This window comes from Macaca fascicularis, chromosome 7, assembly GCF_037993035.2.
Source record: "Macaca fascicularis isolate 582-1 chromosome 7, T2T-MFA8v1.1".
NCBI lineage: Eukaryota > Metazoa > Chordata > Mammalia > Primates > Cercopithecidae > Macaca > Macaca fascicularis.
The window spans coordinates 137,666,783-137,737,678 of NC_088381.1; the positions used below are offsets into that span (position 1 = coordinate 137,666,783).

At 43.8% G+C, this 70,896-nt stretch overlaps 2 protein-coding genes and 1 non-coding gene across 17 annotated transcripts; 1 reads left to right on the forward strand and 2 right to left on the reverse strand.

Moving 5' to 3' along the window:
• Positions 1–18,192: 18,192 nt before the first annotated feature.
• Positions 18,193–23,062, forward strand: SRSF5 (serine and arginine rich splicing factor 5). 14 transcript variants are annotated; one of them, XR_012415900.1, is made up of 9 exons: positions 18,193–18,431; positions 19,188–19,332; positions 19,646–19,716; positions 19,840–19,938; positions 20,222–20,291; positions 20,554–21,085; positions 21,525–21,598; positions 22,052–22,162; positions 22,249–23,062. XR_012415900.1 is itself a non-coding variant. In XM_005561612.3 (8 exons), the coding sequence occupies exons 2-8, from the start codon at positions 19,207–19,209 to the stop codon at positions 22,514–22,516; spliced, it is 819 nt and encodes a 272-aa protein (XP_005561669.1). In that variant the 5' UTR covers positions 18,193–18,431; positions 19,188–19,206; the 3' UTR covers positions 22,517–23,062. The 14 variants fall into 14 exon arrangements, 8 of the variants coding, with proteins under 8 accessions (XP_005561669.1, XP_073853727.1, XP_015309416.1 ...); XR_012415903.1 differs by having other exon boundaries at positions 22,252–23,062; XR_012415899.1 differs by having other exon boundaries at positions 18,193–18,306.
• A 3,799-nt stretch (positions 23,063–26,861) lies between these two features.
• Positions 26,862–42,254, reverse strand: SLC10A1 (solute carrier family 10 member 1). Of its 2 annotated transcripts, XM_045396617.2 has the most exons (5): positions 41,813–42,254; positions 36,745–36,955; positions 30,210–30,388; positions 29,353–29,549; positions 26,862–27,397 (listed from the first exon to the last, which is right to left on the reverse strand). In XM_045396617.2, the coding sequence occupies exons 1-5, from the start codon at positions 42,166–42,168 to the stop codon at positions 27,291–27,293; spliced, it is 1,050 nt and encodes a 349-aa protein (XP_045252552.1). In that variant the 5' UTR covers positions 42,169–42,254; the 3' UTR covers positions 26,862–27,290. The 2 variants fall into 2 exon arrangements, 1 of the variants encoding a protein (XP_045252552.1); XR_012415897.1 differs by lacking the exon at positions 30,210–30,388.
• A 6,890-nt stretch (positions 42,255–49,144) lies between these two features.
• On the reverse strand, positions 49,145–49,270 carry LOC123575009 (small nucleolar RNA SNORA11). Its single transcript, XR_006700181.2, has one exon. It is a non-coding gene; the product is annotated as a small nucleolar RNA SNORA11 (small nucleolar RNA).
• Positions 49,271–70,896: the final 21,626 nt, after the last annotated feature.

The window sequence follows — 70,896 nt, forward strand, 5'->3', positions numbered from 1 at the left end:
CCTCTCAAACTGCTGGGATTACAGGTATGAGCCACCTTGCCTGGTGTGGGCAGAGACATTTTAAAAGGAAAAAATAAGAATGTTTAAATATTTGCTGGCCAATATGGAACCACAAGCCAGATGTGGCTCTTGAGCACTTGAAGTGTGGCTAGTCTGAATTGAGATGTGCTAGAAGTGTAAAATACACACCAGATTTCAAATACTTAATTGGTAAAAATGTAAAGTATCACATCTGTTACTTCGATATTTATTGTATGTTGAAATAATAATATTTTAGATATATCAAATTCAGTAAAATATATTATTCAAAATTAATTTCACTAGTTTTATTTTACCTTTTAAAAGATATGGCTGGCTGGGTGCAGTGGCTCACGCCTGTAATCCCAGCACTATGGGAGGCCAAGGCAGGCAGATTGCTCGAGCCCAGGAGTTTGAGATCAGCCTTGGCAATGTAGCAAAACCTCATCTCTACAAAAAATACAAAAATTAGCTGGGCATGGTGGCAGATGCCTGTAGTCCCAGCTACTTGGGAGGCTGAGGGGGGAGGATCTCTTGAGCCTGGGAGGCAGAGGCTGAAGTGAGTCCAGATTGTGCCACTGCACTCCAGCCTGGGTAATAGAGTGAGACCTTGTCTCCAAAAAAAAAAAAAAAAGATACGGCCATTAAAAAATTTAAAATTATATATGTGGCTTGCCTCTGTGGTTTGCATTATGTTGCCATTGGACAGTTGTAGTTTAGATAATCATTGCTAGACTAGAGACCAGGGAGAAAAAAAGAAGAATGTCTGGTTAAAGATTATCAGAGGCCTTCTAGAATTGGTGAAAGGTCCTTAGGCCCCTCCCAAGGCCACAAGGAGCTGGGTGAGGCTCCTAAAAAGGGATCTTAAACTCATTAAAGTCTGTTAGAAATTTGCTCAGTTTTGTTGGGAATGCAAAGTTCTTCCAGGAAGCAACAGCTATTTACACCAACCACAGCGCTCTACTCCAGCTTCTGTTTGGGACAGTTTCTTTCAAAGACTTCAGAGAATCTGATTCCATGGGTTTAAGGAAGACCTGGAAATCGCATTGTTAAGCAGACCTTCCAATGGGTCCTGTCATGCGCGTCCGTGCGAAGAGACCACCAAATAGGCTTTGTGTGAGCAATAAAGCTTTTTAATCACCTGGGTGCAGGTGGGCTGAGTCTGAAACGAGAGTCAGCGAAGGGAGATAAGGATGGGGGCCGTTTTATAGGATTTGGGTAGGTAAAGGAAAATTACAGTCAAAGGGGGGTTGTTCTCTGGCAGGCAGGAGTGGGGGTCACAAGGTGCTCAGTGGAGGAGCTTTTTGAGCCAGGATGAGCCAGGAAAAGGACTTTCACAAGGTAATGTCATCGCTTAAGGCAAGGACCGGCCATTTTCACTTCTTTTGTGGTGGAATGTCATCAGTTAAGGCGGGGCAGGGCATTTGCACTTCTTTTGTGATTCTTCAGTTACTTCAGGCCACCTGGGCGTATACGTGCAAGTCACAGGGGATGCGATGGCTTGGCTTGGGCTCAGAGGCCTGACAGGTCCAACTCTGGTGGTTCTCTGAGTTAGAGAATCAGTGACTTTGAAAGTGCTTCTATAGGCTTAGTGACCCACTGCAAAGAAGGAGAGAGGTGCCCAAGAGAGGGCATGAAATGGCCCTTTAAGAAAAGCCATATGCTTCACAGAATGTCATCTGATGAGGGAAGTCAGGGACAGGATTTAATGTGAGGCCAAGTGTCTACACTCTCCCTGGGCCAGGGTAACTCCCATAACACTCACCCTTTTAAGCCCACTTCCCTGTGTTAATGTGTTGAGCTCCTTAGCTCAGGCCTGTGCTCTTCCATTCTTACTGTTCACCTACCTTTTAAGTGTCCGAGAGATAATATAATCACGGGTTCTTAGTTTCTGTTTCTGGTTGGGCCAGTAAAGCCCCTTCCTCATCCCTCTTTTCTGCTTATCACTAGAGACAGAAACTAAAAACCTGGGCTTCAGGCTACCAGAAGGCTAAAACAAAACAAAACAGTATTGACATTTCAGAATAAAGCCATTATATCACTCTTTTAGATAAATCCCTTGAAACCTGCATACCATCACCATTTTTTCCTTTTTCTTAAGAGATGGTCTTGCTATGTTGCCCAGACTAGGCTCCAACTCCCGGCCTCGAATGATCCTCCTGCCTTAGCCTCTCCAAATGCTGGGATTATAGGCATAAGCCACCATGCCTGGCCTCTATCACAATTTGATACTGATGATGATCCATTTTATTATTTTTTCAGAGACGAGTCTCGTACTATCACCTGGGCTAGAGTGCAATGGTGTGATCTTGGTTCACTGCAACCTCTGCCTCCCAGATTCAAGTAATCCTCCTGCTTCAGCCTCCCGAGTAGCTGGGATTACAGGTGCCTGCTACCATGCCTGGCTAATTTTTTGTATTTTTAGTAGAGACCGGTTTTCACTACGTTGGCCAGGCTGGTCTCAAACTCCTGACATCGTGATCCATCCACCTCAGCCTCCCAAAGTGCTGGGATTACAGGTGTAGCCACTGTGCCCGGCAGATTCATTTTAATACATAGAAACCAGCCTCTCTAATATGACAGAAATTATATCATTCCTTTTCCATTTGAACTCACTGTCATTCTACTTCACTCGCAGACTTTTATCACAATATAATGTTTTTATCTCTGAAAGTGTTTTAAAACACCCTTTCATATTCTATGCATTAAAATTATATATGTAAATGTATATAGTGAATTTTAATTGCCTATGAGCAAAACAACATAAACATAATAAAAATTTTGAGAATTATTTCATTTCCAAAGTAATTTTACTAGAAATACATGTCTTAATGAGGTAGATAGAGCTTTTAAAATATAACTGTGGATAAATAATATTCATCGGGAGAAAGATATTTATACATGTAAGTGCTAAGGAACATTTATATTAATATAAACAAGGATGTGGGGATGGATGGAGTTTTGTTAAAGCAAAGTCACTCGATTTTTAAAATTCCTTGAATGATAAAAAATTATACTTGATACAGTAGCCAGCAACTTGGTTATGTATGTTTTTCTTTTTTTTTTTCTTTTTTTTTGAGCTGGGCATGGTGGCATGCACCTGTAGTCCCAGCTACTCAGGCGGCTGAAGGGGGAGGATCGCTTGAGCCCTGGAGGTTGAGGCTGCAGTGAGCCATGATTGTGCCATTGCACTCCAGCCTGGCTGACAGAGCAAGACCTTGTCTCCAAAAAAAGAAAAAAGATTGAAAACCATTTGATTTCTGAAAGGATTTGTTATCTCATCATGAGACTCATTGGCTTTCTCAATGCCACCCAATGTGTCCCTTTGTTTGGGGCCTCCGAGGTGCTTCTTTCTCACCTGACAAAAAGAAAGGTAACCTCTCAGTCATCTTGAATCTTTGTCTAGAGGGGAAAGGGCTGTTAAAAAGGAGATACCTGGGTCAGGCGCAGTGGCTCATGCCTGTCATCCCAGCACTTTGGGAGGCCAAGACAGGCAGATCACCTGGGACTAGGAGTTCGAGATCACCCTGGCCTTGAATATGATGAAACCCCATCTCTACTAAAAATACAAAAGTTAGCTGGGCATGGTAGTGTGCGCCTGTAATCCCAGCTACTCAGGAAGCTGAGGCAAGAGAATCACTTGAACCTGGGAGGCGGAGATTGCACCACTGCACTTCAGCCTGGGTGACAGAGTGAGACTCTGTCTCAAAAAAAAAGACACCTGGACCACGGGAGAGTTCACCATCAAATCAAATTAGGAAAGCATTCTTTCGAAGTGGAGGATCTAGAATGGTAGGTGGGTCTCTTAAAATGGAATTCCAAATACCCCTTGGAAAGTCATGCTGTGTTCCCCAGGGGTTCACATCCCCCCCGCATTCACACAGAGGCACGCTGAGCAGAGCAGGTGCCATGGTTAAGAGCTTGATGTAAAGATAACCTTGACCTCCTGGAGGAGGTGGAAGCTGCTCTTCATAACCCAGAGCTGCCTTGCCGTTCTGCTGGTTCCCTTTAGAGAGAATGTCTCCTTGGCCTTATTTCCTCTTGTGTAACAAATTCCTTTCTTAAACTTCTCTGGATATGTTCTTAAGTTTTTCTTCAGCCTACCTCTAGTGTTTTTTTTTGTTGTTGTTGTTGTTGTTTGTTTGTTTTGAGACGGGGTCTCACTCCGTTACCCAGGCTGGAATGTAGTGGCATGATCACAGCTCACTGCAGCCTCGACCTCGTGAGCTCAGGCGATCCTCCCATCTCAGCCTCCTGAGTAGCTGAGACCACAGGTGCAGACCACCACGTCTGGCTAATTTTTGAATTTTTTGTAGAGATGAGGTCTCATTATGTTGCCTGGGCTGGTCTTAAACTCCTGGGCTCAAGTGATCCTCCAACCTTGGCCTCCCAAAGTGCTGGGATTACAGGCAAGAGCCGCTGTGCTCAGCCCTACATCCAATATTTATTTGTTTGAAATACGATAAAAGTTTGAGGCTCTTTGGGATAAACTGCTTGGGTTCAAATGCATACTTGCTGTTGAAATTTGGAAAGTTCCTTCCTCCCTCCCTCCCTCTCTCTCTTTCTTTCTTTCTCTTTTTTTTGACGGAATCTCACTTTGTCACCCAGGCTGGAGTGCAGTGGTGCAGTCTCAGCTTACTGCAGCCTCAACCTCCTGGGTCGAAGCAATCCTCCTATCCCAGCTCCCCTGTAGCTGGGACTACAGGCATGTGCCACCACGTCCGACTAATTTTTTGTAGAGACGGGGTTTCACCATGTTGCCCAGGCTGGTCTCAAACTCCTGAGCTCAAGCAATCTGCCTGCCTTGGCCTCCCAAAGTGCTGGGATTACAGATGTGAGCCACCACACCCTGCCTGGAAGTTATTTTCTAAGCCTCAGTCTCCTCTTATGAAAGCTTGTTGTGTTTTGGGGAAGTAGGTGGTTTAATGCACACAAAGTTCTGAGCATGTGTCAGGAACAGTAAGCACATGATAAATGTGAGTTATTATTATTGGTATGTCGTCTAAATTTGGTCTATCTTTTAAATCTCCCCAGGACAGGCAATGCTTATAAAATGCTTTGAGACTCAAAAGATAAGTCACTGTATCATCATGCTGCTCTGCTCCTTATTAGCCCTGTTTTACTGGGGAAGGTTGAGTAAGAGAGGCATATGCTGAGTTAGGACTGTGGGGAGTGTCAGAGCCTCAGAAACTAAGCAGGGCATCCACAGTGTCTGAGCCCCTCAGCCTAAACTCGGTATCCATTTTAGCCTCTGCTTCCCTGGCTAAGGCACTCAACTCCACTCTGTTCACTCCTCTGTTCCATCCCAGAGTTGACCTTGGCCCACTGGAAGAGCTCTTGGGCTTGAATCCTACACTGTCACTAATAGTTATTGAGCTTGGGAAACCAACTTCTCAGAATATATTTCCTCTACCATAAAATAGGATTAGCAGTACCTCTCTTAGGGCTGTTGAGGGGGTCAAATGAAAGAAGCCTATGGAACTCCTTGAACAGTACCTGGGCATATAGCAGGCCTCTGATTATTCCTGAATGTTACAATTACAGTAGGTAACCATTAGGATATCTTCTTGCGCCTAGTTATGCGAGGAAGATAGGCATGACCCAGGCAGATAAGATGGCTTCACATGTCTTTGCCAAAGCAGAGCCTAGTGCTGGAAGATAAGCTGGTTTGGCCTACTTTGGGGAAAGGTTGGTGGGTGGTTGGGAATTTAATCTAGGGCAGTCAGGGCCATTTTGAAGTGGAGCTGCTTGTTTATTCAACATTTGAGGTTTCACCTTTGTTGACAATAATCCTCAGAAACATCATCCTTATCTATGAGGTGAGCTCTTTGGCAGCCACGTTTGTATCATGTGACCTCATCTTTGATTGGACCAGAATAGACACCTCACCCAAACGTAGCCAATCAGATTTTCCTTTCCAGGGAACTTGGAATTGAGACTCACAGGTTCCATGCTCATTCTGGGATCTACTTTTTTGTTTTGTTTTGTTTTGTTTTGTTTTGTTTTGCGACAGAGTCTCGCTCTTTCACCCAGGCTGGAGTGCAGTGGTGTGATCTCAGCTCACTGCAACCTTCGCTCCCGAGGTTCAAGTAATTCTCCCGCCTCAGCCTCTTGAGTAGCTGGGATTACAGGCGCCCGCCACCATGCCTAGCTAATTTTTGTATTTTTAGTAGAGACGGGGTTTCATCATGCTGGCCAGGCTGGTCTTGAACTCCTGACCTCAGGTGATCCTCCTGCCTTGACCTCCCAAACTGCTGGGATTACAGGCGTGAGCCACTGCACCCAGCCGGGATCTACTTTTGAATGGAAGCGATATGAAAACTGGGTGATAGGGTGTGGTCACCTTCTCCCATATAGATTGAGAGGCGAGGAAAGCCAAACTGCAGGAGGTGAGCAAATGACATAAAAAAACAGAAGAGGGAGATGGAAATTGTACATATCTGAGTTCTTGACAGTTCCCACTTCCTGTTTCAGACTCCTCCTCAGGCCTGAGCACATTCTGACCTTTGGATTTCATGAGACACTTCTGAATCCTTAATGATAAATCCATTTTTGATTGCTTACACTGGATCATGTTGTATGTTAAGCTGTTTTGCTCTCAAGTTACAGAAGCCAACTTGAGCCATCTTATGCAGAGAGAGGAAATTAGTGGAAGGTGCTGGGGGCATCTCGTGAGATCTGGGAGGCTTAAACAACCCAGTTTTAGGAGGTGCTGGTACAAGGGCAGCCCTGGGTACTTCAGCCACAGATGGGAAAGTCACCTTCCTTCTGACCTGCTGTCATTAAGATGCTTCACCTTTGGGCTTCTCAGTTAAAAACTGCAAATTATTAGGGTAGAGAGAATCTCATTGTTCTATGATGAGACAATTAGTAATGGGTAGGGGTAGCTTCAGACAGCAGAGATATAGCTGCTTAAGAGAGTTTAACCATGAGAACAGGATATGCCATTACCCAAGGACAGCGAGTGGCACTGGTCAGCCAGTCCAAGTGACGTCCTCTACAATCTTGTTTGTGCACTTGTTTATAACTTATGAGCAGGAAACTGTGCTTCTTACTGAGAGGGGTGCAAAGATCTGTAAAACAGGGTCTCTAACACCAAAGAATTTATAATCTGTCTACAAATAATCACATTCCAAGAAAGTCTGTGATAACTGCTAGAGGAAATGTACAAGCATAAAGTGCTACAGGAATTTAGAGAAAGGGGAGATACGTTTGAGGAGTGGTGACTATGGCCCAGATGTCAGACCAGGTCATGGTTGGCAAATGGCTTCCGGAATAAAACACTAAATATACACTTACCATACCTTGTAATAACAGCCAAAAGGAGCATTTATTTAAAATTAAATGTAAAATGCAATAAAGCAGGAATGTGTTTTTGATGGACTAATCCATAGCATGTGAGCCACACTGACATATACGAATGTACCAGGTCAAGAGTGGACACAAACCAATTGTGCCAAGGTTCTGTCTGAATTCTAAGGCAAGTTAATCACATTCCTTTGATCCTTAGTCCCAGCCCTAATTATAAGCCTTTGGTCAGCTTGTCTTCCCTGAATTCTCACCCCCCATAGTATTTATGCTTGTGCTCTTCTGGGCTCATGGCCCTTTGTGCACTGGTCATTGGAAAGCTCCTTCCAAGGCAAACACATTCTTAATCTGTGCACAGAATACTCCCTCCACATCTTGAATTTTTTAAAAAACTTATTTTTAATTTTTTTAATTTTAAAATGTTTTCAGAGACTGGGTCTCGCCATGTTGCCCAGGCTAGTCTTGAAGTCCTGGACTCAAGTGATCCTCCTGCCTCAGCCCCGCAAGTAGCTAGGATTATAGGTATGAGCCATTGTGCCCAGCTCTCCCTTCAAATCTTTGCCTCAACGAAAACCTGGGTGACTATCTGGTTTCATGGTATCAACTGTCACATATATGGGGATTTTTCTCAATTTTTTAAAAAAATGGCTCATATTTGTCTCCTATGCTTCAAACGCATGCATCCTACTGCCTGAGGGAATCTTCTCCTAGTATGGCCCAGGAACTTCCAAATCGGTGAGCCTGAGGGAACTCATGGGCATTACCCATTCATTCTCTCTTCTCTGACCCCTCTATTGCACCCATGCTACATACCCATACTCCAGCCTGGAAGTGAAATTTTATTCTTTTTTTAAATAAAAAAATTTTTTTTGAGATGGGGTCTCACTCTGTTACCCAGGCTGGAGTGCAGTGGCGCAATCTTGGTTCACTGCAACCTCCGCATCCTGGGCTCAAGCGATCCTCCCACCTCAACCTCCCCAGTAGCTAGGACTACAGGTGTGCTACCATGCCAGGCTAATTTTTCTGTAGTTTTTATAAAGATGGGGTTTCACCATGTTGCCCAGGCTGGTCTTGAACTCCTGGGCTCAAGCAGTCTGCCGGCCTTGGCCTCCCAAAGTGCTGGGATTACAGACATGAGCTACTGTGCCTAGCTTGAAATTTTATTCTTATCTCTTCTTTATCTATTATGTCAAGTTGATCACCAAGTTGTTGTAATTGGTCTTCTCAATATTTCTCCAATTTGTCTCCACCCTTTGCTGCTGCCCCATCAATCCCATTATTGACTTAATGCGCAACTATTTTTGCCTCACCGTCTGTGTTAGTTACTTACTGCTATGTGACAAATTACCCCCCAGTTTAACCAGCAATCATATTATCTCTCATGGTTTCTGGGGGTTAGGAATCTGGGAGCAGCTTAGTGGGATGGTTCTGCATCAGGGTTGCTTGTGAGGTTACAGTCAAGCTGTCAGCCGGGGCCACCGTCATCTCAAGGCTCAACTGGGGTTGGAGACTGCTTCCAACCTCACTCACATGGTGTGGGCAGGACCTCTTCCTTGCTGGCTGTTGGCTGGAGGCTTCAGTCAGCCTCTGTGTAGGTTGCCTGAGTGTTATGACATGGCAGTTGGCTTCTCCCCAAGTGAGTAATGTATATATTTGTGTGTGTGTGTGTGCGAGAGAGAGAGAGAGAGAGAGAGAGAGAGAGAGAGAGAGAGAGCGCGAGACAGACAGGAAAGCCATAGTTTTTTAAAACCTAATTGCCAGCGTTTTCACTTCAGTCATATTCTATCGGCTACATAGAGTAAACTTAGTGCATGTGGGAGGGTGTGTGTGAAGACCAGCATGTGAGGATCCTTAGGGTCACTTTGGGGTTTGGCCACCACAATGTCAATTCACTTTTTTGGTAAAACAATCACTGATTTTCCTTTGGGAAACAACCCCTCCCACATTGCCACTTGAGCTCTCTCTCAAGCCAAGCCCACAGTGTGCCTGTGTATAAAATGTTCAGTTATACTAACCAATAAATACAACTTTTTTTTTTTTCTTTTGAGACGGAGTCTTACTCTGTCACCCAGGCTGGAGTGCAATGGTGCAATCTCAGCTCACTATAACCTCCGCCTCCCGGGTTCAAGCGATTCTCCCGCTTCAGCCTCCCAAGTAGCTGGGATTACAGGCACCCGCCATCGTGCCCGGTTAGCTTTTATATTTTTGTAGAGACAGAGTTTCACCATGTTGGCCAGGCTGGTATTGAACGCCTGACCTCAGGTGATCTGCCTGCCTTGGTCTCCCAAAGTGCTGGGATTACAGGCATGAGGCACCATGTCCAGCCAACACTTTTCTTAAGGTGGTTATACTGGGATTCTGTTCCTTGTTATATAAAGAGTCCTAACTGGTTTTGGCCACTGTCCCCGGCACAACCTTTCCTGCCTAAAATGTAAATCTGATCATGTTATCTCTTGTGAAAAATCTTGTGGCATCTACTCGGTGCCCACTGGGTAGAGTCCAAGCTCATTAATATGGTAGTCGAGATCTACTACCATCCTCCTAATGTCCACCTTCGGCCTCTTTTTTCCTTGCTTCTATTTTGAGCAACACTCAGCTATTTATACCATATACCCTGATATTAGAAACAGAGCCTTTGGCTGGGAGCTCATGAGGCTTAATCAGGAATTAGCACAGTAGAAGCCGTGAGAGTGGACTACACCCAGCCTGATCAAGGTAGCTATATGCCCCAGACCTAGACCCAGAAGCTGTCTTAGTTTTATGTGCTAATGATGGAGACGCTGGGCCTTTCCGGGTCACTGGTACCTATGGTCTGAAGTAGCTCCCAAAATTAATGTGTTAGAAATGCAATTCCCAATTCAACAATGTTGAGAGGTGGGGCCTTTTGGGAGGGTTTAGGTCATAAGAGCTCCACCTTCATGAATGAATTAATGATGTTATAAAGGAGGTTGTTGGAGGGAACTTACTCCTCTTGCCTTTTTGTCTTCTGCCATGTGGGGTCATAGCTTTCCTCTCCTCTAGAAGGTGCAGCATTCAAGGTGTCATCTTGGAAACAGAGAGTAGCCCTCATCAGATGCTGGCACCTTGGTTTTGGACTCCTGCCTCCAGAACTGTGAGAAATGCATTTCTGCTCTTTATAAATTATTCAGTCTGTGGTATTCTGTGATGGCAGGACTAAGATACTGGCTTTTAGTCAGGCTCCAAGTTTCTGTAGCCCTGTATTCCTAAGGGTATTTTGCTGTGAATTCAACCAATTCTCTACAGAGCTCAATAGGATAGTCTAATTGCTTCAGCAGTGGGATATCTTAGTTCAGTTCTCCTTAACCCAAGCCATGGCCCATTTGGATGAGTACTCAATATCCAAGCTCTTTTTTTTTTTTTCTTTTTGAGATGGAGTCTCGCTCTGTCGCCCAGGCTGGGGTGCAGTGGCTGGATCTTAGCTCACTGCAAGCTCCGCCTCCCGGGTTCACGCCATTCTCCTGCCTCAGCCTCCTGAGTAGCTGGGACTACAGGCGCCCGCCACCTCGCCCGGCTAGTTTTTTTGTATTTTTTAGTAGAGACGGGGTTTCACTGTGTTAGCCAGGATGGTCTCGATCTCCTGACCTCGTGATCCGCCCGTCTCAGCCTCCCAAAGTGCTGGGATTACAGGCTTGAGCCACTGCGCCCAGCCCTAATATCCAAGCTTTTAAAAGAGGAGACTGTTTGTTTTAGGTACAGTAGCCAGGAAGAAAAATATGGTAGAGCTTCCCATTCCCTTCCACACTTTTTGTGCAAGAGTAAGCCACTTTTTTCTGGACTAAACATGGCCCACTTGTGGGTGGTCTGATTTATAGAACAGATATCAAATGTTCTTCACTGGATTAATTCTGTGTACCTTGCCCCTAATAATTATATCAGGGAAGGAATAATTTCCAGGATTGGGGCTGATTTGGCAGGGTCACTACAACGGCACTGTTACGAATTGCTTTAGGGAGTTCATGCTTTTGAGGCCTCCTTCTTGATATCAAAAAAGGAAATAGCCCAGTAATTAGTCAGTTTCCAGTTCCTGAGAGTTTGTGGGGGTGGAGGGGGTTTAGAGGGTAGGCATTAGGGGGTAGTTCTTGGGTAGATATGGCCCTTGTCTGGTTATTTCCCTTTTTCATAAATGCCTTGAATGCTACAGTTTGAATGTGTTCCCTAAAGTTTGTGTATTGGAAACTTAATCCCCAACGTAACAGTGTTGAGAGGTAGGACCTTTACCAGGGGATTAGGTCATGAAGGCTCTGCCCTCATGAATGAATTAATGCCATTATAATGGGAATGGGTTTGTTATTGAGAGAGTGGGTTTCTCATGAAAGTGAGTTCAGCCTTCTCCTGCCCTGTCTGTTACACACTCTCTTGCTATGGGATGCCTTCTGATCTAGGCACTCAAATTAGTAAGTTCAGAGGTATTTTAAATATTGTACACTAAGTTAAACAGCAGCAAAAATCAGAATGTAACAACCTAAGGAAGTCAGATAGGTATATAAAGGTGAACCTGAGTAAAAAACTGGACATTAAAAAACCCCATATAGGCCGGGCACGGTGGCTCAAGCCTGTAATCCCAGCACTTTGGGAGGCCGAGACGGGCGGATCACGAGGTCAGGAGATCGAGACCATCCTGGCGAACACGGTGAAACCCCGTCTCTACTAAAAAATACAAAAAACTAGCCGGGCGAGGTGGCAGGCGCCTGTAGTCTCAGCTACTCGGGAGGCTGAGGCAGGAGAATGGCGTAAACCCGGGAGGCGGAGCTTGCAGTGAGCTGAGATCCGGCCACTGCACTCCAGCCTGGGCGACAGAGCAAGACTTCGTCTCAAAAAAAAAAAAAAAAAAACCCATATATTTCTAAGAGAAATTACTTAAGTATAGTTAATTCTTTTGAAAAATCTTTAGAATTATAAGGTGGAGGCAAGGAAGTAACACTTTTTCTTCGTGTTGGAATTTTTTTGGATAGCAATTTTTAAGCATCTGGTGATATTTAGGACATTTTCGAAAAACAGAAAAGTTGGTCAGAATGAATATTTTCCCTAAGCACGTAGTTGTGTAATGTTAAGTGAAAATAATGGTAAAAATTTGAATATACACTCATGATCATAAAATATTAAGACAAAGAAACATGGAAAATGTACATGATTAAGTTTTAGGAATTAAGAAGCCCTCATAAAACCAAGTATATATGATGATGATTCATATTTTGAAAATACAATTGTTCTTACAGAAAAACACGAAAGGGAAAGTTCAATAATGCCAAGTAGTTTTCCCTTAAGGGCTGGGAATAGGGATGACTTTTAAAAATCTCATATCTGTGTTTTAAAAAACGATGAGGCACTACTTTCGTATTGAAAAACATTAAACAGAAAAAAAAAAAAAAAGACCCACTAGAAGGAAATACAGTAAACTACAATCAGAGGTTGAGTTGCTGAGACAGGGTTGTGTTTTCCTCTTTCAGTATTTTTGACCGGGCATGGTGGCTCACGCCTATAATCACAGACCTTTGGGAGGCCGAGGTGGGTGGATCACGAGGTCAGGAGTTCGAGACCAGCTTGGCCAATACGGTAAAACCCCGTCTCTACTGAAAAATACAAAAAATTAGCTGGGCGTGGTAGTGGGCGCCTGTAGTCCCAGCTACTGGGGAGACTGAGGCAGGAGAATTGCTTGAACCGGGGATGTGGAGGTTGCAGTGAGCCAAGATCGTGCCACTGCACTCCAGCTGGGTGACAGAGCGACAATCTGTCTTTAAAAAAAAAAAAAAAAAAAAAAAAAGATGAGGTACTACTTTTGTACTGAAAAACATTAAACAGAAAAAAAAAAAGCCCACAAGAGGGAAATACAGCAAACTACAATCAGAGGTTGAGTTGGTGAGACAGGATTGTGTTTTCCTCTTTCAATATCTTCCTGTTGAACATTTTTCCTATAGTAAGCATATATGTATACTTCTTTTTCATAACAGGAATCAAACTTTAAAAATAAAGATCAAATCATGTTTCTTTGTTTTCAGTTTTTCTTTGTTTACAGTTTTATTATCTGACAAAGGGGGTTGGGTGGAGCATTCATAGAGCAGTTGAAAATCTAGGAATCAGTTCAAGGGTCAGAAAATGATTTTTAAAAATAATTAAAAATTTTTCTATTGATACATATTATTTATACATAGGGGGCATATGAAATATTTTATTACATGCATAGGATGTGTAATGATCAAATCAGCGTATTTAGGATATTCATTACTTTGTGTATTTATTACTTCTATGTGTTGGGAACATTTTAAGTCCTCTCTTCTAGCTGTTCTAAAATATAAAATACATTGTTGTTAACTATATAGTCACCCTACTCTGTGATTGAACATTAGATCTTACTCCTCCTATCTAACTGTATGCTTGTACCTATTAATCTCTTATCTCCCCCACCCCATCAGCAAATGTTTTCTGTAAAGGACCAGACAGTAAATATTTTAGGCTTTCAGGCCATATGGACTCTACCATAGCTACTCAGCCCTGCCTCTGTAGCACAACAGATATAGGCAATAAGTAAATGAACAGGAGTGGCTATGTTCCAAAAATTTATTTATTCATGGATACTGACCTTTAAATTTCATGTAATTTTCATGTGCTCAGATATTCTTCTTCTTCTGTTCCCCCACAACCATTTAAAAATGTAAAATTACTCATTGGCTATATAAAAACAGATAAGAGGCTGGATTAGGCCCATAGGCCATAATTTGCTCATTTCCGAATTAGATGAAATCAGGATGGCAATGAATGAAACACACCACAGCTACACTGAAAGTCTCCAAGAGAGATGCCAGTAAATTTTGTGTTTATTTCAATCTGTGATTTCTTTGCATCTTTTTTCCTTTAAAGATTTGCTTCTAGGCTGGGCGCAGTGGCTCACGCCTGTAATCCTAGCACTTCGGGAGGCTGAGGCGGGTGGATCATGAGGTCAGGAGATCAAGAGAGCAGCCTGGACAACACGGTGAAACCCTGTCTCCACTAACATACAAAAAATTAGCCAGGCATGGTGGCGTGTGCCTGTAGTCCCAGCTACTCGGGGGGCTGAGACGGGAGGCGGAGGTTGCAGAGAGCCAAGATCACACCACTGCACTCCAGCCTGGGCGATAGAGAGAGACTCCATCTCAAAAAAAAAAAAAAAAAAAGATTGCTTCTAATTTGGATGTCTTAGGAAAAGGATGCCAAGCCATTTTGTTGAAACATTCATATAGGAATAGGACGACCTGAAAAAAATGCTCATGCAAATCCAGGTCTATAAATATTGAGTCTTTTTGGTGCTATGCATTTCTAGAAAACATGAATAACATACATGAATCAGTGATGACTGTATAACAGGGGTATAAACAGAGTATTGTAGGCTGGGCATGGTGGCTCATGTCTGTAATCCCAGCACTTTGGGAGGCTGAGGCAGGCGGATCACAAGGTCAGGAGATTGAGACCATCCTGGCTAACATCGTGAAACCCCATCTCTACTAAAAACACAAAAATTAGCCAGGTGTGGCGGTGTGCGCCTGTAGTCCCAGCTGCTGGGGAGGCTGAGGCAGGAGAATGGCAAGAACCCGGGAGGCGGAGCTTGCAGTGAGCAGAGATCTTGCGACTACACTCTAGCCTGGGTGACAGAGCGAGACTCCGTCTCAAAAAACAAAAAACAAAAAAACAAAAAAATCCAGAATATTGTAAGATCACATAGGGGAAGAGTAATTCTGATCATGGAAGATGACTTTGTATTTATTAGAGAAATTGGTAAGAAACAGTCCAATAGTGATATGGTTTGGCTCTGTGTCTCCACCCAAATCTCATGTTGAGTTGTAATACCCAGTGTTCGGGGAGGAACTTGGTGGGAAGGGATTGGCTCATGGGGCAGATTTCCCCCATTCGGTTCTTGTGATAGTGAGTTCTCACAAGATCTGATGGTTTTTAAAAGTGTGAGGCATGGCTGGGTGCAGTGGCTCACGCCTGTAATCCCAGCACTTTGGGAAGCTGAGACGGGCGGATCATGAGGTCAGGAGATCGAGACCATCTTGGCTAACACGGTGAAACCCCGTCTCCACTAAAAATACAAAAAATTAGCCAGGCATGGTGGTGGGCGCCTGTGGTCCCAGCTACTGGGGAGGCTGAGGCAGGAGAATGATGTGAACCCGGGAGGCGGAGCTTGCAGTGAGCCAAGATCGCACCATGCACTCCGGCCTGGACAACAGAGCAAGACTTCGTCTCAAAAAAAAAAAAAAAAAAAAAGTGTGTGAGTGAAGCCCTCTTCACCCCCTTGCTTTCTCTCTCTCTCCTGCCATCACATGCATGAAGAGGGTGCTTGCTTCCCATTTGCCTTCTGCCATGATTGTTCAGTTTCCTCAGGCCTCCCAGTGATGCTTACTGTATAGCCTATGGAACTGTGAGTCAATTAAACCTCCTTTCTTCATAAATTACCGAGTTTCAGATAGTTTTTTTATAGCAGTGTGGGAATGGACTAATACAAATAGGGAGACTTGAGATTAGATGGTTGTCATGGCAAAAGCCAACACTGCAGAAGACAAGTGTTTTAAAATATTGTCTCTAGGCACTACTAAAGAAAAATTACTTTTGTGGAATTCATAAACTTTTAAATAATAAATAAATCAGAGAAAAGTGTTCATTAAAAAATTGGTCCTGAAGAAAATCAACATGAGCTGAAAGTAGCAACTTCTTCATGGTGTACAGCACCATCTTTTTTACTTTTCACCCCCAGAAAACCTTTTCCAGATTACTTTTTCTTATTGCAGCCAAAATAAAATGTAGTTGTTAGTTCCTTCTCCAGTCCCACTGCTTTACTAGCCTTAAAAACAAAACAAAAAAAGTGGTAGTGAGTGAAATAAAAAGAGTTGCTTTCATAGTAAACATAAAATGTAGAAAGTAATCGGGAAGACTTGTTTATTATACGGAAACCAAACAAATGTAATTAAATACAAACTGGTCTGGGACAATTTGTGCATTATAAAATGCCAATGTTCATCAGGCCAACAACTAGATAACATTTTTTTCTTTTAATTGAACAAATACATTAAATACATATTGTGTTATAAACCCATCCTTAACTCCCACATCATAGGTAACTAACTTTACAATTTTGTCATGTACCCACTGAGACTCTTTTTATTTGCACATATAACTATGAATGGACAAACTTACCGATACAAACTATCCAAGTTTCAGTTCTGAGTGCCTAAGGGCCCCTGAGGTCAGAGTTAAGTGTCAGTTGTCTCCTTCTTCCTGAACTACTTTTTCTGTTTAACTCTAGTTGCAAGCATGAAACTCCACATTCCAGGCACTTCTCAAAAATGGGGTGCACTGGGTTCTACATAAAAGCATTAAAGCAAAGTTAACCAATCTCTTTATGCCTAAGTTTCTAGGTCTACCAACCTTATCGGGACCTCGGGGGAGTTAATATGGAGCGCTGTGTTTCACACCCACTTTGAAAGCACGGCATTCTCTGTTTCTAAAGAATTGCAAACTTTCGGCCGGGCGCCGTGGCTCAAGCCTGTAATCCCAGCACTTTGGGAGGCCGAGACGGGCGGATCACGAGGTCAGGAGATCGAGACCATCCTGGCTAACACGGCGAAACCCCGTCTCCACTAAAAAATACAAAAAACTAGCCAGGCGAGGTGGCGGGCGCCTGTAGTCCCAGCTACTCGGGAGGCTGAGGCAGGAGAATGGCATGAACCCGGGAGGCGGAGCTTGCAGTGAGCAGAGATCCGGCCACCGCACTCCAGCCCGGGCGACAGAGCGAGACTCCATCTCAAAAAAAAAAAAAAAAAAAAAAAAAAAAAGAATTGCAAACTTTCATGTGTTACATTACAGAAATCTCAACGGGGAGGATTAACCAAATACCATTTCGACTTAAAAGCAGCTTGAGGCCGGGCGCGGTGGCTCACGCCTGTAATCCCAGCACTTTGGGAGGCCGAGACGGGCGGATCACGAGGTCAGGAAATCGAGACCATCCTGGCTAACACGGTGAAACCCCGTCTCTACTAAAAATACAAAAAAAATTAGCCGGCGTAGTCCCAGCTACTCGGGAGGCTGAGGTAGGAGAATGGTGTGAACCCAGAGTCGGAGCTTGCAGTGAGGCGAGATGGCGCCACTGCACTCCAGCCTGGGCGACTGAGCGAGACTCCGTCTCAAAAAAAAAAAAAAAAAGCAGCTTGAAACCTCTTCCAGCCACTCTCCCAGAGTGATGGAAATGCAGAAATCTGTATTCCAGCCTCAATTCAAGACAGCCTTCTAGTTGCAGTACCATTTTCAACATTTCAACAGTCAAAACCCTTTCATTTAAAAAAATACTTCAGTTCCTTAGTCTTCTCACTACAACAAAACCATAGAGCTGTGGCATGGCTGAAAAAAGAACTCGAACATCTAGGAGCTCTCTGCTTTGAGGGCGAGAGATAAGGAAAGGCCAGGTATTTCTGCAAAGCTAAGTTTCTTCTAATTAGTAATCTTGTGTGTGTCTAAGAAAAACTTTAGATACAAGAAGGGTTGATACTTGTCCCAGGAGACTCTTCTGGGAGAGATGATGATGAACCGAACGCCAAGGACTTAGAAGGGGCGAACAACTTCAACCGATGTCCCTCCAGACTCCGGCACCTGCCGGCAGTGCCCAAGCGAGTTCCCGCCCCCGGCCCCACCCACCGCGGGCGGAGGGTCGGTCACTCACAGTGTCAAGATAAGGAGACCCACGTTCCCCGAAATTTCCGGCCCTCCCAAAACTTCCGTCTTCCCTGGGTCCAACAGGGTGGACCCAAGGCCCAGGGGCGTCCCCGGAAGTGACGCAGAGACGTGGCCTCCATTTTGTGGAGTGCCAGAGCTGCTAAGTGCGTCAGTTGTGGAGAGGCGTAGACGAGTTAAGTCCTGGTCTGCGTGGAGGCCGACGACTCCGTCGCAGACTACGGACCTGTCTGGGTCTCAGCCGCTAAAGACCCCGTCCGGTAGGTGAGTGGCTCACTTTGAGGGCAAGCCTTCTCGGATCGAGGCTTCTTCATGGCCGCTCAATTCGTGAGCGGCTGGGGCTGCTCTCTTTGCGGAGGACGGCGTCTAATGAGCGCAGTTGATTCGAGGTGGGCGCTGGGGCACGTCTCCCTTTTGGCATACTGTTTGAGGGGTACTGAGGTGGAAGGGCGGTCACTGTTAGGGTGGTTTTTACGTTTTTACACAGCGGTTGTGCGCCCCTCCCTGCCGGTCTTAACGTCTTCATCTCCTAGACCCGTAGAGTAGTGGGCCGGGATCTCCCTGACTGGCGATGCGGCTGGGCCTTTTGGAGGGCGGCCGCAGTGACACCAAGAACGGTGGAGTTGGGAGGAGGAGGGAAAAGGGAATTTGGCACGCGCGGCTGTGCTGCTGCTGATTCCACCGCCGCCATTTTGTGGCCGCAGAGCGCCCGCCCCGTTGGCGCAGGCGCGGTCGTGGCGTCGCGAGAATCCGGCTTCCACCCGCTGTGACGCGCCCGCGAGGCCGCCATTGGGCTGGCTTTGCGGAGGGCGGGGGCGGCTCCGCCCGCACTTCTCGGCCTTTCCTAACTGCGGCAGATGGGAGGGGGCCGGAGAGCTGTGGAGAGTGTGCGGCTGCGCAGTTGGAGAGGTGGCAGTGGGCGTTGCGGTTGCTGCGGTCTGGGCCCAGTAACGGACCGTGTTGGGAGGGAGCTGGGTTTTAATTTTGTCTGCAAGTTAACCTGGCTTCATTAGAGACACTCTTGGCAATCCCGTTTATAACATCACTGGGTAAACATTTTACGCTGTTTATGTTTTTGATTCTTTGATCAGGCGTTTCTCTGTGACAGTCATTGCTGTTATCTCGATTGAATTACTTTCTAATAGGAAGTACTAGCCGGACATCATGAGTGGCTGTCGAGTATTCATCGGGAGACTAAATCCAGCGGCCAGGGAGAAGGACGTGGAAAGATTCTTCAAGGGATATGGACGGATAAGAGATATTGATCTGAAAAGAGGCTTTGGTTTTGTGGTAAGTATTTAGAACTGGGTGAATTATCTGCTAAGTAGGTAGAGTTTTGATAAGCAGTTGTTTTCGATCTTGAGTCCAGGTAGAATATTTGCGTTCAGAAAATGTTACCCAGCCTTGTGTGTGAGTTTTATTGAGGCTGAAAACAACTTGAACTTGCCGGCTCACTGGAACCCACTCCTCGTGGCTCCTTGATTAGGTTTGACTATGTGGCAGTGTTGTTAAGATACTTCTTTTCCTATTCTGTCTCCTGATTTCAATGCTCATTATGTTGTAGAATACTCTTCTAAAGCCCATGTTTATACTTACATTTTAGGAATTTGAGGATCCGAGGGATGCAGATGATGCTGTGTATGAGCTTGATGGAAAAGAACTCTGTAGTGAAAGGTGAGACTCCTGTGTAACTAGTTAGCCTTGGGACATAGAGCAGACTGGGTCTGCTGGCATATTTTTCTAAGTAGATCTATATAACTTAAGTGTGTAACGGAGATTTTTCTTCCTCTTTTGTAGGGTTACTATTGAACATGCTAGGGCTCGGTCACGAGGTGGAAGAGGTAGAGGACGATACTCTGACCGTTTTAGTAGTCGCAGACCTCGAAATGATAGACGGTATGTGAAGGGGGGACGGCTGCATTGAACAAGTATTGTAGGGGTAGCATTTAAGGTTCAGGAGACATTAGTGATGATTCGGGGTCCTGCCATATAATGTGTTTTTCTATTCCCACGTAAGCCCATTGTTCTTGATGAATCTATATGAGTCGTAGAACACAGAATCTGTTGACGGAAGTCATTAGGATGGCTTGTCATATCTGATGGCTTGAACTTGCCCACAGTTGAACACAAGTGCTGTCATTGCATTTCTTCCATTGTGAATACGAATTTTCTTCCTCAGAAATGCTCCACCTGTAAGAACAGAAAATCGGCTTATAGTTGAGAATTTATCCTCAAGAGTCAGCTGGCAGGTTTGTTGAAATACAGTTTTGAGTTATTTTAATGTGGTTTTTTAAAAAAAGTTAATGGGTAGCTAATGTTTTATTTTATTAAAAGTAGTTTTATCTTAAATTAATGGATTTAATGGAATTGTAATTTTAAACATTTAATTAAATGTAATTTGGGGGATATTTTGAACTTTAATATTAGTGATCAAATGTAAATGTTTTGAGGATATTTTTCTTGTTTTTTAAAATCAATTTTTAACCAAATATTAAACCCTTTATTTGCCAGCCTGTCTGTGTCGTTGGCCTTATGACGAGGAGTGCCTGTGGGTTATCCTAATCGTTGTCTTGGTCACTCTTGGTTGGGCCTGGTTGACTTTGCCAGTCAGCTCCTACAGTGATCAGTTGGCCACCTCTAGATCTGTGTTTGCCGGTCTAGACGTTATCGGTGCACTTCCTTGAAGTGCCAGGTTGCAGCGATCCCAGAGCGTTGATAACGTGATCTGATCCCTAAGTTGAGACCTGTCTTCCTGTAACGCTTCCGAATAAGAGGTCCGGTCGAAAAGAGTTGAAAGATACGAAATTAGGTGGTCGTTGGAATCCTGATCGCAGTAAAGTGGTCCTTGGTAACTGCTCGAGTAGAACATGTCTGCATCCGCCAATAGTCTGCTAATAGGGAGGGCTGTGCGATTAAAGGCTTCCATCGATTGGGTAGTGTCCTTCAAGTGGGTGGCGAAGAGCCAGTCGGGCATATGTCATGAAGGTTTCTCCGACCGATTAATGGTTTGCTGCTTGACTAGCCTAGGGAAATAATAATAAAGGTAAAGTAAACTTTTTTAATGACATATGGGGCACAAAATAACTGGTGTCTTGTAAATGTTCTGTTTTTTTTTTTTTTTTTTTTTTTTTAATAAAACTTCTCTACTTTAGTCTTTACTTTAAAAATATGTACTGTTTCCTTTTTTGTTTTTTTTGTTTGTTTTTTTTCTTTTGTACTGAGCTCAGCATAGACTAATACTACCTTAATGTTAAAATCTGAATTTCCTTTAGCATTTTGCTTAAAAGCAATATGCTATTTCCTTATTCCGTGCCCTGACATAGATAATTTTTGAATTCTGATAGAATACAAGTGTGGTAAATGCCATGTTTGTACTTTATCTAACATCTTCTCTTTCAGTAGTCTTGTTTTTTTTTATATCATGTGATTGTTTGTGTGTCCCCTTTCCTCTTCTTTGCTTAACACAATTATCTTGTGTTAAGGATCTCAAAGATTTCATGAGACAAGCTGGGGAAGTAACGTTTGCGGATGCACACCGACCTAAATTAAATGAAGGGTATGTACTGGAAATTGTGAAACTCTTTAAAAATATCCTGAAAATTTTACTGTGAACTTAGTGTTGAGGACTTAAAATTTGAATATGTTATAATGTAGAGATTCTCCAGGGACAGTTTTGCCGCCTCCCCTCTCCCCCCCACACCTTTGGCAGTGTCTGGAGACATGTTTGGTTGTCACAACTGGTTGAGGGAGGATGCTGTTGGCATCTAGTCGCTAGGGGCTAGGCATCCCGCTAAGCATCCCACAATGCATAGGGAACCCTCCCCAACAATTAATTGGCTCAAAGTATAACAGTGCCAAAACTTTGCTCTTTTAATACTGCATTATGCAGAAATGAGACTCAGTAGTGATAGCTAAAGTGAACATAGAAACAACTTAACCTAGACTGCTATGTGCAATGTGTGCGACTACAGGATGTGTATACTTTAAAAGTGGCTTTTTTCCATTTTAGGGTGGTTGAGTTTGCCTCTTATGGTGACTTAAAGAATGCTATTGAAAAACTTTCTGGAAAGGAAATAAATGGGAGAAAAATAAAATTAATTGAAGGCAGCAAAAGGCACAGGTATTTCTAATTTTTAAGTCAAAAGTTGTATTTAATGGGTTTGCTGTAGAGTCTTACCTAGGCTAATTTCTTCTCATTTTTCATAGTAGGTCAAGAAGCAGGTCTCGATCCCGGACCAGAAGTTCCTCTAGGTCTCGTAGCCGATCCCGTTCCCGTAGTCGCAAATCTTACAGCCGGTCAAGAAGCAGGAGCAGGAGCCGGAGCCGGAGCAAGTCCCGTTCTGTTAGTAGGTCTCCCGTGCCTGAGAAGAGCCAGAAACGTGGTTCTTCAAGTAGATCTAAGTCTCCAGCATCTGTGGATCGTCAGAGGTCCCGGTCCCGATCAAGGTCCAGATCAGTTGACAGTGGCAATTAAACTGTAAATAACTTGCCCTGGGGGCCTTTTTTTAAAAAACAAAAACTCCAAAAATTCCCAAACCATACTTGCTAAAAATTCTGGTAAGTATGTGCTTTTCTGTGGGGGTGGGATTTGGAAGGGGGGTTGGGTTGGGCTGGATATCTTTGTAGATGTGGACCACCAAGGGGTTGTTGAAAACTAATTGTATTAAATGTCTTTTGATAAGCCTTCTGCTCACATTTTTGTGAATGTCTGAAGTATATAGTTTGTGTATATTGACAGAGCTCTTTTATAACTAAAGCAAATTTAATTTTTTTGTACTAGAAAAAAATTTGAACATTTTAGTTCCTGGTTATTAAAATATGTTAATTCAGAATTAGTTTAATGCCTCAATTAAACTAATTAATAGCTTTGGACACTTAAAAGAGCTCTAAATTTGCTTGTACATAAAGGCTTAATTTGTTTTCCTTGTTAGGGTCAAGGGTGTCCTTCACTCTTTAACAGCTGCGGGACAGACACATTAAAGCAGCTGTTTGTTATTGATAATAAAATATTATAAAACTCCTTTTGTCTGTCTGTCTGAAGAAGTCCTATGCTGTTTACTTCTCATCCTTATCATCATACAGTACATTTAAAACACCAAACACATCCAGAATCCTGGAGTCGTTATGGTCTCTTTTTAAAAAGTGTTTTTGATGTCTCCACGCTATTCAAAATACAAAGATGTAAGCGAATGCTAAAATCACAATTGAGTTTTCTTTGTGTTCATGGGCCCCCCAACCCCCCCATGTGTTTCCTTTATCTCCTGACTTTATTGGCATCAGGTTACTTAGAGTCAAGAGGAGGATAGTGTGGGAAGCAGTGTTTCTTGACTACCTTAAAGGTTATGATAGGTTTTTTTGTTTTTGAGATGGAGTTTTGCTCTTGCTGCCCAGGCTGGAGTGCAATGGCGGGATCTCAGCTCACTGCAACCTCTGCCTCCCAGGTTCAAGTGATTCTCCTGCTTCAGGCTCCCAGGTAGCAGAGATTACAGACATGTGCCACAATACCCAGCTAATTTTGTGTTTTTAGTAGAGATGGGGGTTTCACCCTGTTGGCCAGGCTGGTTTTGAACTCCTTACCTCAGGTGATCCACCTGCTTGGCCTCCCAAAGTGCTAGAATTACAGCCATGATCCACTGTGCCCAGCCTTGTTTTTGTTTTTTTGAGGCAGGATCTTGTTCTGTTGTCTAGGCAGGAAGGTAGGGGTGTGATCAGTGGTCACTGCAGCCTTGATGTCCTGGGCTCAGGCAATCGTCCTGCCTTTGCATCCTGAGTAAGGGCTACAGGTGTGCACCACTGCGTGTGGCTAATGTTTTTCTAGAGACGGTCTTGCTATGTTCCTCTGGATGGTCTTGAACTGGACTCAAGTGATCTTCTAACTTGGCCTCCGAAAGTGCTGGGATTATAGGTGTGAACTGCTGTGTCCAGTTGTGATGCAGTTTTGGTGGTCGGGTAACATGAATGCTTAAGGGACTTTGACATGGTACTTTTTGTCTTGAGATACGTATGGGATAGTACATGTTTAAGGGAAAACAATAGTGTAAAATGCCTAAGGTCCTATATCCATATTAACCTTAGACTTCTATATTTGAGCTTTCAAGCCCTGCCTTAGATGTGTAGAAAAGGAGCTATATTAATACAGGAGTCTCAAGACACTTAGATATATTCTTAGTTCTGTGGGGGCTAGACTACATAAATACTGGGAAACAGTGAATAACATCTATGTAGCTTCTGATGGTAATAGCCAGGCACTGTTTTAAGTGCCATATCTCTGTATGGACTGAATCTAATACCATTTTACTGGTGGGAATTCAGGAATTCTTCAAAGAAGGGATGGATTGGTATTAAAATCCAGGAAGTCTGATTCCAAGACCCCCACACTACACTCACTGTTGACAAGGATTTTTGCCTCTAGCCGTCCAGGGATTTGGAAAACGGCAGAATTAGAAGCACTAGAAAGAATTAGAAGCTTTTAGCTTCCCGAAAGCGTGGGGATTGGGAAGTGGGAATCTCCATTTGGGAGAATTGAAAGGTTTTTGATATCCTTAATTTTTAAAAGATCACTCCCTGGCTGTTTCTAAGACTAGAACAGGCTATGGACGTTTAAAGCTGCTAATTGTAATAAGAGGCTGGGTTTAGGAGTTGGTATATACCTGTTGAATTAGTTGAGGGAACCAGGTTTATTTTAATAAACGGTGGATTCTAGATTTTCTCAGTGTCTCTGAAGGCAGTACTTGGTCAGCCTGAAGTTGCTATCAAAAGCAACTTTACCCCCTTGGGCTTTTAGAACGTGCTTCTCAGGGCAGTGTGGTAGGTTGATGTTTTTCCTGTCTACCTCTAAATAATCAGACAAACTTTTTTTTTGAGATGGAGTCTTACTCTGTTGCCCAGTTTGGGCGGTCTTGGCTCACTGCAGCCTCTGCCTCCTGGGTTCAAGCGATTCTCTTAGCCTCCCGGGTAGCTGGATTACAGGCACCCACCCCCATGCCCAGCTATTTTTTTTTTTTGTATTTTTAGTAGAGACTGGGTTTTATCCTGTTGGCCAGGCTGGTCTCAAACTCCTGACCTCAAGTGATAAACCCATCTCAGCCTCCCAAAGTGCTAGGTTTACAGGCATGAACTACTCTGCCAGTCTTTATTTTTTTAATTTTTTTTTTTCTTGAGACAGGGTCTTGCTTGGTCACCCAGGCTAGAGTGCAGTGGTGACTCACTGCAACCTGCACTTCCCAGTCTCAAGTGATTCTCATGTCTCAGCCTCCCAGTAGCTGGAATTACAGGTGCCCACCACCACGTCTGGCTGATTTTTGTATTTTTAGTAGAGACGAGGTTTGACCATGTTGGCCAAGCTGGTCTCGAACTCCTGACTTCAAATGATCTATCTGCCTACCTTGGCCTCCCAAGTGTTGGGATTACAGGAGTGAGCCACTGTGCCCAGCCAAGACTTAAGCTAATTTTAATCTTGTGTTAGGGAATACAATAAATTCCTTCTTTTGAAAAAATGGCAGGGAGATAACGATTATGTCTCAAAAAGGGACTCGCAAAACCAGGCTTGAGATATGAGGAGTGTGGATGTAATCCTAAGGAAAGGTTTAGGACCTGCCTTTGTAGGGCACGGTGTAACCTTTGTTTTCTGTTTCTTTCATCTTTATTCCTTACTGTTTTTTTTTTTTTTTTTTTTTTTTTTTTTGAGACGGGATCTTGCTCTGTCGCTAGGCTGGGTGGAGCGCAGTGGCGCTCTGTCGGCTCACTGCAACCTCTGTCTCTGGGGTTCAAGCGATTCTTCTGCCTCAGCCTCCTGAGTAGCTGGGACTACAGGCGTGTGTCACCATGCCTGGCTAATTTTTGTGTTTTTAGTAGAGATGGGGTTTCACCATGTTGGCCAGGATGGTCTCCATCTCTTGACCTCATGAACTGCCCACCTCGGCCTCCCAGAATGCTGGGATTACGAGTGTGAACTACTGCGTCTGGCCATGTTTATTCCTTTCTAAGGGCAGTTTGAGGCCAACCCTATCTTCAGAAGCTAAACAAATGTGTTCTTATATAACTTGTATGTAACCAAGTCTCCTAGCAGATGATGTTGGTTAGATAATAGAGAAAACAATTTGAACAGTTAGGTATATATGGATATAATTAGTAAAAATGATAGTAGCCTTTTCAAAAACTGCTTTTTTAAGAGGATGTTAGTGACCCAAATCTGTGATTCTCGTTTTGGTGTTGGGAGTATTTGTTAGTCCTGCACATTTGCCAAACTGACACCTGAAAACTATATTGTCTTGGTTTCATTCGTACCTGACCATACAAAATGATAAAAATCCCAAGTAACTAAGCATGATTGACTTTTTGTAAGTGTTAATATTCGTTGTTAATCATTTACTTGATCTTTATTTGCATATGATATGCAAAATGTTTAAATTTTATTAGAGACAGTTTGAAATTTGTGAATTCTAGGTATTTGAACATTTTTCTTTGAATTGGGAAACCACTCATTTAGTTTGCTGTACCCAGTTTTGGGGGTGCTTTGTGTTAAAACCAGGTATCTACTGAACTTAAAAAAGAGATTCTTAGGTGACATTGTGTTACTGTATGTATTTGTTTCCTGGTTTTTCCTTGTCAAAGGTTTTTCTCCTCTACTAACGTGATGCATTTGCCCAGTTTTTTCATTTCATTAGCTATTTTTGAGTTTGTTTTGCCTAATTGCATCTTACTGTGTTCACTTTTGCATACTTGATGTCAAATTTGACTTTTTGGGAGCGTCATCCCAATCATGTCAAAAGGGAAGGAATGGGATCTGAATTTTTTAGATTAGAACTTCTGAAATCTAATTCTACAGCATTCTTGAGCATTTATTTATTTCTCTTTTGGGTCACAAAACTTGGAATGGGATTTGGGTATTTGAGTAATGGGTTAAACATATATATTGATTAGTTCAGGAATTGAGTGACTTAAGATGCTTATCAGGCACTGTTTCAGAGATCCTGGCAAGAGGCAGATTTGGTTTCTGGTTTCATAGAATTTCCAGTCACTGAACAAGTCTTTGAAATAAGTAGCAAATTCTAAGTTGGGGATAGTTGAGGCTTCTTGGGCAGATACCCTGTCTGTGTTCCCGGCCAAGGCTTGATGATTCTGATAGATGTACTGGAAATGCTGGAGAGAGACTCAGGCAAGACTGTTGTTTTTGCTGCTCTCTGTAGTTGACCAGACTGGCTTTCAGAATTGCTTTGGGACCAGAATCCAGGCCACCAGGGGAAGGGCTAGGCTGTGCAAGGGGAGCAGTCCTCGCCTTTGTAGGTGCCATTTCCCAGAGCTCCTGGAATTGTTTCTTCAGTTGTGGCAGCAGTGTAGATCATTTTTGTTTTATCTGTAAAGTTAAGGGTCATAGATGTAGAGACAGAACAAGAGGAGTGAACAGTGAACATTGTTTAATCTGGAAAGTACAAGAATACCAACTCAGCCCTAGGGTGTGCTATGTATATATTTTCCATTTCTGTCATCTCTCCCGTGGTTTACTCTTTAAACTCACTTTCCCTTCAATCTCCCTAATGGTAGTACTAGTAATAAAAGTCTTAATGAATTAGACTGTTGAGTCTTCATCATCACTTCACCTCTAACTTCTCTGTACATAACAGTAAAACAACAGGGGAGATGAGTTTATGTATGCAAGGACTGTGTCACATTCAGGGAATGAGGAGGCAGGGAGGAAAGATCTTTGAGAGAGTCTAACCAAGAGAGTTTCCAGTTCTTCCCCCCAACACCCAATTGTTCTGCCTCTTTTCTTGCCCATCGTGTAGGTGGTGATGCAAATTTGAAGATAGCTTTGATTCCTGCACCTTTCCATACAGATGGGAGAGTTCCCTATACAGAGTGCTTCCATCTGTATAGAAAGGTACAAGAATCAAAAGTATAAAAACTTGACAGATTCTTTCCCCTGAGAATAGCTTCTTGGGGCCATTAGGTCCAAAGAAGTTGCTTTGATTTAGTGTTTCCACTGGGGTATTCTGAGATACATTGTGAGGAAAGTTCTTTATAAGTCTTGAGAGCTAAAGATCCATAGAGTATTGTCCTTTGAGGTCACTCCAGGCCTTTCTGGCACTAAAACCTCAAATCTGGGAACTTGGTTGGTCTAGAAACTTCTGTGCCCTTTTTGTAAGAGGGCAGCAAATCTCATGCGTTCCTTTCAGGTAAGCATCAGACTAGATTCTTTTTCACAACTCCACTGTAGCTTTGAACCAAAGCTTCAAAAATGGTTCTAGAGTATGGTCAGCCTGTACTTGTTTCCTGTTGGCTGCTTGGCAACCTAATTACATCTTAGCTAATTGCAAAGGGAAAGAGAATGGTATTTGCTAGTATAATGTAACAAATTCCAACAGGGAAAGTTGTGTATTTCTCCTAGGGTGTAAATCACAGTCCCTAGGGTCTAGACAAGGTTTTGAAGGGGACTTCAATTCATGGATTTGAAGGGACAGTTGAAGGATTTGGAAAGTACTTAGGAAGAATATACTCATATTTAGCGTTACAATGAAGTGTGTTATAAAGTAGGTTTGGATGTTTGAATGTCCGGTTTTTTTTTTTTTTTTTTTTTTAATTGGTGTTAAAGTACACTTTGAGGAAGACACTGGTCTCTGGTCTGTCTTGAGGTTCAATTTTATTTTGAAAGGTTATGCTCTGAGCATTTTAGAGAAGAGATGCTGTGTTAACCCCATAGTGATCAGAGTAAAGTATAAATCATATTAATCAAGTTTATTATGGAGGTAGTCACTGTTTTAACAATCTTATGCTTAAGTTTCCTTTACTGTGTAACTGGAGTTGAGGAATCTTTTTTTTTTTTTTTTTTCTTTATTCTGGGTTATATTAGGCTGCAATGCTTTCATATGTTTTACCTCATATGGGGGTGCCAGTGGTGCTGTGGCTCTGACCTGGTTCCAGGAGATGAGAGCCTAGTCCTGAGAAATGGAAACTTCCCCAACTCTTGTGAGTAGAGGTCTTTCACACAACTAATAATCTCAGTTGTTCAAGGCAGTTCTGTCCTATGATGTCTCTCTACTGAGACAAAGCAGCCCAAATTCCTTCAGTTTTATGAGGTAAACTGCATCCACAATTTCATTCTCCCAGCTAGAAGGAAGAAATGGAGTGCAGTTGATGGAAGTAGCCTTGGATCTTTAAAGCTTCTTGGATGCTTCTTGGGGCTACCTGGTTCTTAGTGGCTTGATAAAAGCTAAAGCCCTATCCAAAAAGTCCCTACTAGAAACTTGCTTGTTGGCAGGCTCAGGTCCAATACTGGAGCAGAACTTGAAGTGGGGATCATTCAGTACTCACCCTTGGGAGTCTTGAATTTCTCATAGCACCGAAACATGGCAATGAGGAGAAGCCCTTCTCCAAGCTGGAAAATCATGTAGAGGAGGGGAAAGAAGAAAAGTGGCCCAATGACTTCAGGGGGAAAGGCCACATTGAGGATGGTGGAACACAATTGGACATTTTGGCATCCGGTCTCCATGCTGACAGTGCGTCGGCACCTGTGTTGGTGAAGAAAACGCCACATACACTCAGAAGGAACTGGAGGGAGCAACTTTGTCCCAGTGCCGCTACCAAGGAGTTTGTCAGCAGATGGAATCTAGACCCTGGACAGTGGTACTTTGCTGTTGCTATTGGTGTTTGGATACCTTTGGTGTCTGGCTTTTTAATCCGTTCAATACCTTTCCTCAATTTTTTTCAAGTCTCTTGGCCAGTTAGTCAAGTCTCTTGTCCAGTTAGTGCATCTGAACATATTGCCAGGAAAATGCCTTGTCCAGGTTTCAGGTTCCTAGCTTGTTATTCTTTTCCTGAAAGACTAGGACAAGAATGAAGCCCATGGGACAGTGGGACCTAAAATAATACTATCTCCAGGTGTGTGGTGGCTCACGCCTGTAATCCTAGCACTTTGGAAGGCTGAGGCAGTCGGATTACTTGAGCTCAGTTCAAAACTAGCCTGGGCAACATGGTAAAACCCCATCGCTAGAAAAGATAAATCAGCTGGGCATGGTGGCTTGTGCCTGTAGTCCCAGTTACTTGGGGGACTGAGGCAGGAGGATCACTTAAGCCCAGGAGGTTGAGGCTACAGCGAACCGAGAATGTGCTACTGCCCTCCAGCCTGGGAAACAGTGAGACCCTTTCTTAAAAAAAAAAAAAATACCTACCGTCCATTGAGGCAGAAGAGAGCAGAGAGAACATAACCCAGCAGAAAGCCAATAAAAGGCATCAGGGAGGAGGTGGCAATCAAGAGTGGTGTCATGGCAAACATGATGCTCTTGCCCACATTGATGGCAGAGAGAACTGTGACGGCCACACTGCACAAGAGAATGATGATCATCCCTCCCTGGGAATGAAGACAAGAAGAAAAGGCAATTAGAAGAGTTGGGGATAGAAAGGAACAGAGAGGAGGGAAGCACAGGTAGAAATTGGAAGTGGGAAACATTGCAATAAAACATGGAGTGGAAGGGAATATGAAAGACCTTTATCTTCTTTTTGGATTTCTTTTTTTAAATTATTAATATTAGAGACAGGGTCTCACTGTGTTGCCCAGGCTCGTATTAAACTCCCGGACTCTGGTGGTCCTCCTGCCGTGGCCTCCCAAAGTGCCGGGATTACAGGTGTGAGCCACTGCACCCAGCCCATCTTTTTAGATTTCTTATCAGTAGCTAGGAAGCCTGGGGACAGCTGATTAACACTTTGATTATTACAAACTCAACCAAGCACAGTTTCTGCTTTTGACACATCTCTAGATAGCAAACTGAGTGAAGTGTTATATGAGGCTATTCAGGCCTCCTGCAAAATGCATATATTAAAAGTTTCAAAGTATTCTTGGAACTTATATACACATTCCTACAATACTGTCATTGTTCCACATACTTTGAAACTCATTAGAACTTGTCATACATATTTGTCTCAAATACCTTTGTTACAGATAGGGATTTTATCCATTTTAGGATCAATTTGACTTCTGGAAATTGCCAAGAGTCATTTGAAACAAAGCTGGTCAAGGTAAATGATCAAGCCCGTAAATACGGTTTTAAACCCAAAATGATGTCTAATAATAAGGGGATAAACCTACTTTCTTGAGTGATCTGCAAATTGAATATGAAGGAAGTTCCCAAAATAACTTTCAGAAATGTCTTGGGTAATAACAACATCATTGGAAACTACGCGGGTCTACTCTGAATGAAATTAAAGGATTTTTCATTGTGCAACATAGGATGCAACCTTTCAAAGTGCACCTCCGTGCACTTTGTACTTTCCAGTGTGCATTTTAGAGAATTGCATGCTCCAAAATGATAAACAGGTATGTGTAAATTTAAGACTGTCCCTTTTATCTCCTTTGCAAATGTTTCTCAAACATACCATGTTATTTTGTAATAGTTATATGTGATGGTTCACTTTTTGGTTCATTCACATGTGTTGCATTTTATATTTCCTAGTAACATTTAAAAAAATGTAAAATATGCATAGCAAAGTTTGCCGTTTTAATCACTTTTGAGTGCACGGTTCAGTGGCATTAAGTACATTCATAATGTTTGTGTTGCTCACATTTCAGCTGCACAGCTTTGTGTTTCTGTTTTTAATGCTTGTTGCAACTGATACGATCATATAAAACATCACCTATACCAATTAGTGGTCCTATCCCAGCATAGGAAGGACTTTCACACATCTCTTCAATAACCATGTGCTTCAAGTTTTATTAAAAGTCTTATTAGCTAATGAGCTTCTCAGTTTACCTTTGCATTTTTAGTTGATTTCCCCTTTTGGATTTCTGTCTTTCGAATTTGCCCTCCACCCAACAGTCAAATAGTTTTTATCTCCATCAAGAGTGTAGTGGATAATTTAGGAGGCACTGGGCTACAGGAATTGTCCACGAATCCTGAAGCCCTATTCCTCTGTATAGGCATTCACTCTTATTCTCTCACTCATGGTCTCTGACTCTTGGGGGCTGCACAGTTGTGGTTATGAGCACAGACTTTGATATGATCCAGGTGGGAAAGCTGGCTCTGCTAGTCTCCAGGTGTGTAAGCTTTGGGGAGTCACTCAACCTGAGTGAGGTTGACAGCATAGGACCTGGCATATAAGAAGCATTCACTAAACTAACTCCTATTATTACTCAAAGGGGAGGAATGTAACATTCTAGAGTTTCATCACTCTCACCGCTGCCATCTCTGGAAATTTATCCTGTCTACAACCCCTGCTGAGACAAGTGGCCCTCGGTAGTTGCTTCTCCATAGGCCACCATGTTTGGTACCACCTGACTTCATTGCCCTGCTCACAACTGGGATGAGTGTCCATTAATAAGCAGCCAATCCATTGGCTTACCAGTGACACATGAGATGACATGTCCACACGCTACCCACAAAGGTGGCCTGCACAGGCTGGTGAGTAGTAGAAATAATCAGTTTCTCTCACTTAGGAAGTTTGCAGGATTACAGAGAGGGAAGCAATAGCAGGGACAAGTGTCAAAACACACAGAGGCCTGGGAGGAACAGAAGCCACAAGTTGGCAGAAACTATAAGACAAAGGAGAGTTAGGGGTCAGTTCATCAGTAGCAGCAGGTGTGGGAAATGCATGAGTAGAGTGTTGAGTCAATGAAATGGTGGGATCCTTATTAAAGAATAGTGGATGGCTTGTGAAAGTGGCTTGTGGACTATGTCATTCTCAGATTCATCAGCCTTCTAACCACATAGCCTTAAGTTAATTTCTTGAATTGCCTTTCAAAATGAGCATCCCTGAAATCGTATCTTGGTATATCTAAATGTGACCTTCCACCAGCGAATGCAACTGGTTGAACCCAGTGTGAGCAGATACCTGCTGCCAGAGCTAGTTATTGAAAGTTGGGTTATTTTGATTTGCAAGGTCCTAGGAGGGTTAAGTGTGCAAAGAGGCCAGGACAATCATTTGTTCATTTTCCAGTGTGGCACTCACTGTATTATTTATGGGACAGGGTGACAAAGGATGAACATAGTCCTCAAAGAGCCATAGAAACAAGGGAACCTCAGCCTTTGCAGCTTGACCCACATGTTCGTCTCTGCATCCTCACAGGAGTGATTCCAGTTTTGGAAAATAGGAAAATCAGTGTAGCTGTTGACTTTGTGGTTGTTTAACCCTGGAGGTTTAGCCAGGGACAAAATGGGTCCAGGGCATGCCTGGGTTTTTTAGATCACCTTTTATGTAGTCCCTTATTACTAGTCTCTGTCTTTCTAGCCAAGGTATTTCTTAGCCCTTTTAATGTTCTCTGGCTTCATTTTGACTTCATTTCCTCTTTGGCATTGAGTAGTGGATGTGCAACACAACAGGAACAGAGACTGGTTGAGACAATCCTGGCTCTGCCAAGTACCTTTTCCGGGCCTCAGTTACTCTATCTGCAAATTGAGAATAAGGCAGGAGACTGAACTTCATCTTAAAGGCTTCTCCAGTTTTAAAATCTGAGATTCCACTTTTTGCAACCTCAGAGAAACACTTCTAAAGCTACTCTGAAGTAGAAAGGAGACATGCTCTTGCATCAGTTGTCATTAGCACTGTGATTTGGTATTCTGGTCCCCAGTTTCCCACCTATAAAACGGGAGGGTAGAGTAGCATTAAATGATAGTAGTGGTCACTTCACATTTTAATATTCTTTATATTTTATATGCATTTCTTTAAGATCGTTTGTGGGTGTATAGGATTTTTAAAAAAGCAATCTTATGCACCCTACAAACTACCTTAAAGAAATGAAATGATGCACACAAACATGTTTCTCTGTGTACGTTGTTTTTCTGCTGGTGTGTGGAAGAGCAGCAGATAGGACTTGCCCTTCATTCCTTTATTTATTCTCAGGCATTGGCTATGGGGGCACTGTGATAGGTGCTGTGGATTCAGTGTTAATTAAGACATAGCCTTATGGTCTTGCTTCTTGAGAAATAAGTGGGGAATAAACATGAACATTTTTAATGCAGTATAATAATTTCTACAGGGGTTGGCTGGAGTGTTGGGTGCTGTGGGAATGAATAGAACAAGCATCCTACTCCGGCTTAAGAGGTTTAAGGAAGGCTTCCTGGAGGAGGCGCTGTTTGTGTTGAGACTTAAAGGATGAGTGGGAGTGACCCAGTGAAAGATGGTGAGTGGGGTGAGAATTGGGAAGAAGAGTGTTTCAGGTGAAGGGAAGGGCATGTGCAAAGAGAAAAGAGCTGAGACTGGTAAGGTCAATTGAGACCAAATCTCAATTTGATTTGGTGCCACATTAAGAAGTTTAAACTCTATCCTAGGGGGAAGGAGCCAATGAGAGGCTTTAAGCAGTGGAGACACATGATAGAGTTTGTACTTTACATCTTCACCCTCAGGTTAAAACTGGGTGAGGAGGTTGGATGAGAAGGCCATTTGAGTTGTCTAGTGAGAGGTAAGGATGGAGAGGAATGAATGGATTCCAGCAACAGAAGGTGGAATCGACGGTCATTAATTAGATAGGTGTGAGTGGTGAGGGAGAAGGGAACGTTGAGAATGACTTCCAGTTTCCGGTTGAGGCAATTGGGCACACACACAGTGCCACCGACTGAGATAACCACACAGGGGGAGGAGATGACTTATTTAACATATATTGAGTTTTAAATGCCAGAGGTATATTCAGATAGAAAGATCGGTAGATAATAAATGGATTCTGGAGTCAGGAGAGAGTTGAGGTCGGATGATGCTGTTCTGAAAGTCTCAGCTTGCAGATGGTAATTGCAGACCTGAGAGGGATCAGATCCTGGGCTAGGAGAGGTCTGGTGAGAAAGGCAGAAAGCTTGGTCTGAATGCAGAGAAGTGCCTTTGACCAGAGGAACTCATAAGGGAGTCCGAAGGAGGTCACAAGAGGCAGGAGGAAAGCAGCAGAGCTTAGAGTCACTAAAGCTGACAGAGAAGGCTTTTGAGGAGGCGGCAGTGGTCAATTCTGTCCAATGCTGCTAGAAGGTCAAGAAAGGATTGAGAAATGTCCATTGGATTTGGCAGAGAAAGTGGAGCAGGTGGTCATCAAGATGCCGGGTGGATGGGAGACCAAGGAGGAGAGAAGAGAGGGATTCAAATAATGGAAATGAATGGCTGAGGGCCTGGTCACTCGTGAGAAAGCTCTGGTGGTGGCATGGGGGAAATGGAAGATGTCTGAGAGGCAGCGATTGACAGAGAGAGAGAGAGAGAGAGGAGTGAGGGTGATTTTTCATGAAGCCTGGCTAGGAAGGGGAGCAGGGGGGAGGTATTAGGTGGAATGGGAGGTGGATTCCACAAGAAATTCCAGTGAGAGATAGTTTTTGTTCTGTTTTTTTGAAGATAGGAGATATGTGAGTCTGTGTCCAAGCTGACTGTGAAGAACCAATACAGAGATGTTTTAGAAATGAGAGTGAGAGAGGGGAGGCTGCTGGATCAGGGGCATAATCAATAAAAGGAGGTCTCTGAGTACAAGGGTGGAGAGAATGATGCTGAGGTGGGGTGACCGGCCAGGGAAAGGAGGAGGGATGATTCCTCCATGTCCTCCAGCAGGCGGGAAGCGGCCATGGCACTGGGACAGGGAAAGGGCAAAACTACTCTTGAGACAATAGTAGTGTGAAAATAAACCCCCCCTGAAAACTGGACTCTTGGCTTCTTTGTTCCAGGCCCAAAGCTGCTGCCAAACTTTGGGGTTCTCAGCAGCATGCCTTACAGACCAGGCCAGAGGCATTGATGCAAGGGCAGAGACAGTACAGGATGTCAGGAGACCAAGTCCTTCCTGAGGACCAGGATGACCCCCTGGCTCTGTGGGATGAACAGTGAGCCAAGCAGGAGGCTGGCAGAGACTGAACTCCAACGTTGAAAATGTTGGTGGAGAGACCATAGCTGCACTCTAAGAGTCCGGGATTTTTCTGCACACAAGGCAGTGGCATGATGCCCTGTCTGTGACCACAGTGCTCCTCAAAACCTTTGTGGCCTTAATTCACTCTGCTTCCCACCCCATCCCTCTCCTGAAATGCTGGGAATGGGTATACTACCTTTCTCCTCTAGCTTCTTGCCACATCAGCCAAATTTGACCTTGGTGCCCTCTCAACTCCTCTATTCAGCCTTCTCCCCAGGTTTACCTAAATGCCTCAAGCCCTTCCTTTTTAAGAAGCCTCCTTTACCACTCCCGCCCTCACTGTTCCCATCTCCTTGCCTTCTGCAAATACTTGTGTGTACACTGGAATTGGATCTTCTCTCTTTTTTTTTTTTTCTTTTTAGAAATGGAGTCTTGCTTTTTGGCCCAGGCTGGAGTGCAGTGGCGCGATCTCAGCTCACTGCAGCCCCCGCCTCCCTGGTTCCAGCGATTCTGCTGCCTCAGCCTCCTGAGTAGCTGGGATTACAGGCACTTGCTACTATGCCTGGCTAATTTTTTAATTTTTTTTTTTTTTTTTTGTATTTTTAATAGAGATGGGGTTTTGCCATGTTGGTCAGGCTGGTCTCAAACTTCTGACCTCAAGTGATCCACCCACCTCAGCTTCCCAAAGTGTTGGGATTACAGGCGTGATCCACTGCACCGGCCTCATGTGTTACTTCACTTTGTGCAAACATCAGACTCTGGTGACAATGAATCCTCAGAGTGCGTGGCATAAAACTTAGCATCTAGTAGGAGCATATATGTGTTTATTATTAATATAGTGATTATACCGTGTAGTTGTATATGGTGTTTTTATTCTTTTGCCATAATTTGTCAAGCCCCCAGGTTCTTACCTTGATGACATAGCGCATGTATTGTGGCCGTTTGGATTTGAGGACGATCCCTATGGTGCAAGGAATGAGAACCGGGACCAGTGATAATATGATGCGTCCATAGGGCACCTTGTCCTTCAGGTCCCCATCATAGATCCCCCTGGTGTAGAGGTACAGGAGGAGAGGCATCATGCCAAGGGCACAGAAGGTGGAGCAGGTGGTCATCACAATGCTGGTGGGAGACATGGGAAGAGGGGAGAAAGAGAGCCCATAAATACAGACTATTTTGTTGAGTGCCTGCTAAGTGCCAGTCACTGTGCTAAGTGCTTGACATATGTGACTTCAGTTCCTTTCCCCCATATCATTAGGCAGTAAGCATACTATCTTCTTTTTGCTGACAAGGAAGCTGGGGACTAGAAGAGTTGTGTCCTGCTCGAAATCACACAAGGTAGTACGTGGCCAAGGCAGGATTTGAACTTAGGCTGGTTCAACTGCTTCAATCCCTGTGTGCTTCATTGTGGAAGGAGCCATTCTGATCTCCTTCTCTGTAATAGAACCCTTTTTGCATTGAGCACCTTCCCCATGCCAAGCCCATTTTGTAGAAAGCTAACTGTGTGATCCCATTACTCTGATCATTAGCCCACTGGACCAGGGAATAGCACCTGACCCACAGTTACTAAATGTCTGGTTTAGAGCCTAGGGAATGGCTGGTTGTAGTGGCTTTGTCCAACGGAGACAATAACGATTAGCTATATCAGCACATTTTACCTTGTGGGGAGTCTGAGTGTGAGACACAATGACAGGGCACTTGGTCTTTGGAGATGGGTGGCATGGGAGTGATGGTCAGGCAGAAGCCAAAAACCCTACTAAGAAAAATCAGTAAACAGATACCATGATTAAAAGGACTGTAAAAGAAATAGTGAAGCAGTAAGAAACAGAATAATTGAAGGGCCATAATGGTGGGGTAGTAGAGAAGGCAGTAATAGATACCCATGTTGAGTAAGTGACAAGATAACTTGGTCAGACTTGCTTTGCATCTTGGATAGTATTCCAGTCCCCAACTCTGGTGTTCTCATGCTCTTTACTTTCTGGTTCCTCCTGATACTATTTAAAATAAATTGAGTGTGATACTCAGAGCCTGAATAATATATCCTTCCAGCTCTAATATGTATCCTACTTGTTCAATTTCCTTTTCCATTTGGAATCTTATATATGTTAGTCCCAGGACCCTGTCTAGGGAGAGGCCCTCCGGAAAGGTCAACTGAGAAGGAAGCTGATAGGGCATCTCCTTGGATTTATGGACATTCACATTAAAAATATATGACTCTGACTTTTATTCCAGTGGGAAGGTGGTTGGGAGGTGAGGGCTTGGCAAGACCCTAGGAAAACCACACTCAGTGTGTCCCTCCTCCTCCCCACAGTCCCACCCTCCATCTACACTTCTTTCATTATTTCCATAAAGATGGAATATGGCTTAAATATGCATCAAGAGCAGCCTATATCAACGGTTCCAGAGCATAGCTATCAAGAACAATAGGTAGACATGTCATAAGGATAAGAGCTGTTAGAGGTGAGGAGAGTCCCTCAAAGAAAATTGTGAACTAGATAATAGGAACTCCCCAACCCCCATGAACAAATACACACTTGAGCTTGTAAGAAATTAACATTTATTTTAAGTGTGGCATAGTGGCTTATGCTTATAATCCCAGCATTTTGGGGGGCCGAGGAGGGAGGATTGTTTGAAGCCAGGAGTTTGAGACCAGCCTGGGCAACAAAGTAAGACTCCTATCTCTACATACGAGCAAACGAACAAACAGTTTCACTGTATAGAGGGGTTATCGAGGGGAGTGGAGTGTTAGTCTTGGCACTCTTTCATGCCCGAGGGAGGGACCAGAATTGAGGTCTTAGACCTGGGATGGGAGGAGCATTGAAACTGAGCAACCAATAATAAAAGGATCATGGGGTGGGGGGAAGGGAACTTTCTAATTATATCATCAATCAAATATGAAATCATGGTGGAAAAAGAGTATTTAGAACATAAAAATAGTAAAATACATATTTAAAAAACATGGTGAGGGGACTTGGGATTAGGCAATGGTTTCTTATATATGACGTCTAAAGCACAAACAGCCAAAGAAAAAACAGATGAATCAGACTTTATTAATATTAAAAACTTGTGATTCAAAGGACACCATCAAGAAAGTGAAAAGCCAACCAGAGAATGGGAGAAAATATTTGCAAGTCATATATCTGATAAGGGTCTAGTATTCAGAATATATGAAGAACTCTGATAATGCAATAATAAAAAAGTAAAAAATGGGCGAAGGATTTGAATGAGATGTTTTCCCAAAGAAGATATACAAATGGCCAATGAGCACATGAAAAGACGCTCAACATCATTACTTATTAGGAAAATGCAAATCAAAACCACTATGAGATACCACTTAATATCTACTAGCATGGCTATAATTAAAAAGATGGACAATAACAAGTGTTGCAGGGTATGTGGAAAATTTGGAATCCTCATACACTGCTGGTGGGAATGTAAAATGGTGCTTTGGAAAATAGTTTGGCAGTTTCTCAAAAATGTAAACACAGAGTCACCGTATAACCCAGCAATTCTACTCTTAGGTATATATTCCAAGGGAACAGAAAGCACGTTCACACAAAAACTTGCCTGTGAGCTTCCATAGACATTATTCATACTAGGCAACAAGTAGAAACAACCCATATGTCCATCAGCTGAATGAATGGATGAGCAAAATGTATTATATCCATACAATGGGATATTATTCAATTACAAAAACAAATGAAGTATTGTGACATGCTGTCACATGAATGAACCTTGAAAATATTATGCTAAGTGAAAGAAGTATAGATACAAAAGGTCACATACTGAATGCTTCCATTTATGTGAAATCCATAGAGACAGAAAGTAGATTAGTGGTTGTCAAGGGTTAGAAGGGGAGAGAAATATGGGGACTCCTGCTAAATGGGATGGAGTTCCTTTTTGGGGTATTGAAAATGTTCTGAAATTAGATAATGGTGATAGTTTCACAGCCTTGGAAATATGCTAAAAACCAAGGCATTGTACTTTTTAAAGAATGGATTTTATGGTATGTGAATTATATCTCAATAAAAAGTAATTTAAAAACCATGCCAGGAGTAAATAAAGCAATTATTAAAGGGCAGTTTATAGCCTTACATATTTATATCGAAAAAGAAGAAAGACTGAAAAGTAATGAGTTAAGCACCTTACTCAAGAGGTTAGAAAGAGAAAAACCCAATACAAAGAAAAGGAAGAAATTTTTTAAGTTTTGTAAATTGTTAGAGAGGATCAGTAAAACCAAAAGTAGGGTTTTTTTGGTTTGTTTTTCTTTTTTTTCTTAAAGGCCAGTTAAATAGACACCTCTGGCAAGACAGACCAGGGCAAAGAGAGATGGCACAAATTGATGATGTTAGTGTGAAAAAGGGAACGTAATTACAGAGACAATGAAGATTTTAAAAAGTAATAAACTACAGACATTTTCATACTTTCATTTTTAACTTAAATGGACAATTTCATGGGAAATATAACCTACAAAACCAAGTCAATATGAAGCCAAAAACCTGATTCAACTTAGAATTATTTAAGACATTTAATAAGCAGTTCAAAACCTATCTTCTAGAACCCCACATGATTTATACTGTCTTACGGTAGTGTTCTACTAAACATGCAAAGTGCAGATTGCTGCAATATTATGCAAATCTATCCAGATAATATAAAAAGTGGAAACATGCCCCCATTTATTGTATAAGGTTGATATGATCTTGGAACTAACGTTGGAGAATGATATGGGAAAAGAAAATTGGGGGCCACTCTTATTTATGAACATAGAAGCAAAAATAATAAAACATTAGCAAATAAATCAAGCAGTGCTTTAAAAAAGCAATACAATTGAACAAGATAAGTAAGAATGGCTTAACATTAGATAATCTATTAATACATACTACTGTATTATTAGATTAAAGAAATGGTATAATTTTGTAGATACAGAAAAGTCATTCAACAAAATTTAATGTTCTTACATAATAAAAATTTAGCATGATTTTGAATGAACGGAATGAAAATTCCTAGCAACAGAATGAAAATTCCTTAACTTGAAAGGAAATCTATTAGAAAAGTATATTAAACACTAAACTTAATGGTAAAAAGTTAGAGGGACTGGCTTGAGACTGAGGTTTCGCTAAAAGCAAGAGCTTCTGCTAGTGAGTTTTCTTTAGCTTCAGCACAGGCTGCTGGAGCTGGAGCGGGTCTGAAGTAGCTCCTCTGGCAGATGTTCAAGACTAGAGTCCCCCCGTTTGCAAGGATGAGCATCAACCAGCCCCTGCATACTGTGTCTGCAGGAGCGAGCCCTTGCTGATTTCTGCTTATAATGCTTTGGGCAGGGCGTTAGGGGGTGCTGCTGTCTTCCCCTTACCAGGGTGGCTGAGATGGGGCTGGCATATCCTGAGTGGGTGCTGGGAAACGCTGGGATCTCCCTGGTTGTGCCTTTGCATGGAAATGTCACTGCATCTGATGGGGAATGAGGGACTTTAAAGAGAAAACATCTCAGATGACCAGGTAATTGGGAGGACCTTTTGGAAATTCTTGCCTGCTTTGCAGGAATTTGAGGTGCTCATTTGTTTCCAAGTCACCTTGATCTTCCTGGTGATGTTTGGAACGAATCACACTGCCTTTTAAATCTCTGGGCTCAAAGCAGGCAACCTGTCCACTGTTGTAGGTGGATGCAGTTCTCCAGAGGTTCCTTTCGCTTAAATCAATGCTCCTTTAAGACAATCCTTGAGACACCTCTGGAAGCAAGGAGATCACCACGAGCTTCCTGGACCAGTATGGTCCCTTTGGCTTGGTGCTTAAACCAGACATACCCCAACTCCTGTCCCCATCCCAGCATAAGCTCTTGGCAATAAATGCCAGCCTCCCCCTGCCCTAGCCTCCACCCAGCCTGCATTCACTCCTTCCTGGCTTTAGCCCAGCTCTTCCCCTCAATTGTGACATCTCTAATGTAGCTCCTGTCCCAGGCTGTTCCCTCCTCATCCCCAGGCCTACCTGAGATTCATGTCCCCCTTCATGGCCAGACTGAAGACATTGGACAGGTTCCCTCCAGGTGAGCAGCCACAGACCAGGATGGCCAGCGCCTCAATGTTGTTCAACTGGAAGACCTTGCCCAGCACAAAGGCCGTAAGGGGCATGATGCCATACTGTGCCACCAGGGCGATGGCCAGTCCTTTAGGCTTCCATAAGTGAGCCTTGATCTTGCTGAACTCCATGGTGCAGCCCAGCGAGAGCATAACGAAGAACAACATGAACACCAGGATGATGCTCAGTGCCAGGTCTGTGGGGCGCTTGCCAAAGTTGGGTGGCAGGGTGAAGTTGAAAGGGGCAGATGCGTTGTGGGCCTCCATCCTCCTGTGAGGCAGTGGAAGACCACTCCTTGTTCTCCGGCTGACTCCGTTTCTTGTGCAGTTCTTGCTGGATGCCTTCTTTAATCACCTCTCAGGACAGAGAGTTTCTGGACAAAAGCTCTGGGCAAATAGAAGGGTTATGCAACTAGCTGAGCTATTTCTCTGGCTGTTGCCCCAAAGAGGAACAGCCCAGAACCTTATCTGCCTGCCCTAGCTCTCCCAAGCTCGCTGACCTCTGCTGAATTCCTGGATGCTACTCGTAGTCCTCTCTTGTCACTTTGCTGCTTCTGGGCTTATTTCTCCCCTTTGCCCTCCACTGAGTGTGCCTCATAGGCATTCGGTTCCTGGGGACCTGCCCAGGGCCCACCTGAATCCAGGTCCAGTCCATCTCCTTCCCTGCAGCTCCTGTTCCCAGCTCAGCCCTTGATTCCTTAATTTCTTGGTTGGGGAAAGGCATCCTGCCTGTGTCCAGTGGGTTATCATTTGTCCCCAGAACCCATGACAGTGAAAGGAGCTGGGTGTTGCCTTTGGTTCCTGGATATAGGTAGCATAGCCCAAGGGGGTGTGGGACAGGCAAATGTCACTGGCCTCCAGGAGGGGATGTGTCCATGACCCTTTTCCTGGGAGCTGAGAGGATGCCAGTGTCCTCCCTGGCATCCTCCCAGGGAAACTTTTGTCTTATCCCCAAACTGGGACTGTATGAGTCCCAGGGAGGAATACTGGTGGTGGCTGCTCCACACTCCCTGAAATGCTTACCGTCAGAGGGAATAACCAGCTGGGATGGTGGGTGGGCTCTCAGGAAGCTTGGAGGCTCTTTCCCCAAAGAGCATCCTGAGGGAACCCTGGCCGTGGAGATTGCTTTGTGCCCGAGGAGGCCCACTGCTTGGGAAACTTGCTGAGAAGGAAGCAGGAATGCAGTCTTTTCTCCCTGACTTCCTGACTGCTTTACTTTTGCACTGGGCCTGTGTGTTTCAGGCTGGGAGACAGGCTTGAGGTGTGCAGCAGCAGCAGAGAGAGGTGGGCATGCCAGGGGCAGGGCCACCTAGTGTGTGAGATTATCCTAAGCCTTGCTCTTTCCATCTATCCCCACTGCAGAGGGGGGACAAGGGAGGGGTCTCCTTCAGAAACACAATTGCCTCTTGGCTTGGTTGGAACCCAGGAGGCCTGGGTGGGGTCTGAAACAGGTGATTAGGCTTTGTATGTAGGACTCCAGAGGGCAGAATAGGGACCAGGGTGTGAACCACTGTTGGGTGGATGTGGGGACAGATTTTGGCTTGGTGCAAGGAACTACCTGAAAATGAGAGCTCTCCAAGGATGGCCTTGAGGTCTCTGGAATCCTGCTTGGATGGGTTGGATGGCAGGATCCATACATATTGCATCGTATCCAAGAAAAGGGTGCTCCCTGGGCTTGCGCGGTGGACAGCTTGCAGGGCCGTATACTGTGGCCCTGGGTGACATGAACTTGAAGCCCCTTTTCCTTTGAGAGTCTCTGCTAATGATTTTCAGGTGCTTGAGTTGGGCTGGTATCAAAGGGAGGGCAGGCAGAGGACTGGGCACTGGATGTGATGCCTGGACTGAGTGTTCCCACAGGGTAGGGTTGAGTCTCAAAGGAGTCTGCTTCCTCTCTCTGGGGCTAATCAGAAGGGAACAGAGTGGCTAGGGGAGAAATATCGGTCACTAACTGAGTACCAGTCACCATGGGAGGCGAAAAAAAAAAAAACCAAAAACCAAAAATGATATAATTCATGTTCCTGTTCTCAGGGACCTGATGGTCTGTATAAGACCACAGGTAGCCAGATGGTACACAATGCAATATGGAAGCTCGTGAGGGTGGAGGCCATGCAGGGCTGCCAAGTACACCTGTTCAGGTTGGGCACTGCACAATGCCAGGGACGCCACTCTACAGATGTCTTGTGTAACCGTACATGAGGCCTTAAAGTCAAAGGAAGAAGTTAGCTTTTTACACATTTGCCTGGTGCCAAAGGGTGACGAGGAATTGACCAATATCTGTTAAAGAGTAGGGTCTGGGCATGTGTCTATTGATCCGATTGTGCACATCCAAAGGGAAGAGTTCCCATGAACACATTCATAACCTGGACTCTAAATCATGTAGTCTCTATCAACTCTCCCTCCTCACCTCTTCTCAGAAACCCCAAATCCTTCCACCTCCTACTGTGAGTTTTTCCCTTTGAGAAAACACAGTTTCTTGCCCTGGCTACTCCTCCTCCCACTCCTCCCCATTCGCTCTGTTCCTAGCAATGTGCCTTTGCAGAGAATGGAAAAATCTCTTCTAGGAACCTGACACCCTCCATTCTTTTCCCCATCTTCCCTCTGAATCTACTCTAATTTCATACAATTTTGGGGACAGGAAGATCTTTTGGTATTATGTTAATGATACCTGGGAGTTGCTGGGCACATGCTGTGTGATGGATGCTGTGATTTAAATCACATTTCTTTTTAACTTTTATTTTAGATTTAGGGGTACATGTACAGGTTTGTTGTTACAGGCCAACTTGTGTTATGGGGGTTTGGTGCACGAACCACTTTGTCATCCAGGTACTAAGCATAGTACCTGATAATTCTGATAGTTGTTTTTCCTGATTCTCTCCCTTTTTCCACCCTCCTCCCTCAAGTAGGCCCCAGTGTCTGTTGTTCCCTCTTTGTGCCCATTAGTTCTCATTATTTAGCTCCTACTTATCAGTGGGAACATGCAGTATTTGGTTTTCTGTTCCTGCATTAGCTTGCTAAGAATATTGGCCTCCAGCTCCATCTATGTTCCTGCAGAGAACATGATCTCATTCTTGTTTATGGCTGCATAGATTCCATGGTGTATATGTACCACATTTTCTGTATCCAGCCTACTGTTGATGGGCATTTAGGTTGATTCTATGTCTTTGCTATTGTGAATAGTGCTGCAGTGAACACACGTGTGCATGTGTCTTTATGGCAGAATGACTTATATTCCTTTGGGTATATACCCAGTAATGAGATTGCTGAGTTGAATGGTAGTTCTGTTTTTAGTTCTTTGAGAAATTACCACACTATTTTCCACAATGGTTTAACTAATGTATACTTCCACCAGCAGTGTATAAGTATCCCCTTTACCTTGAATGTAAATGGGCTAAATGCCCCAAGTAAAAGGCACAGAGTGGCAAGCTGGATAAAGAAGCAAGGCCGAACAGCATGCTGTCTTCAAGAGACCCATTTAACATGCAATGGCACCCATAGGCTTAAAATAAAGGGATGGAGAAAAATCTACCAAGCAAATGGAAATCAGAAAAAAGCAGGGGTTGTAGTCCTAATTTTAGACAAAGCAGACTGTAAGCCAACAAAGATGAAAACAGACAAAGAAGGGCATGACATCATGGCAAAGAGTTCAAATCAACAAAAAGGCCTAACTATGCTAAATATAGATGCACCAAACACAGGAGTACCCAGATTCATAAAGCAAGTTCTTTTTAAAATTAAATCATAGAAATTTATTTTTTATAATTCTGGAGGCTGGAAAGTCTAAGTCCAAGGTGCTGGCAGATTCAGTGACTGATGAGGGCTGCTCTCTGCAAATAATGCCTTGTTGCTGCATCCTCCAGAGGGGATGAATGCATAAAGCAAGTTCTGAGAGACCCATGAAAAGACTTAAGACTCCCACACAATAACAGAGGGAGACTTCAACACCCCACTGACAGTATTAGACAGATCGCCAAAGCAAGATGAATCAAAAGCAAAGATACTCAGGACCTGAACTCAACACTTGACTGAATGGACCTAGTAGACATCTATAGAACTCTCCACCCATCAAAAAAAAAAAAAAAAAAAAAAAAAAAAAAAAAAAAATGCCATTCACACTCTTGGACAACAATGCAACAAAAATAGAATTGAATACAAAGAAAATTGCTCAAAACCATACATTTACATGGAAATTGAACAACCTCCTCCTGAATGACTTTTGGGCAAATAATTAAATTAAGGGAGAAATCAAGAAGTTATTTGAAACTAATGACAACAAAGATACAACGTACCAGAATCTCTGGGACACAGCGAAGGCAGTGTTAAGAGGGAAATTTATAGCACTAAATGCCCACATTTCTTATTTAGTCTTCATAATAGCCTTATGAGATATGATGCTATTTCTATCTTTATTTTATAGGTTAGGAGAAGGCTTAGAGTGGTTAAATAATCTGCCCAATTCACGTGGCTAGTGAGTGGTACGATTGGTATTCACACCCAGCCTGGTTCTGCGCCCCAGCTGCTCTTCTGACCTGCTCCTTCTTTTGCCTCATCCTGTCTCCCGAGTTAACCTGCTTTTGGAGACCTGAAAGCTTTGACTGGAAAAGCTCCCGTGATTGCATATTTTTTCCAAACTGGCCTAGACTCGTTCTTTCACAGGCTGTACCAAACAACACAACAAACATAACATCCCAACAATCATGGGGGTAGTGGTGGCTGAGTAAATTTACTTAAGGGACATTTTTATGTCACCTCTGGCAAAAGTGAGCTGTTTTCCCAGATTCTGAAGTGGCATAAAAAGCCTTCAATCAGCCATTGCTCTTGACACCAGAATTCTACTTGTAGAAAATTATCCTATAGAAATAATTGCTTGAGGATCTATGTAAAGAGATTTTCACTGCAGCATTGCTTTGTAATAGTGAACTATTGGAAATAACCTAAGTATCTATTAATAGGTGATTGGTTATGGCCCATTTAAAAGAATGTAGCCATTAAAAAAATATGGTCATGACTTATGGTATAAATGCGGCTGTAGAGGCTGGACATGGTGGCTCATGCCTGTAATCCCAGCACTTTGGGAGGCTGAGGCAGGAGGATTGCTTGAGTCCAGGAGTTCCAGACCAGCCTGGGCAACATAATAAGGCCTAGTCTCTACACAGATAAAAAATTAGCCAGGTGTGGTGGCATGCACCTATATCCCCAGCTACTTAAATGGCTGAGGCAAGAGGATCGCTTGAGCCCAGGAGTTTGAGAGGTCAGGGCTGCAGTGAGCTATGATTGCGCCACTGCACTCTAGGCTGGGTGACAGAGTGAAACTTGATGCTAAAAAGAAAAAAAGGACTGGATGGCTGGGCTCAGGCGCTCATGCCTGTAATTCCAGCACTTTGAGAGGCTGAGGTGGGAGGATCACGCAAGCTCAGGAATTTGAAACCAGCCTGGTCAACATAGTGAGGGCTTGTCCCTACAAAAAATAATTTTAAAAATTAGCTGTGTGTGGTGGTGCATGCTTGTAGTCCTAGCTACTTGGCAGGCTGAGGTGGCAGGATTGCTTGAGCCCAGGAGGTGGAGGCTGCAGCGAACTGTGATTGTACCACTGCATCCAGCCTGGGTAACGGAGCAAGACGCTGTCTAAAACAAACAAATCAGAAAGAAAGAAAGAGGCTATTTCTCCCTTCCTTTTCTGGAAACCATTCAAACGCAACAAGGAAAATGGGGAAAACTTCACAGACAATAATTTTTTGGTGAAACTAGGGGACACATATCATTTGTAGACTCCAGAATATGTGAGAAGGCTGCCAGTGTCACCATTAACCAGCACTCACTAGGGAGAAAGAGAGGTTGCAGAGCGGGTGGATGTCGGGAAGCTCTAGGAATATGTACACCTCCTGCAGGTGGAGGATGCAACCTCAAATGCAAAAGAGATCTCCTTCCTTTGTAACAACAGCTATGGGAACTGGGTGAGCAAGGCTGACAGCAGAAGCCAGCTCACACCCCGCTCAGGTTCACACGGCCCGTAGAAGTGGATGTTTTAGCTATCCATTGCTGTATAACAAACCACCTCCAAACTCGGTGATTTTAAACATCTATTTGTTATTCTGTTTCACAGTTCTGGGATATGACAGGTTCAGCAGATGGGTTTTGCTTGGGGTCCTCATATGGTTGCTGAGGATTAGTCATCTGCATCGTGATCTCAGAGTAGTCAGACTTCTTATCTGGTAGCTGATGACCCCAGAGCAATTGTTCCACGAGGCTTGAGTCAAAGCTGCAAGGCATCTTATGACCTAGTATGGAAGCCCTACAATGTCACTTTCAGCACATTATATTTTGTCAAGCAATTTACTAAGAGTGTCCCAGATTTGAGGGATGGGAGAAATAGACTCCACCTCTAAATGGGAAGAGTAGCAAATAATTTACGACCATCATTAACTGTCCACATGGGGCTACACAAAAAGTCAAATGGATGAGCAGTAGTTGTATGAAGCAGTCTGTGTCTATGGCTGATGGTGGTGGAAGGAAGCCAGCTATCCTAAAAGGATACCTTGCCCTGCCCCCCAGTGGAGCTTCATGCAAATCACTTGTCCACTCAATAATGAGTGACACATGGCATCAAATTAAATCCACTATAAGGTGAAGGAGGAAAAGAGTGGCAAACATTTCCAACAACTGAAGAATACTTACCAGAAAAACATTGACATACAGCAGCTGAAAACTGTTCAAACATTAGGCAATTCAATTTTAAAAAGTGAATGCAGTAATTGCTTTTATGAAGAAAGACCACAAAACAGAAATATATTAACAGATTTTTTAAAATTACCATTTTGCAATCCCTAATATAGCAATTGGTTTAGGTAGGGATCATCAATAGATGTGAAAACCCTTGAGTAAAAGGCAATTAGGGAATAGCATATTCATGGTGATAAAGTATCACCACATGGAGTAATTATAGAGGGAAGATATACCTTTACATTGGAGAAACCTGGCAGTTACCCATTTTAACCAAGTGGTCAAACTTGGAATTACTGATATCAAGACAGCCTAAACTCATATGCCTCCTGATGGAATGCAATATGAAATTCACAACATCATTATAGGCAATGTTTAATCTGAATCTTATCAAGTCTTTGGACCTAGCTGGCAATTTATCAGAAATACAAGTGCTAGATAAACAAATGAAATATAAAGAAACAACCTGACAAATCTAGTCTATGGGATATTGTATAAAACAACTGGCATGCATTCTCTCTTTCTCTCTTTTTTTTTCACATGTAGGGAGGACACAAGTTTTGTGCCCCTTGTCACAATGACCCCAGATTCCTGTTTGGTGTATTGTAAACAGAGGAGCCACTCTTCAACCGCCCTGCTCTAAGCAAACCCTGGCATGTACTCTTAAAGAAGTAAATGTCATAACAAAAGTTGGAGATCTAGTTTAGATTAAAAGAGAATAAAGGCTGGGCGTGGTGGCTCATGCCTGTAATCCCAGCACTTTGGGAGGCCGAGGCTGATGGATCATGAGGTCAAGAAATCAAGACCATCCTGGCCAACATAGTGAAACTCCGTCTCTACTGAAAATACAAAAATTAGCTGGGTGTTATGGTGTGTGTCTGTAGTCCCAGCTACTTGGGAGGCTGAGGCAGGAGAATTGCTTGAACCTGGGAAGTGGAGGTAGAAGTAAGCTGAGATCTCACCACTGCACTCCAGCCTGGCGACATAGCAAGACTCCATCTCAAAAAGAAAAAAAAAAGAGAATAAAGAGACATAACAAGCAAATGCAATGTATAATTGGATACTGGGTTGGAATAGTATTTAAAAACATTTTTGGAGGTAATTGGGGAAATTTGAGTATAGATTATATATTAGATGATACTATAAAATTATTGTTAAATTAGTGTTATGGTTGCTATGGTCTGACTGCTTGTGCCCCCCTGAGATTCATATGTTGAAACCTAATCACCAATGTGATGGGAGGTGGGGGTGTTGGGAGGTGATGAGGTCATGGGGGCAGAACTCTCATGAATGGGTTTTGTGGCCTTACAAAAAAGGACCCATAGAGCTGCCTTGCCCCCTCCACCATCTAAGGGCACAGCAAGAAGGTACCATCTGTGAACCAGAAAGTAGGCCTTCACCAGACACTGAATCTGTGGGTGTCTTGATTTTGGAATTCTCAGCCTCTGGAACTGTGAGAAATAATTTTCTGTTGTTTACAAGCTACACTGTCTATGGCAATTTATTCTAGCAAACCAAATGGTCTAAGATAGGGGTTATATAGTGGAATGTTTTTATTTTAGGAGATGCAGACTAAAGTTGTTTTTTTTTTTTGAGACGGAGTCTCGCTCTGTCTCCCAGGCTGGACTGCAGTGGCCAGATCGCAGCTCACTGCCAGCTCCGCCTTCCGGGTTTTTACGCCATTCTCCTGCCTCAGCCTCCCGTGTAGCTGGTACTACAGGCACCTACCACCTCACCCGGCTAGTTTTTTTTTTGTATTTTTTTTTTTTTAGTAGAGACGGGGTTTCACCGTGTTAGCCAGGATGGTCTCGATCTTCTGACCTCGTGATCCACCCGTCTCGGCCTTCCAAAGTGCTGGGATTACAGGCTTGAGCCACCGCGACCAGCCCAGACTAAAGTTTTTATAGTTGAAGTGTTCTGATGTCTACAATCTATTTAAAAATGATTTGGAAAAATGCATATATGTATTGTTTGTGAGTATAGAGACAGTGAAAGCACATATAGCAAAATAATAATAATTGGTGAATCTATGTGAAGTATATGGTATATGACTACTCATTGCATTATTCTTTCAACATGTCTGTAGCTCTGCAATTTTTCAAAATGAAAGATTGAAGGGAAAAAGAACACAGGGATGAGATTGTGAGATAACAGAATGAGATGAAACATGAGCGGGCAGAACTCAGATCAAAGTATCAGAGAAATAAAGATGAAATGGAAAGGGTACAAAGAATAGGCAATTAACAAAACCACAGCAAGGGACAAAAACATAATTTTTGAAATAGAGACATTAATTTATATCATGTATCAGAGAAAATTAATGCAGGAGAGCCAACCTGGAGATGTGTCCTAGTAAAGTTATTAAACTTCAAAGATAACTAAGCAAAATGATCAAGTCACTGAGGGGCGGGGGAAGCAGGATTATTTCAGAGTTCTGTGCAGCAATATTCAATGTCAGAAGATGGTCATGCAATACTTAAAAAATATGTCCAAGGAAACAAAAAGTGTTACACATGGAATTCAAATCCAGCCAAATTATCCTTCATCCATAAAGACTACAGATTGCCTTGATCACAAAATAATTCAGGGGATGTTGATTCTTTGAATCTTTCTTGAAGAAACAATCAGAGGATAGATGCCAGCCAACTAAGAGATAACTGAGGACATTATAGAAAAAAGACTGGAAGCAAACTTTGAATATATGTAATGTAGACTAAAGCAAAAATAATTCCACACTTTAGAGTGATTGAAAAGAATATAAAAATGACATGTCCTGACAGTATACTGTCAAATACTGCACTGAACAAATACTGGTGGAGGAAGGGGGAAAGTAGGCGAGAGGAAGATTAAGGTTACTGATTGCTACATCTGTAGTGAGTGGGAGTCAAAAAATATTACTCAAGACTGAAAAACCAAGTAATAGAAGCATACGCATTTTTAATAATACAAAATTAAACTCAAGAGAAAGATGTTCTCTTTGGTAGAAGAGAGGAGGAAGAGAGGAAGAGGAAGTGTGCTTATTTTTTCATTGTTCCTAGGCACTAATCGACATTTATTGAATAATAGAAAACTAGAGGTATTTTTAAAAGTTTTATTATAAAAGTAACAGAGCAAAAATGAAAACCTATTGACATTTGAAAAGAATTATTCACAGCAACAAAGACAACAGACTACATAGTGACTGTTTTTAAAAAACTATAAAAACAAAAATAGAACATAATGTTACTATGTTAGAACTAATGCTAATCTATTTGACATATGAATAGATGTTGAAATAGGCTTAACTCACCTATTAAAAGAAATAATATTTCAGAGTATTCTTAGGCAACATTCACCTTCATGCTGAGCTCAAGCAAGTGAAACAATAAATGTTTTCAGAAAGGTTGAAAATAGGCCAGGTGTGGTGGCTCACACCTGTAATCCCAGCACTTTGGGAGGCCGAGGTGAGTGGATCACTTGAGGTCAGGAGTTTGAGACCAGCCTGGCCAATATGGTGAAACCCCATCTCTACTAAAAATATAAAAATTATCCAAGCATGATGACACATGCTTGTAATCCCAGCTACTCAGGAGGCTGAAGCAGAATAATCACTTGAATCCGGGAGGCAGAGGTTGCAGTGAGCTGGGATTGCCGTTGCACTTCAGCCTGGGTGACAGAACAAGACTTCATCTTAAAAAAAAAAAAAAAAAAAAAGAAAGGTTGAAAATAAAAGTACATACAAAGATAGGTGAGGCAAATGCAAAACAAAACAAAAGACAAAGAAAAAAAATGAAAGCCCAGGTCATAATTTTAACGTGACACTAGATGGAGATGAAGAAAGTCACTTTAAGGTGGGGTGCTGTGGCTCATGCTTGTAATCCCAGTGCTTTGGAAGGCTGATGTGGGAGGATCACTCCAGCCCAGAGTTCGAGACCAGCCTAGGCAACATAGAGAGACCCTGTTTCTACAAAACATTAAAAAAAAAAAAAAAAAAAAGCCAGGTGTGGTGTTACATGACTGTAGTTCCAGCCATTCGGGAGGCTGAGCTGGGAGGATCACCTGCACCTGGGAGACTGAGGCTGCAGTGAGCCGTGATAGAGCTACTACACTCTAGCCTAGGTGATAGAGTCAGACTCTGTCTCAAAAAAAAAAAAAAGTCACTTTATGATACTTAAGGATGGAATCCACAATGAATATAACAGTTCTGAATATCTATGTACCAAATAACAAAGCACAATATTCATAAAGCTAAAATTATAAGAGATACAGGGGGTAAGAACAGACAAACAGATGGTAGGAGACTTTAATTCACCCATCACAGTCAATGATAGATCAACTGAAAAAAAAAATTAGGATATAGAAAACCTAAATATCATATTTAGAAAAGCAGATACAGGTTTACAATATCTTTTCCAAAACTCTCTATAGTTTTTCAAAGTTTGGAAAGCTGATATAGTACATATACTGAATATTATGTCATATCTTAATTGGGGTTCATAATGAAACACATTGATATTTCTGCAGTGAACCATATGATGTGGGAAGCAAAAACCATAACTAGTCTCACATCAGTTTAGAACAGAATTTGCTGTTGAAGGAGTTACCAAAAAAAGTTTAGAAATCAGAACATTTTGGATTTAGGATATTTCAGAGTTGGGAAGGTGACTTTTTGTTGGGCTCCACATAAGGAAAAATTTCAACCTAGAACTGTCTAAAAAGGGAATGAAGCCCCTTGGAAGTACCTGCTACTGGGGCTCAGGTGGGTGGGAGACGTGCAAGAAGAGATGACCATTTTTTCAGGCGATTCAAGTACCAAGAAGAGAGCCGGACAAGGAGACTACCAAGTTATTTTCTAACCTGGGATTCCAGGGTTAGACTAGCTGGGGGGTGGTGGGTTAGAGAAGGGGGATGAAGAGAATGGGTTCATACAATCCTATGCATTGTCTCTTAGGTATCTGTCGAAATTAAAGCAAAATGGTACTGATCCAAGGTTCTAACAAGTGGTTGGGAAATGTGTATACAAACTACTAACTCAGTGAAGATAGCATACAAGTTGCTTTTTACAAGCTCTTAGAGGACAAATCCCATTCCAAAGTAGGCATAAAACATGCTGAAAAGTGGTTGGGTGAGGTGGCTCATGCCTGTAATCTCAGCACTTTGGGAGGCTGAGGTGGGTGGATCACCTGAGGTCAGGAGTTCGAGATGAGCCTGGCCAACATGGTGAAACCCTGTCTCTACTAAAAATACAAAAATTAGCTGGGTGTGGTGGTGCATGCCTGTAATCCCAACTACTTGGGAGGCTGAGGCAGGAGAATCGCTTGAACCTGGGAGGTGGAGGTTGCAGTGAGCTGAGATTTTGCTATTGCACTTCAGCCTGGGCAACAAGAGCAAAATCCATCTCAAAAAAAAAAAAAAAAAAATGCTGAAAGGTGGGGTAGCAAGTGGGGCTTTGAAGGGACAGCTAGTTTGTCCCCTTGCTTCCTATGGCTGGAGCAGCAACACCACTCAGAGAGTACTTCTGAACTCTTTCTATGCCACCAACCACATTTGTAAATTTCGGAATTTGGTGCTGCACAGCTGGGGGCCACAGCAGGTTCAGGTGCTCAGTGAGTACTGACAATAGAGCTTGGCCCATTTCTGAGAGCTGATAGGTCAGGTGGATGCTGGTGAGAAAAGGCAGTGGCAAGTGGAGGGCATTAGGCCTTTGTTGGGCCATAATTGGCTGATTTGATGATGATGACTAAGGACTGGGCAATGGGGAAGGGCGCTCATTGCTGCTGGTTGCTGCTACCTGCCAAGTGTCAGTGAAGTTTTCTGGGTGCTTGGGTTTCCTGACCCCTGTTGGGTTGCTTTACTGCTTTTTAAAACTTCCAAAGGACTCACTCTGCCTTGTTGGGAACAACTATCAGTGTTTGATTACTTTTGCTGAGGGAGTTCTTTCAATTATCTTCCTAGAATCACTCCAGTTGTGATTACTGCTACAGTCTCTATGGTTCCACCACTCAGCCTGGAAAATGGTGAGGCTGGTGGAGCGGAGGTCAGCTACCCTCTGAAGCACTTCTTTCCCCCTTGTAACTTTAAGCAAACATTCCATGGCCAGAAGGGAGCAAAGTCTGTGGGAGGGCAGAGAGCAGCAGGACTCACCAGGTCAGAAGTCCTTTAAAACATTGATTTCTCTTCAGCTTGAACAAAACAACATGAGTTGCATTATGGAGGAGGCAGAAAATGAAGATAAGCACAAAAAAGAAAACAAAAATCTCACCACCCAGAGATAAGTGCTATTCATGGTTTAGTCTGATGGTTTCCAACTGGGTTCCTAGATGTCCCAGGGTTCTATGGAGGTGCTTCTAAGACGCCTTAAATGCTTAGAATTTAACCAAAGAATGGCCGGGTACAGTGGCTCATGCCTGTAATCAGCACTTTGGGAGGCCGAGGCTGGTGGATCACCTGAGGCCAGAAGTTCGAGATCAGCCTAGCCAACATGGTGAAACCCTGTCTCTACTATAAATACAAAAAAAAAAAAAAAAAAAAAAAGTGCAAGGCACGGTGGCTCATGCCTGTAATCCCAGCACTTTGGGATGCTGAGGTGGGCAGATCACGAGATCAAGAGATCGAGACCATCCTGGCTAATATGGTGAAACCCCGTCTCTACAAAAAAAAAAAAAAAAAAAAAAAAAATTAGCCACGTGTGGTGGTGGGCGCCTGTAGTCCCAGCCACTCAGGAGGCTGAGACAGGAGAATGGCATGAACCCAGGAGGTGAAGGTTGCAGTGAGCCGAGATCGCGCCACTGCACTCCAGCCTGGGTAATAGAGCGAGACTCTATTTAAAAAAAAAATTTAATCAAAGAAGTAGAAAATATTTTGACCACATAAAAATGACAATAAACAAAAAAATAATGGCAAGCTTGGGGCAAACAGCAGTCTCATGGAGACCATCAGCAGGCGATCGTGTGTGTCTCTGCAAGCCTCAGCCCAGCTCCTCCTGCTGTCCCTGGGTGGTTATTTGCACTTGTCATGAATGTGCCTTGGTTGGAAGGCTGGAGCCCTGCAGACCCACAGGCCTATCAGAGGGCTCAGGGCCTTAACTTCTGTATGTCCAACTCATGAGGAAATTGTGGGGTGTGTAAGAAGTGAATTTGTAACACATTGTGGTGTGATTCCATTGTATTATGGATCACTGTAGCACCTATCTTTTATTTTTATTATTGAGGTATGGCAAGTACCTCTTAATAGAAATACCTTTCAATAAGTGGCAGGATATAGAATGCTGAGTACTAACCTTCCCCACTCCAAGCCCACAATATCCTGTAACCTGTGGCCCCTTAGCTACCTGGTTGGGAAGTTCCCTCATTTCTTTAGAGAAGGATTTTAGAAAAGCATGAGGATACTCAGCTTTTTCATTGAAACTGAAAACAGAGGGAAGTACTGATAACTTTCAAGACCAGAATGTAGGCCGGGTGTGGTGGCTCATGCCTGCAATCCCAGCACTTTGGGAGGCTGAGGTGGGAGGACTGCTTGAGCTCAGGAGTTTGAGATCAGCCTGGGCAACATAAGGAGACCCCGTCTTTACAAAACAATGAAAAATTAGCTAGGCTTGGTGGCATGTGCCTATTGTTCCAGCTACTTGGGAGGCTGAGGCCGGAGAATCCCTTGAGCCCACGAGGTAGGGGCTGCAGTGAGCCACGATGGCACCACTACACTCCATCCTTGGCAACAGAGTGAAAGTCTGTCTCAAAACAGCAACAACAACAAAATAACAAAGACCAGAATCTAAACAGTTGTCTAAATAGCAAAAGAAGATCTGGGTGGGGGAAGGGAAGAGAATCAGAGGGAAAGCCAGAGAGAAACAAAGTTCCTGCATCCTGACCCGCTATCCCAGCCGGGTCACAATCCCGGGTTGGAGAAAGTCACCAGAATAAATGCGGGGACGCTGAGGTCAGGGAGGACCTCCACTCCTTCCCAAGCACGGCCTGGGGAAATTGGCTGAGATCCTAGAGTGCTCTGTCTGGTCAGCTGCCATTGTGTCTGACGACCGCTGGATGGCGCATTGGGGCAGAGAGGCTGCGAGTCGGCAAAGTCCTCCTCCTTGAGTCTCCCGTGGCTCAACGGGTGCAGGGAGCCGAAGGCCCGTGGGACGTGACCAACTCAACATTCCACTGAGGCTGTATGATCAAAAGCAAACTGTTTATTATGAATACAGAATATGGGCAAACTCATGACTGTGCCTGCCCCAGGAGGTTTGCTGAGGGCAGTCGCTTCCTGATGCCAAGCTCCTTGAGGTTATCTACTGGGACATCTAGAGAATGCAGTCTTGCAAGCCTACTCTGGACCGAGTAGCTGACCCCTTCTTCCACTCACCTTCTCACTATCTCTTTTGCGTAATAAATACGGAGGGCTGTGTAAAGGTCAGGGCCCTTGTCCACTAGAGGCAAGGTGCCCCCTGACTCCTTCTTCCAAATATATGCTATTGTTTTTGTCTTTTATTCCCATGTTTACTCCCTTTGTTCAATTCTCCTAGGTCCATGCGGGTTACATAGTGGCGCCCCAGAACAGGGACTTCGAGGAGGTGAAGGAAGAAGGTCTGCTGGAGCAGAGGAGCTGAAATTGACAGGGTGAACCGGGACCCCGGGACTAGTCTGCCCGCAGCAGATATAAGGTCAGCGCCCTAAAGAGGTACTGGGAGCAGTGATTTAAAAAGTACTGGGAATGGGAAGTTTTCTGAATCAGGGTAACACGGGGCAGAATTTGTCGGAGAAAAACATCATGTGCAGTTGCTTAAAGTTTTGTTGAAGCAAACTGGTGCTCAGGTTAGTTCTCAGACATTAGGATGCTGCAGGAGGATATTACCCATAACCCAGAGTTTCCACAGCAGGCACTCTTGATGTGGAAAATTGGGATAGAGCAGGAGAAGGGTTAAAACAGGCTCATCCAAAAGGCTTTAAAGTTGATTCTTCAGTTTTTTCACTTGGAGTTCAGTTTGTACTGTACTTCTGCCATTATCTCCTTGTTTTTCTGCAGGGCAGCAGGCTGAATCTAAAAATCTGAAAGAATCTGTTGTCCCACCCACAGATCCAATTGAAAATAAAAAACAAGAGAGGGAGGATAAAAATTGGCCTATACCACGTCGTCCAGTTGCAGAAATGTGTACCGCCTCCTTTGGTGGCAAAAATGGAGACCCCAATACAGAGAATTTTATGCTCTGCTGTCATAGCTGGAGAGCCCTTAGGATCTTGCACTTTTCCTATTTCCGTAAGGTCTGATCCGAAGAATCCATGGCAGGTTATTCATGAACACATTCCACTAGAGTTTAAGTTGTTAAAGGAATTAAAAGTGAGTGTGGTAAATAATGGGGTACAGAGCCCATTCACTTTAGGATTGCTACAGTCTGTGTTTGGTGCCATGCATCTTTTACCCTTTGATGTGTAAGCTAACTTGCTTGTCTGCGAGTGCATATCCGACATGGAATTTAAATTGGCAAGAAATGTGTGCAGACCAGGCTGGACAGAACTGTGTGCTGGATACAGAGACATTACAGAGGATATGCTTTTGGGTAATGGCCCTCATTTAGACCTGGAACGTCAAATGGCACTCCCAGACGCTGCTTATCAGCAGTGTGCACAGGCCACTAAATGTGCCTGGGCCACAATTCCTGAAGAGCGAGTCCCAGTACAATCCTCTTTACATATCATGCAAGGGTCATAGGAACCCTATGCACAATTTCTTGCGAGATTACAAGAGGAAATGAAGCATCAGATTCCTCATACCACAGCTGCTGAAATGCTAACCTTAACTCTAGCTTTTGAGAATGCAAATATGGATTGTAAAAGTGCACTGGCTCCTGTGAGATGTACAAAGATCTTGGGAAATTTTCTCATCTTTGTCAAGATGCAGGAACTGAGCTTCATCGCTCTTCAATGTTAGCTGAAGCAATGGCTAATTTAGTGGATGACAAATCTAAAAGGAGCCAAGGGTCAAACCCTAAAATGGGAAAATGTTATAATTGTGGCAAAACTGGGCATTTTAAAAAGGAATGCTGCTAGATCTCAGGACAGAAAGTTCCCCCACCAGCAGGAAAAATGCCAGGACTTTGTCCTCACTGTAACAAAGGAAATCATTGGGCTAATCAGTGCCACTCAAAATTTCATCAGAATGGCACCCCCCGTTGGGAAATGAGATGGGGGCCTGAACTCAGGCCCCACAAACAGTGAGGGCATTCCCAGTCCAGACCTCAATCAGTTTCAGGCATGGGTTCCCAGAGGCATATTGATTCCCTCCCCCCAGGAACACCAGGAAGTACAGGATTAGATCTACCTGCCAGAGAAAGAATTACATTAGCCGGGGGAGACAAACCCATCAAAGTTCCCACTGGTATTTGGGGACTTTTTTTTTTTTTTTTGGAGACGGAGTCTCGCTCTGTCACCCAGGCTGGAGTGCTATGGCCGGATCTCAGCTCACTGCAAGCTCCGCCTCCTGGGTCTACGCCATTCTCCTGCCTCAGCCCCCCGAGTAGCTGGGACTACAGGCGCCCGCTACCTCGCCCGGCTAGTTTTTTGTATTTTTTAGTAGAGATGGGGTTTCACTGTGTTAGCCAGGATGGTCTCGATCTCCTGACCTCGTGATCCGCCCGTCTCGGCCTCCCAAAGTGCTGGGATTACAGGCTTGAGCCACCGCGCCCGGCCCTATTTGGGGACTTTTACCAGCAGGATATATGGGACTAATTTTAGGCAAAAGTCACCTTAACTTGCAAGGCATCACTGTAGCCCCAGGAGTTGTTGACTGATTATGAAGGAGAAATTCAAGTAGTTTTAATGTCACAAGATCTTTGGGTTTTTGAACCGGGAGAATATATTGCTCAATTATTGCTTATTCCCTGCAAATTACACCCTTCTCCACGAAAGGAGAAACAAGGAAATAAAGGGTTTGGGAGCACAACTACACGGGAAATCTATCTATCCCAAACCATAGCTGCTAATAGAGCCACCTGTGTAGTACAAATAAAAGGAAAGAAATTCTATGGGCTTATGGATATGGGAGCTGAGGTATCAGTAATATCTAAAGACCATTAGCCCCCATCCTGGCCCTTGCAATTAACTTCTATGTCCCTAGTGGAAGTAGGAACAGCTCAAAGTGTTCAATGGAGTGCTGAGATTTTACCTTGTCTTGGTCTGGATGGACAGTCAGGTACTTTTCAGCCTTATGTTGCAAATATAGTTATCAGTTCATGGGGTTGAGACTCACTTACAGCAAGGAATATGAGACTTACAAATGAAAGCTTTGATAACCCAGGATTTAAAATGTTGAAGGACATGGGATATCAGAGTGAAAAAAAAGGTTTAGGGAAATTCCTACAAGAAAATCCTAACCCGATATCAGTAACTGGAAAAACAGAAAAAGGCTAGGACACCAGGATTTCTGACAGGGGTCATTGATATTTCTCCTCCACCCACTGCCTTACCACTAGAATGGCTTAGTGACAAACCTGTGTGGGTGGATCAATGGCCCCTAACACAGGAGAGGCTAGATACCTCTGGTGCTTCAGCTCAATGCTCAGAGCTAATTGCAGTCATTCAGGTTTTACAGCTCACAGCTTCAGATCCTATCAACATTCTCTGTGATTCAGCTTATGTTGTGAATGTAGCCAGTCACATGGAAACTGTTACAGTTAAAAGTATACTAGACCCAGAACTGCTTAATTTGTTTTACTTATTCTCATATGCTGCATGCTATGTGCCAAACAGGTGAGACAGCTGGTCATGTACGGCGACATTGTCTGTCATCATTTGCTCATATGGGGATACTTAAACAATTAAAAACTGACTACGGACCCACTTATACTAGTCATGCTTTTCAAAATTTCTTGCAGCTTTGGGCTATAACCCATGAAACAGGAATTCCTTATAATCCTAAAGGACAAGGCATTATAGAGCAGACACATCAAACATTACAACGCATGTTGAAAAGACCAAAAGGGGATATAGGAGGCCAACTACCACCTCCATCAAAACTACATTTAGCCTTATTTACTTTAAATTTTTTGACTCCTGGTACAGATGGTAAGACTCCAGCAGAAAGACATTGGCAAGTGTTAGAGGAAAAGAGGAAAGTCTATCTGAAAGTATTATGGAAATCCCTGGAAGAAGGACAATGGAAAGGTCTGATGAATTTACTGACATGGGGAAGAGGGTATGCTTGTATTTTTACAGGAGATGGACAAGCCATGTCGGTGCCCTCAAGGTGCGTGCGACCATGGAATGGGAGACTGGAGGAGCACAGGGTGGCCAACCATGGGCCCGGTCCCTCTGGTGTGAGCCATAAGCCAGCTGAGCCTGAGTGCAAAGATGGAGAGAAGGCTGACCATAGTCATGACATCAACCTGGGGACAACTCAAGAAAACCATGCAGGAAGCTGAGAATCTACTGGAGTGCCAGGGACAGTCTGTAAAATCGAATGGACCGCCAATCGGAAAATGAGAGCTGCCCAGCCTGGCCTTACACTCCTTCAATTAATACATGAACAGAAAGGAGGATATGCAGGGAGTCAAAGGCCTGTGGGATGTGACCAACTCAACATTCCACTGAGGCTATATGATCAAACAACAAACTGTTTATCATGAATACAGAATATGGGCAAACTCATGACTGTGGCTGCCCCAGAAGGTTTGCTGAGGGCAATCACTTCCTGACCAAGCTCCTTGAGGTTATCTACTGGGACATCTAGAGAATGCAGTCTTGCAAGCCTACTCGGGACCAAGCAGCTGACCCCCTCTTCCACTTCCCTTCACAGGATCTCTTTTGCCTAATAAATACGGAGGATTGTGTAAAGGTCAGGGCCCTTGTCCACTAGAGGCAAGGTGCTTCCTGACCCCTTCTTCCAAATATACTCTTTTGTCTTTGTCTTTTATTCCCATGTTTGCCTCCTTTGTTCAGTCCTCCTAGGTCCATGCGGGTTACAAATGGGCATGCAACTGGCTGGTTTGGAAGGGACTTCAGGACTGGGATAAGAAGAAGCATAGTGCAGGACTCAGGACTGGGATTAGGGAAGGAGTGTTCTAGGCGGAGGGAACAAGTGGAGCAGGTCTGGTTTGGGGCTCTTTTGGCTGAAGGGGCAGAGGAAAAGGCAAGGAGAAAGGGGCATGCTGGTCGATGTAGGGTGTGGAGGGGGCTGCTGATTGTGATTGTATTCTCAGAGTGGTGGGGTCCATTGAACATTTTAAAGAGGGCACCAACGTGATCCGATGGCTTCATTCTGGCTGCTTTGTGGGAAATGCCTTCCAGGGATTAAGAGTGGAAGCAGGAAGACAACAATAATCCAGACCAGAGATGAAGGTGGCTTGAAGATGGCTTGGCCACGGCTGTGCTATCCCATGTGGAGGCCACTGGCCACATTAGCTATGAGTACTTGGAATGTGGCTGGTCTGAATGGAGATGTGCTGTAAGTGTAAAATACTGAATTTTAAAGGCTTAGTAACAGAAATAAGAACATCAAATATCACACGGATAATTTTTTAAACTATTGATTACACATGGAAATCACACTGTATTTTGACCACGCTGTATGGGGTTAAAATATTTTATTAAAATTCATCTTGCTTGCTTCATTTTACTTTAAAATCTGTCATCTAGAAAATCTAAAGTTAGATATGTGGCTTGCGTTTGCGGCTTGTGTGATATTTCCAGTGGACAGCACTGGACTAGCGCACTAGCAGTGCGTGGCAAGAGACGCTTGGATCTGTGTTGATCCTGAAACAGAGCTGAGGAGAGTATGAGGGGTAAAGGAGGGAGAGCTGAGCCATGGGTTTATCGGTTTTCCAGGAATGAGGGATCCTGGCAAAGAAACACGTCTGGGGAGAGGTCATTCAGTAATAAAATGTGGAAATGTTAAGTGGTGCCTTCATCATCCAGCTGGAGATGTGGAGTATGGGGCTGGACTTTAGAGGCCGTCAGGATGCACACTGGAAGTCATCAGAATTTGGGTGGCATTTGTAGCGCTGGGACTATAGGAGATGACCCGGAAGTGAACATGAAGACAGAAGAGAAGGGGACTGAAGTCAGAACCCTGAGGCACTTCCGCATTTAGAGCTGGGGAAAAGGAAGAAGATGCAAAGAAGACTGGTAAAGAATGACTAGTAAGGCCACAGAAACCCAGAAGAGTGTGGTGTCAAAACGCCCTGAAAAACCACCTGGAGGACTGGACCTAAGTGACTGCTGCCCCCTGGAAGCAGGTACCCCGCGGGTAGGGGGCAGGGAAGGGCTGCACTGCAATGCTCAGTTCCTTATTCCGAGCTCATCCTTCCCATCAGTCACTACGCAGCAGCGGAGAGGAGGGGCCTGGGCCTGGAGAGTTCCACCGAAGCCAGGAGCACAGAGATGGCCCCCACATACCTGCCTTCGCCTTTCTTTTCCGAGAATCAAAAGAGTGGCTGAATCGGTTCAACCCTCATAACCAATAATTCTCCTGCACTTGAGTCTTACTCTCTCCGGTCTGTTCTACTACACAGAATGGTGCATGGAATCTCTCAAAGTCCAGCTCTGCCCTTCTCTGTCTCTCTGCCTCCTTGTCTCTCTCTCTGTCTCTCTCTCTCACACACACACACACACACGCGCGTGCGTGCACACACACACCACACCCCATTTAGCAGCCATCAATGTGAAATGGGATTAAAATCCAAATTCTTTTTTTTTTGAGACGGAATCTCCCTCTGTCCCCCAGGCTGGAGTGCAGTGGCGTGATCTTGGCTCACTGCAACCTCCACCTCCTGGGTTCACGCCATTCTCCTGCCTCAGCCTCCTGAGTAGCTGGGATTACAGACTCCCGCCAACGCCATATGTGTTAGCCAGGATGGTCTCGATCTTCTAACCTCGTGATGCTCCCGTCTCCGCCTCCCAAAGTGCTGGGATTACAGGCATGAGCCAGTGCGCCCGGCCTAAAATCCAACTTCTTTAGCAAGATGTCCAAGGGTTTCCCTGATCTGACCCCGATTAGAATCCTTCCTGTCCTGGGGAACCCACCTCTCCTTGGAGGGGAGTGTTCTCTTCCTCCTTGAAGGTTTGCCACATTTGTGTGTGCTCCGTGAAGGCGCTTGATAAACATCTGGAAACCTCTCAGGACACGTTCCATAGGCTCTTATGTTCCTTGTTTCCCTGCCATGGCTTTCCCACCAGAGGATAAGCTTCTGGAAGACAGGAGCAGAGACGTGGGTGGGTGGATTGGTCGGGCAGCTCTCTGGGCACCCAGTTGCAGCGACAACTTTCAGGTTTTGGACTAGTTTGGGCAGTGTTATCAATAAGGGGCGATTTATTATCCACATTCTTAATTCTTAAATTTGCCTCTCAAAAAATCGCCCAATTTAAAAGATTGCAAAAGAGAACAGAAGAGAGAAGAAAAAATACAAGAAAGTTAGAAACATTTTGCTGACAAAGAAAAAAATTTGAGAACTTTTGGACATGGCTTTATATCTACATGCTTGTAAATGAGCTTCTTTGGTTAAGTGTGAATGATTAAAACTTTGCATGGGTACATGTAGGAAATTCCTTATTTAAGCATAAGGGATTACATGATTTTTGTTTTGTTAGAGAATCCCTTCTCCAGCCAAACAAATGTTAAACAGATTTGAAGGGGTCCCAAATTATCATCCGCTGCCCAGAAGCCCTCATGTCTCCATCTGATTCTATAAAGGAGTGTGGGTTGGTCAGTCTTGACATTTCTGTAACTCCTAGAACGCTGTTAAATAAGTGATGCTTTACACGTGGTAAGGCACTGTCTGTGTTCACCTGAATCAAACTAACGGACAAAGTCTCAGCTGCACTTAGCAAATCTACCACCAGGAGACAGTAAGTCACCACTGATGAGATTGCCCTGCAGTTCCCTCAGGTGCAGGGCAATCCCATCAGCAGTACTTGGGGGCTGGCGGGCGCGGGGTGCGGAGTGCAGATGCAGGAGAAGGAAGGCATAGGGAAGATGTTTTCATATGGATAATCCTTTGTGGAAGAGGGAAAAACCTGCCAGAGGGATAACGCAGCTTGACATGATCCACAGCTTCTTAAAGCACTGTGTATAAACACAACTTTCGTATTGATTTATCTATACATCCATATTTCTCCTTGATCTTTCAAACCCAGTAGTTCTGAAATAATAGACACTTCTCTTGCTTATGTGGCTCAGATCTTCTCTTTCCATCTCCAAGACTTCTAATTGGTTCCTAAAGCAACATTTAAGAGTACAAAGTCCACTTCCTTCCCCATTTAATAAAGGAACACCTATAAAACTTACTGAAGCCCTGCTATGTGCCAGGCACTTTACATATCAAGTCCTTTTTATTCATCAAAACAACCCTGTGAAACAGTTAACCATTAACCCCATTTTACAAATGGGAAAACAGAGGCACAGAGAGATAAAATCACTGGTCCCAGAACAAGCCAGTGGCAGAGTGAGGATGTGAACCCAAATCCACTGGCCTGCCCACTCATGCATGTATCCCAGTTTTTCTCGACCTCAGCCCTATTGCCTCTTTGGGCTGGATAGTTCTTTTTTGGGGGCAAGGACTGTGGGCAGTGTATTGCAGGACGTTTAGCAGCATTATCAGCTTCTACCCACTCGACACCAGTAGTGCTCTTTCCCCTAGTTGCAACAACCAAAAATGTCTCTAGACGTTGCCACATGGCCCCTGGGTAGCAAACCATCATCAGGGAGAACTGCTGATGTAGAAAAGCTTTGGCTGGGCTTCCAGATGCCGCAGACCAGTGTTGCCTTACAGCAGGAAGCCAGGGCTCTGTCCAGGGGCTGGCCTTCCAAGTGTCCTGCTCTGGCCATCTTCTAGCTGCTGCCCTCTTAGAGTGAGGCATCCAAAGTACCTACCTGCTGCACTTCCACTTTTCTGCACCATATTCTATCTTTCAGAGCCTCCCTGGGCTTTTTGCTGGTTCTCCTGGCTACTGGAGTGTGCACTTCTACCCCTGGAGTGTGCCCAGGGTGTCTAGCCAGCGGAGAGGGCGGTGGATAGAGCTGGACGTGGGACCTAGGTGATCTGGATACAGAAGTACGTGCAAGGCCCTTCTGCTGGAGGATGCTGTCAGAGGTGGGAAGAGAAGGGTGATGGGCTGTGGGCCAGGGCCTCCATCTGTATCTTGACCAGTTCAGGGTGGGCCTGCTCCAGACCTCTGCAGCTGGAGTAGTTGGGGGAGATGTGCTTGTAGGTGATATATTTGTGACACCCCAGTTTGAAGACCTCAGAATCACTGTGTTTGCCAACACAGAAAGGCTGTTAGGGCTGCAGGCTGTATCCTGAATTACGTTTCTTTAGGGAAGTTTTCACCATGTTTACTGTTCACTTGGTGGTCATTTCCTACCTACAAAAGTTACTCTTTTTCTCTTGGAAAAGCAGACAGGAGTCAAAGCAACAAAGGCAAACCCTCCCGCTGAGGGACCCTCACTCATGACAGCCTTCCAGTGGAGAAGCAGTCGAAATCATGGCTTGTAGTCCCCCAAATGGAAATAGGTTTACTATTTTTTATTAGAGGAAATCATTGAAATGACGTACAGGCATACTTGATTACAAGTAATAGAGGTGTGGAAATGTTTTAACTCGTTTGCAATTACTTGAAATACAAAATCTACCCATAATTCTCATTAATGGGTATTTATAATGTTGCTTTCAATATTTTAAACACTATAAATAATACATATCTTTCAACAGAGGACTGGTTATAAATTTATAGCCCATCCGCATGCTGGAACCCAAGGCAACCATTACAAACAGTAGCAAACTTAAAAAGATGAGGCAAGCCGGATGTGGTGATGCGCACCTCTGTCTCAGGTACTAGAGAGGCTGAGATGGAGGATCCTTGAGCCCAGGAGTTCAAGTCCAGTCTGGACAATATAGCAAGACCCTGACTCAAAAAAAGAAAAGATGAGCCAACAGTAATTTATTCATATGACAAATATATTCTGAACATATGATATGTGTTTGTGCCAGGTAAAGCCCTGGATAATAAAAACATGCTTTGACTTGCAAAGATGTCCATCATAGAATATTAACTTTAAAAAACAAGATCACAGCATACACAATACAATCACATATATGCTATCATATATTTATACAGAGGTAATAGTAATCACTTTCTGAATGCTAAGATTCACTGTGCACCAAATATTAGGCTAAGCATGCATGCATGATAATTTTATTTAATCTTCACATGTACGAGGTAGGTTTTTTTTTTTTTTCCCTCTGAGACGGAGTCTTGCTCTGTTGCCCAGGCTGGAGTGCAGTGGCCCCATCTTGGTTCACTGCAACCTCTGCCTCCTGGGTTCAATTAATTCTCCTGCCTCAGCCTCCCTAGTTGCTGGGATTACAGGCACACACCACCAAACCTGGCTGATTTTTGTATTTGTAGTAGAGGTAGGGTTTCACCATGTTGGGCAGGCTGGTCTTGAACTCTTGACCTCAAGCGATCTGCCCATCTCGACCTCCCAAAGTGCTGGGATTACAGGTATAAGCCACTGTGCCCGGCACAGTTTTAAATACTTTTAAGTGCATATATCTCACTTATGTCTTGCTAAATTTAATCTTTGATGTTTCATAGCTTTAGCTTTGTTTGCTGCTTCAAAGTGGAACCTCTCCCCTCAGTTTTCTTTTCTAACTGAATTTTCCTTTCTATGTCACAGTATTTGTATTAGTCAGGGTTTTCTAGAGGGATGGAACTAATAGAATACATATGTGTGTGTGTGTGTGTGTGTGTGTGTATATATATATATATATGAGTTTATTAAGTATTAACTTACATGATCACAAGGTTCCACAACAGACTGCAAATTGAGGGGCAAGGAGAGCCAGTCTGAGTCTCAAAACTGAAGAACCTGGAGTCCGATGTTCAAAGGCAGGAAGCATCCAGCATAGGAGAAAGTTGTAGGCTGGGAGGCTAGGCCAGTCTCACTTTTTCACGTGTTTCTGCCTGCTTTACCTATGCAGGCAGCTGATTAGATAGTGCCCACCAGATTAAGGGTGGGCCTGCCTTCCCCAGCCCACTGACTCAAATGTTAATCTCCTTTGGCAACACCTTCACAGATATACCCAGGATTACTACTTTGCATCCTTCAATCCAATCAAGTTGACTCTCAGTATTAACTTCACAAGTTCACGGCTTGTCAACATGAACACATACACATCTCCTGAGATCATGCATAATCTTCAAATAAAGACAATATTAAGGTCATAATTATGCCTAACATAATACAACTATCCTTCATACAACTGAAAACGCACCGATCCCCAACCCAAATACTGTTACATAAAGTTAACAATACTGGCCGGGCACGGTGGCTTAAGCCTGTAATCCCAGCACTTTGGGAGGCCGAGACGGGCGGATCACGAGGTCAGGAGGTCAAGACCATCCTGGCTAACATGGTGAAACCCCGTCTCTACTAAAAAATACAAAAACACTAGCCAGGCGAGGTGGCGGGCGCCTGTAGTCCCAGCTACTCGGGAGGCTGAGGCAGGAGAATGGCGTAAACCCGGGAGGCGGAGCTTGCAGTGAGCTGAGATCCGGCCACTGCACTCCGGCCTGGGCCACAGAGCGAGACTCCGTCTCAAAAAAAACAAAAAGTTGACAATACTTAAACACTGATATGAAGTCAATAAATCTTATGTCACATGATAAAGGAAAAAAGAAATAAAATGAAGATATTTTCTTAGTACAAGTGTATACATGCCCAAACATGTTTTTAACAAAAGAAAGAGGAAATACTCATGACAATTACAGTCCTCATTCCTATAGCTGATCACATGGTCGTAACTGGTATTGATGACTACCTTCTTCTACTACCCATTCTGTATTCCCTTTGCCTTCAGCAAGCACCTCAGCAGGTCATGGTTTTTTCCCTGGTGGAGTGACCCAAACCTTCATTCCTGAAGGGTCTGGACCATTTGTAGTCCTGCCTGGATTGGGCTGTTGTAGTTTCCTGTTGACCTTAATCACAGGGCATGGTAATACTAACAGACTCGCTAATGGATCGTCTGTATTCCATGCGTACCCTTCCTTGCCTCCATTATGGAGCAGTAGACTAATTTCATCTTGATATTCCAGGTCAATATACCCAGCCATCCGGTGAGGACAAACCTCTGCCCTATCCATGATGGAAGAGGTCCAATATAATTAACCTGCCACCAGGTAGCTGGCTGATCACCCCGAGGAATGGTGCCATATTGAGGGCTCAGTGTTGGTCTCTGCTGCTGGCAAATTGGGCACTCAGCAGTGGCCATAGCCAGGACAGCCTTGGTGAGTGGAAGTCCATGTTGTTGAGCCCATGTGTAATATCCATCCCTGCCACCATGGCCACTTTGTGCATGGGACCATTGGGCGATGACAGGGTTGGCTGGGGAAAGAGGCTGAGTTGTGTCCACAGAACAGGTCATCCTATTCACTTGATTATTAAAATTCTCTCTCTGTTGAGTTTACCCATTGCTGAGCACTCACATAGGATACAAATATCTTCAGTTTTTGACCACACAGAGAGGTCCATCCACATATCTCTTTCCCACATTTCTTTGTCACTAATTTTCCAATCATGCTTCTTCCAAGTCCCTGGCCATCAAGCAAAACCATTGGCTACAGCCCATGAATCAGTATATAATTATACATCTGGCCATTTCTCCTTCCATGCAAAGTGCACAACCAGGTGTACTGCTCGAAGTTCTGCCCACTGGGACGATTCTCCTTCACTGCTGTCCTTCAGGGATGTCCTAGAAAGGGGCTGTAGTGCTACAGCTGTACATTTTTGGGTGGTGCCTGTATATTGTACTGAACCATCTGTGAACCAGGCCCTCCTAGTCTTCTGTTTCTCTGTCAACTGATCATAGGGAACTCCCTAGGGTGGCAGGAGTGGAGACCATGGACTTTTGAGCCACTTCCTCATGTGACTTACTTGTGCCTTCAGGACCTGTTTGAGCCTGATCAAGTATATGCCACTTCCATTTGATGACAGGATGCTGCTGTGCATAACCCACTTTATGTCTAGATGGGACAGAAAGCACCCAGTTCATGATAGGCAGTTCAGGTTGCGTGGTGACTTGACCCATAGTCAAATGTTCAGTTTCCACCAAAGCCCAGTAACAGACCAAGAGCTGTATCTCAAAAGGAGAGTAGTTATTTGCAGAAGATGGCAGGGCCTTGCTCCAAAATCCTAGAGGGCTCCACTGTGATTCACCTATGGGGGCCTGCTAAAGGCTCCAAACAGCATCCACCTCAAGCACTATTGGATCTGCTGGGTCATATAGTCCAAGTGGCAGAGCAGCTTGCACGGCAGCCTGGACCAGTTGCAGAGCCTTCTCCTGTTCCGGACCCCAATCAAAACTGGCAGCCTTTTGGGTCACTTGATAAATGGGCCAGAGTAACACACGCAAATGAGAATGACTTGCTTCCAAAATCCAAATAGTCCCACAAGAGGCATTGTGCCTCTTCTTGGTTGTAGGAGGAGCCAAATGCAGCAACTTATCCTTCACCTTAGAAGGAATATCTTGACAGGCTCCACACCACTGGACCCCTAGAAATTTTACTGAGGTAGAAGGTCTCTGAATTTTAGTCAGATTTATTTCCCATCCTCTGGCACATAAATGTCTCACCAATAAGCCCAGTGTGTTTGCTACTTCTTGTTCACTGCATCCAGTCAGCATAATGTCGTTAATATAACGGACCACTGTGATATCTTGCAGAAGCAAAAAGTAATCAAGGTCTCTCCGAATAAGATTATGACACAAAGCCAGAGAGTTGATATACCCCCAAGGTAGGACAGTAAAGGTATATTGCTGGCCTTGCCAACTGAAGACAAATTGCTTCTGGTGGGCCTTATGGACAGGAATGGAGAAAAAGGCATTTGCCAAGTCCATGGCTGCACACCAGGTACCAGGAGATGTGTTAATTTGCTCAAGCAATGAAACCACATCTGGTTCAGCAGCTGCAATTGGAGTCACCACTTGGCTTAGCTTATGACAATCCACTGTCATTCTCCAAGATCCATCTGTCTTCTGCATAGGCCAAATGGGAGAGTTGAATGGGGATGTGGTGGGAATCACCGCCCCTGCATCTTTCAAGTCCTTGATGATGGCACTAATCTCTGCAGTCTCTCCAGGCATGTGATATTATTTTTGATTTACTATTTTTCTAGGTAGAGGCAGCTCTAATGGCTTCCATTTGGCCCTTCCCACCATAATAGCTCTCACCCTACCAGTTAGGGAGCCAATGTGGGGGTTCTACCAGCTCCTAAGTATGTCTATGCCAATTATGCATTCTGGCACTGGGGAAATGACCA

What these genes read in the sequence shown, in the direction of transcription:
- SRSF5 (XM_005561612.3), top strand. Translation starts at nt 19,207, where the DNA reads ATGAGTGGCTGTCGAGTATTCATCGGGAGACTAAATCCAGCGGCCAGG. An exon ending in AAAGAGGCTTTGGTTTTGTG is followed by an intron (nt 19,333 to 19,645) that starts GTAAGTATTTAG and finishes CTTACATTTTAG; the next exon opens with GAATTTGAGGATCCGAGGGA. An exon ending in AAAGAACTCTGTAGTGAAAG is followed by an intron (nt 19,717 to 19,839) that starts GTGAGACTCCTG and finishes CCTCTTTTGTAG; the next exon opens with GGTTACTATTGAACATGCTA.
- SLC10A1 (XM_045396617.2), bottom strand. Translation starts at nt 42,168, where the DNA reads ATGGAGGCCCACAACGCATCTGCCCCTTTCAACTTCACCCTGCCACCC. An exon ending in ACATGCGCTATGTCATCAAG is followed by an intron (nt 30,389 to 36,744) that starts GTAAGAACCTGG and finishes CTTCATTCCCAG; the next exon opens with GGAGGGATGATCATCATTCT. An exon ending in CTCTTCTGCCTCAATGGACG is followed by an intron (nt 29,550 to 30,209) that starts GTAGGTATTTTT and finishes TCACCAACACAG; the next exon opens with GTGCCGACGCACTGTCAGCA.